Raw genomic sequence first — 61712 nt, 5'->3', positions numbered from 1 at the left:
GAACCAAGCTTGACCCATGCTCCAAACCAATTAAACCAAGGCCAACCAAACCCATCTCTCTTCAAATCTAAAGCAAGCAAAGCCCACATCATCACTCAAAGGCACAAGAACAAGCTAGAATTAGGATTTTCATTTAATTTGCTTTTCATTTCAATTTCATTTTATTTTGTAAAAATCCTATATAAAGGCATCATTCTCATTTTCATGAGGAGGTCAGCTCCATTAGAGTGCAAGGAGGTTGGCTCTAATAGAGAGCATTAGAGGCTGGCTTCACCAAAGAGCATTAGGATTTGAGAGCTCTCTTTTAGTTTTCATTTTTGTTTTGAATCTTGGGTTGAGAATTGAAGAAATTCTGTTTCAATCTCACCTTGAGAATTCTCTCTGTTTTCTTCTTCTGCAAACTTTCAAGTGAATTGTGATTTGAATCAAAGTTCTTTTCATTGCTTTTATCTTAAATTTTCCTGCATCTTGTTTGCTATTGGATCAAAGAAGGAATTGAGATCTAGACTTGTTTTCTAGTCTCATTGATTTCCTGAGATCTTTAACCTTAAATTTTGATTTTGCAATTGAGTTGAATTTACTTTCTATTTGCTTCTTCAAGCAATTCTGCTTTCTGTTTAAGATCTGTTGCAAGTTACTTCTCTGTTTGAGTGCTACTTATATTCTCTTGCTTAATTTCTGAATTTCCAGCACCCAATTCCTTTTACTTTTCATGCAATTTAATTCGTATGCAATTGTTCCAAGTTCTGCTTGCTGCTTTCTTTAAATTTCCAACACCCACCCCCTTTACATTTGATGCAATTTACATTTTTTGTCATTTAAGATTTTGCCAATTTACATTCCTTGCCCTTTACGTTTATTGTCATTTACTTTCTGCCATTTATATTTCACTGCAATTTACTTTCTGTTGATCAACGTCACACAATTCACTCAATGTTAGCTTGACTAAACTAATCACCCACTAAAGTTGCTTGATCCATCAATCCTTGTGAGATCGACCTCACTCTAAGTGAGTTTTACTACTTGATGCGACTCGATACACTTGCCGATAAGTTTTAGGTGATTGGAATTCGTTTTCCAAAATATCCATCAAGGTATAGAGTTAGTATGAAATTGTTGACCACTTTGGAATCCATTAATCTCATCAGGAGAAGCACCCATCTCTGTTACTCACATAAACTTTTAGTGCAACTAATTTCTTTTTTTTATTTATAGTTAATCATTACAATTTGGGATAAAGTACTAAATTGGTCCTTTACGTTTGGGTATAATCTTGTTTTGGTCCTTAAGGTTTAAAGTGTCATGTTTGAATCCAAAAAAGTTTCATTTAGTTTCAATTTAGTCCCACCGTGAGGTCAAAGCTAAATAATTAACGGAATATCTTATATGATAGCAGTACAAGAATAAGGTCGATAATTTAGAGAACAAGTACAAGCTCCAAAGGTACAAAATTAACCGTGGATGCATTAATACTTTTATTTATCATTCTCCTTAATTTTATAGAAAATATTTCATTTAAATTGTAAGAAAAATGATAAATAAGTGTATTGATGCATCCACAATTGATTTTGTGCCTTTGAAATTTGTACTTGTTCTTCAGATTATCGATCTTATTCTTATACTGCTGTCATGTAGGATATTCCGTTAATTATTTAACTTTGACCTCACGGTGTGATTATATTAAAACTAAATAATTTTTTTTTGAATTCAAATAAAACACTTTAAACTTTAAAAACTAAAACAAAATTACGCCAAAAAATAGAGACCAATTTAATAATGTATCCTCACAATTTGTTATTAGTTAGCACTACCTATGATATCATAACACGATGAGAATTACACTACCGGAGCTCACCACATGAATAGCAGATATTTGAGAATATGGAGATGTATATACATAAGTATTAAGTAATTATTCTAAATATTCAATCAGCTTTGTCATTTTATACATGACTAGTTAACTTTATTGTTCACGTACAAATAATTTTTGTGTACGTATATTATGCTTAAAAAAACGAATAGGAATTTTAGATTGAGTGATTCTACGGGTATAAATATTTCTGTAATTAAGTTAACGCAAAGTTTAGCAAAAAAAAAAATGTTTGCATACGTCATTATACTTTTTTTTTTCGTACTTTTTGTAGTACATAAATTTTTGTTAAAAAATATAAAAATTTATTGATATAGCACACAAATTTTTAAAGTATAATAATACACAAAATTTTATACATAACACAAATTTATCGTTATAGCACATAAATTTTTATACATAGTACAATTTTTATTGTGATTGTATTTTGTTTGTTGAGTGAGTCAATATTATAGGTACAAAAATTTCTATACTACACATAAAAAGTTTTTATGCTATGCCACAAGATTTTTGTGTTGTACACCAAAATTTATGTATTATGCGTATTTTATTGGTTGAGTGTCAATATTTAAACATGTGGTTCTTATAAAATTTTTGTATTGTATACTTTGTGTGCTGTGCACTAAAATTTATGTATTATGCATTAAAATTTTTGTACTATAGTTTTCTGAATATTTATAAAAGAAGAAAAAGATGAAGATAGTGATAATGATAATAAAAGAGGATGATGATGAGGAGGAGGAAGAAGAAGAAGAAGAAGAAAGCAATGGTGAAGCAACGATATAATGACGGCAGTGACAATGATAACGATGTTGAAAAAAAAAGAAGGAACATAAGAAAAAGAAGCAGCGATAATCATTAAATGAGAGAAAAATAGCACGCAAATAGATTTTTATTTTTAAATAATTTAATTAAATTTGGTTATTCAAAAAATTTAGACACCTAAATTTTTGTTTTAGATTATATATCTGTTGATATATGAATTTTCTGATATTTGATGAGTTTAATTATGAAAATAATATAGTACAATTTAATGGTTAGATTGATGAAATGTATTATGCATAAATGATATTGAGTGATACAAGTATCAAAACCAATGTTTTAAAAATCGGTTCGAATTGGTCGGTCAAACTAAAAACCAATGGCAAATACAGTTCGAACAGAAGATAAAACTGTCAAATTTAAAAACAAAGTTGGTTTGCCGAACTGGTCGGTCGAATCGAACCGTGATTCGGTCAGTTTTTGAAATTTGTCCCAAAACGCTGCATTTTGTATGCTAGAAGGGCCAAAGAGAACCCTAGTCACCCACAGAGCACAGACCCACTCACCCCTCTCCACTCTGGCACTGTCACGCTCCGTTGAGCAACCGCCACTTTTGTCCAGCCACCATCGCCATCACAACATCCATTGAGCCAACGTCAGCCAGCTGCCCAATTCTGTTCACGCAGCCACGAACTGTCGCGAAGTCAGCCTTCGAAAATCGTAGCCACCGCCAGTGCCACTTTTCATCGCGCAGTGTCTTCCCGCCGGTGCCAGCTCTGTTCGACACTTTCCGTCGCGCCACTGTCCCCGCCAGCTCTGCCATTTTTCAGGTTTCCAGTTTCTAACCCTAGGTATAAATTTTGTTGATTGTAATAATAATTGTTGAGGCATGATTAATTGTTGGAGATAATTACTGGTTATTAGAATCCTTTTCAGACACTATTTCGAATGTTCTTCACATAAAAAGTGATTAATTGTTGGTTTTAAATTTTGCTGTTGGTTGCTTGAAGCATGATTAATTGTTGAAACTGATTGCTGGTTATTAGAATCTTTTTCAGACACTGTTTGGAATGTTCTTCACATCAAAAGTGATTAATTGTTGGTTTTAAATCTTGTTATTGAAATCTTGAAGCATGATTAATTGTTGAAGCTGATTGCTAGTTATTAGAATCTTTTTCGGACATTGTTTGGAATGTTCTTCACATCAAAAGTGATTAATTGTTAGTTCTAAACCTTGCTGTTGAAATCTTGAAGCATGATTAATTGTTGAAGGCTTGAAGCTGATTGCTTGAAGCATGATTAAATTAATTGTTGAAGCATGATTAAATGATTAATTGTTGAAGCTGATTGCTTGAAGTATGATTAATAATTGAATAATTGAATAATTGTTGAATAATTTTGGATAATTTTAGATGTTGTTTGTTGAGATTATTGATGCTGATTTAAATCAAGGTGGTGGTGGTGGTAGTAATAGTACATTTTATGCTACACTACTTGATTTTTCTAGTCCAAATAGTGGAAATGAATGTGATGATATCAATGAAGCAAATCTATAGCAAGTTATGGCGGATTTTGATGATTGATGATAAACTTGAATCAATTGGATATTGGCGTTTTATGTTTGGTTAGTTGTTTTTATTATTTGACTTTTGAATTTGTATTTGAACGAGATCATAATATTCTGGTTTATATAGTACTTTTAATTTGGATGATATTTTAAAACTTATATGAGATTATAATTATATTTTATTGTATTTATTTATTATTTTATTATAAAATAATTTTTTTATTTCACTACAGTCAAACTAATTAAACTTATAAACTAATGAACCAGTAATTAGAATGGTTTGATAACCAATTCGACTTTCAGAACCTTAATCAAAACTCACATGTGACGTAAACGGATCCTACTCTTACATTACTTTTCCATTTTTCTTTGAAATTCTGTGGAATTTGTGGTCCACAGTCTCTATCGTATCAAGAATGAAATGAATTGACAAGAACTGAAGCGGTAGAGGTATGGGAGTTTCAATAAAGACAACACAATAGTATAATCATACTCTCTGTGTGATGGTAAAAGTAACTCATCTCATCTTTTAATTATGTGATCAGAAGTTTGATCTTTATCTCTGCAAATAAAATGATTAATCTGTTATGAGTTTCGAAAAATAAATACTTAAAAAAAAAAGTTCACGTTAGAGGACTAAGTACCAAAAAAAATCTTATGAAGAAAATTGAATTCTCTCATCGGCCATACGAATTAGTTTTTGTAGTGATATTGTTTTTGTTGTCATTATTATAATGATATTTTTATTGTGAGCAGCCTAACTAAAAACACCTATCCGAAAAGAGTTTTAACCAACAAAAAATCAAGTAAAGTACTATTCAGTAAAGAAAAAATATAGGTAATTAATAACATTTTTGAATAATATGTGAACAATATAAATTAATAAAATTAAAAAAATAAATTAACCTTAAATTTAATTAATAACATTAAATTAGAATGTAGTATATTTTTATTTAATTGGTAGTTGTTTATATTGTTCAAAATGATCATTATTTACCTAACATTTTCCGTCAGTAAAATGTCACAGAATAAAACTCACAAAAGTCTCGCATTAGAGACTAACGGTCTTATAGCTTATTACATAATCACGGTTTACATAATGCACCATTTGTCCATTTCCATCAGTGGCAAATGAGGAGTGTTTGGAGATTAGTAAAATTTGTAATTTATAGTTATCAATTAGTTATTATTAATATTTTTAATTTTTAATAGTATGAGATTATTAATTTTTTTTAGTGATTAAATACTGATCAAATTTTAATAAAAATATTGACCCTAAACTTTTTCATGACAAATTTATAAGACCCTAAGAAAATTATGATCTCCCCAATTTTTTTATAAAAATTAATAGTAATAAATTATTATTATTATTATTATTATTATTATTATTATTATTATTATTATTATTATTATTATTATTATTATTATTATTATTATTATCAGTAACTTAGTATGCATAGATTATAGATTTAATTATTCTACCAATTTCAATAGTTTTATTAAATTTTAAATTAAGTCTCTATATTTTTTTAATTGAGCTTTTATATTATATATTTTTTAATTTAATCCCTACTAATATTAAACGTCTAAAAAATATTAATAAATTGTAATTTACTTATATATTCTTATCTTCTACTTATAATAGATTCATATGAACTGAGATTTTTTCTTTTCATTTTTCCTCTTCTACTTTTTCTGAAATTTTTACACACACATAGAAATAAAATAACCTATTATTTTCAATTTATCGTTCAAAATTCTGATTTGATGATGAGGTATCAGATTTGTCCTCAAATTTCATAAATTGTCCATCTAAGTTGATGGCAGTGGTCAGGGACGGATCCAAGTGCAATGGTGTGGGGGCAAGCGCCCCCACTACGATTTGAAATTTTTTTGAGTAGTATATGATAATAATATTTATTTGCCCCCATTAGATTATTAAATTTGACCCCACAATAATTTTTTATTCAATTTTTGGTACTTAATCATCAATTTAAAAATTTTATATTAGATATTTGTTAGAATGATCAATTCTCAGATTTAAACGAAATTAGTGTTCTTTTTTAAAAATCAACTCAAAAGAATATTATTTATCTTATTTTCAAATTAGCTTTAATTTTTGCGTAGCAACTATATGAATTGAAAGAACTTTTTTAACTATGAATATCAATAAGAATCGGCTTCTAATTGTGTTGGGAAGTGAATTTTTAAATAATTATTTAGTAATATATATGGAAAGAGAGAAATTTTGATGGTAGTGTTAAGAGAAAAATTACTTAATTTTTTAAAAATATAAAACCTAAAAGAATATAATTTTAAATTATATATTATTATTTAAATTACTATTTTAGTGTTTTAGTTTGTATATTAGATATTTTAAAGGCTAATCATATTTTACAATAACAAAATATAATCATAACAATAATCATGCTATATGTACATAAAAAATAATTATCTGTATAAAATATATATTAAAATATAAAATACACATTAAAAATAAGTTAAACAATACATGTATTTATACATAGATATATAGTGGTTAATAGATAATTTAATATTTAATTTTTTATATACACATATTATTTTTATTATAAAAATTATTATCATGTTATATAAATTTTGCCCCCACTACCAAAATTTTCTGGATCCGTCATTGGCAGTGGTACTCCTTTATTACACATAGGAAAGAGAATGAATTTATACAATGATAAAATAAGAATTGATAATCTCTAATGAATAAACCTAAAAGCGAGATATACATTTTAACTCAAAACACAGAATTAGCATACATCTAAATGAATAATCCATCAAAATTACCATATAAACTAATATAGATCCTAACAATAAAAGAAAATAGTAATTGGCATCGAAGCTGAAGATTTGCAATCTTAGGCTTCAATTGAAAAAATCTAAGCATCACAATTGCTACATCCAATCCAAGAGAAAAGAAAATTTCACAACAGCTCTAACCAAAATAATTGAAAACCATGCACCATCTGTAAACTACATAATGCAGGCCCTCACATACACACCAGTCAGAGAAGTAGTGCTAGGGGCCAGTAGAATTTGTGATGTGTAGCCATCAATTAGCCATTATCAGTGTTTTTAATAGTGTGAGATGATATCTAATAGTGTAGGATTATTTTTTCTTTATGGTTAAGTGCTGGTCAAATTTTAATAAAAGTGCTGACCCTAAACTTTTTCAATTCGTATTATAAACCACCTCTCCACATGCCACAAAAATATATCCCAATTTCAAAAACTAAAATAATTTTGAAGATGCAGTGTCTTAAAAAAATTTATTTAAGAAAGAAAAAAGGTAAAAAATTGATACACAAAAAGGAATGATTAATGACGTTGGCATAATAGTCTTTTCTGACTCTGGACAACTTGGTGATCCCCCAAATTAGAAGGTTTGAACTGGATCTTTCCAATACTCAATTCCTTCGAAGTGAGGTGTTGGGTTGGTTGATGTTGAACTAACTTTTGCAATGACATATAAAGAACAATTAAAATTTATTTTTAAACCCTTCAGAATCTCATACACATAAAAAATGGAGAGAAGGAAAATTTTTTATGAACTTGCCTCGTCTTTAATTTGAGCATGTGAATGAGTATGAAAGTGTTAACAGAACCTGTGCTCCCTACAAAAACAAAGAGTAATTTGAGTTAGTATAACATTATATTATGAAATGTGGCTGTTTCAAAATGTATAATAAGTATAACATTATTGAACAACATTATTTTTTAATTTGGAATCACCAAAAAAAGTCATTTAGATATGTAAAAATTGGTAAAATTGTGTGTTGAGACAAAATCAGCCAATGCCATTCTTCTAGATTACATTACACAAAGAGCATATCCTATTCTATCTAATATACTAGAGAACGTGGACGACGAGCAGTAGTTCAGGCAGCAAGGGAGGAATGGAAGCAGGGCGCGACGAGACATGAGCAGTGGAGCACACTAGGCGTTGGGTTTAGTGATGGCGGACGAACAGAATATGAGACAAAGAGTGACGAGCACGCCACGGATGCCAAGCGGAGGAGACCTTGCGACGGATCCGGCGGGAGCTCAGCGAAAAACTTAGGACAAGGACGGTGTGAGTGAGAGACAAAATGACAAGGGTTTCTTTGAAATTTTTGAAATATGGAGGTGTCTTCAATTAGGTCTTCTGTCCTAATAGTAAAAATATTCATTTTTTTAACAGAATATTTTGTTATTTCGAAATTTTTTTATGGCAGAGACTAAATTAAAAAAAATTATATGGTATAAGAATCTAATTAAAAAAAGTATAAAAACTTAATTGAAAATATAATAAAATTATAGGAACATGAAGAATAATTAAACCTAGATTATAATGTTTATTGCAATATTAGTAGCAACTAGCAAATAGCATTTTTTTTTAAATAAATAAAAGAGTATAAACATAAAAATAGTTGAATATGTAATGAACTTGTTATATGGGATGGATTAAAACAAAAATAATAAGCTAATTTATTTATAGATTAAAATAGCCCAAGTAAAATAAAAGTATTTTTTTATAATACACTCGATTTTCTATGAAAAATATTATAATATATTTTTCTACCTTAATTGTCTTTTTAAAGAGAATCAGATAAAGAAGAATAAATTTAAAAATATTAAAATTTATTTTACTGATGATAGTTGATGATTTTAGTTGTAACAAATATCATGGAACAAATTTAAAAATATTAAAATTTTAAAGTATATAATTAAATATTAATTTTTATATAATGTAATTATATATTAATTTAACATATATACTATAAATTATATCTTTACTAGCTGAATAATTAAAATTAATTAAAATTTATTTTATTTAATATTTATTAATTAACATTTATTAATTGAATAATTAATGAATATTAAATAAAATAAATTTAAATTTTTCTTTTATCTCTCTAATATTACTATAGTAAAAATTGGGTATGAAGAATAACTCAAGGTTGACAGTGCAAAAGAAGTTTCAGTTTCCAGATAATAAAAAATAGAAAAAAGTTGTTATTGTAATTAAAAACTTAAAAGCTAAGCATGCAATTGTCAAAGCCCTTCACAGTAAAATGCAACGACATGATAAACATGAAATCTGTATCGAATACAGAAAGTAAGAGGATCCAAGAATAAATAAATAGAACATTACCTCCATAGTTCTCACTCTATCAACAAAAGGATGCATAGTTGCATACACTTTGTTTATGATTGCATTTTCTTTTTTCCTGTCACATATATATATTACTGTGTATCAACAGTTTCTCATTGGAGATCCAAGAAGATTAAAAAGGTAAAACGTACAAATTAAACAGCACCACAAGTTTTAAAGCCATCAAAGGGACAATTACAAAACTCAACAAGTTTCAAAACACAAGTACTTTATTTTGTATTTAATAAATAAAAAAAATATTATGTGTTTATGTTTGTAGTTTTAAAAATTAGAAATATTTTAAAAAATATTTAAAAAGAATTTTTTAAAATTATTTTGTGTTTATCAAAATTAAAATCTCATATATTCATTAATATTAAAATTTAATTTTTACATTAATATCTATTATAATATTTTTAAACTTTAAAAATTATTTTATCAAATATACTTATTGTTATTTGTACTTATTAAAAGTTATTTTTAATTTAATTTATAAACATAGATGCTATAATTTTTAAAAAATTATTTTTTAAAAACTAGTTTTTAAAAATTTTACCAAACCAAACTTTAGTATTTAAATGCTTTATTTTGGTACTTTTCTAATAATTTTGTTTCATTAACTGACAAGGCAAAACACATAAAAATTCATTTCTAAAAGAATTTTATTATGCTTTCTTTCACATTTTAATAGAATAAGCTAAGAGATTCGGTCATTTTGTAGTTTAAATTCTATATAATTTTGTTCTTTCTCAAATTAATTTTTTATTCCAAATTTTTGTTTATTAGAAATTTAATATATTTAAAAAAATATATTATTGAACATATAAATTTTCAATAAATTCAAAATGTGAAAAATAGCTATTTTTTTATAAAGATAGCTAATTTGATAAGAAGAGAGTATTATTAAAAAATAATAAATTAGTTTAATATAAAAAAATTATTATCATATATTTATATATTTTTAAACATAATTAATAATACTTTTCTAAAAAAATAATATTAATTTATTCTTAATTTTAATTATTATATAAAAAATAAGTAATTATAATTGTTGTTAAAATATGCATGTATATTCAAATTTCAAAAGAAGTAAAAACTGTTGATTGCAGTAAAGGTAGATGGTGGTGACAGGTGATGAATTTGACATTAAAGATTCCATCACAGTCAAATCAAATCGCGGATCCCCAATCATTTGTTCACAATAATTAGATTAGATATGGAATTTATGAGACCTAAGATTAGAGATGGTATATTTCAGAAAGATACTAATTTAAAAGTTGGTATACTCATGCTCTCAATCATATCCCACAAGCCACAAGTCTTGTTAGAATTTAACGATGTTGCCTTACTTTAAGCATGCACTTTTAATTGTTTTGGAATAGTAAGTTTAAACATTACTTTTGATAGTAATAATTATTTTCTTTTCATTCTTTTATTAATGTAGCTTTTCTTTTTTCATTAAGGCTAATTTATTCTCATTAAGGCTAATTTCTTTTGATAGTAATAATTTGTTTTGTTTTCTTTTTAATAATAAATTAGAACAAATTATAAAAATTTAATTAATTTATTTTTTTTCATTTAAAAGTTTGAGAAAAAATATAATAATAATAAAAATAATTTTAAAAAATTAATAAAAATAATAAAAAAATAAATTATATTTTTTGTTAGCATCTTTATGTCTTTTCTATCATGATTGATATAAAATATACTAATTCAATGTCTTTAACATAATATTTCTATCTATATTTCAACTGTCAAATATAATTATTTTATACCTCTATATCTTTATTTTAGTGTCCCATATCTATCAACAAATGCAACCTTAAGGATGTCTTTGAAAAAATATGAAGTTAACTTATTAAATCGACATTTAGTTATAATAAAAAATAAACATTTGTTTGAAAATATAATTACTTTGGTAAGCTTTACTACTATTACAATTTACAACTATTTAAATGTATAGAATAAACAAATAGCATTGATAAGCTTTGGTTTCTACATCTTAAATATATCTTCTTGTGATTGTGTCTACACATTACATAATAACATAAATACAATTTCAAAATTAAGTTGAGTTAGTCTAGTAATTAGCTCACTAGTATGCTTAAATAATTGTCAGAGGTTCGAATCACACCCTTAAATGGAGCTCTGATCTGTCACGGATTAGTCCTTAATGCTGTCAGATATCGTGAAAAACAAAAAAATAAGAACAATGCTAGAAAATCAAAAGGGTATTAGCAAAAAATCAGCCAAATACCTTTGGATGAATCCAAAATCTCTACGAGTTAATATATATGGATGTTTCTTCTGCTAAGTATCAGAATATTTCTTTTTCATACTAAATGGATGTTCTTTTATATATTTTTTGAATTTTTTTGTATTGCAAATGTGAATGTCTCTATTTCTTTAAAAATTTTATATTTTTTTTTAAATTTTATAGATATTTAATTATTTTTACTAAAATATAATTGGATATTTCTTTTGTTAAGTATTGCGATTTTTTTTTCATATTAAATGAATGTTTTTTTTATATTTCTGTAATTGTGTAGTTTGCAGTTTCTTTAATCATCAAAACGGCACCTAATACCCCAAAACGCAGAGAGCAACATCTGCAACAAACCCCTAATTACAAACATGTGTGTTGAATACAAACCAATCCCATCTTCCTCCATCTTCTTCAAAACTCCGGCAGCGGCAACCATGTCTCCAGCGTAGCAGTGTGCAACGAGAAAGTAGTTGTGTCCCGTCAGATCCAGATTCACGCCAAGCATGGACATGAAATCCACCACGCGCCGCGCGTGGTTTATGACTTTCTGGCGCGATAGGATGTTCAGGACGGGATAGAAGGTGGTCGTACTGGGGCGGCAGCCTCTGGCGTCGGTACGTGCCATATATTCGATGATGTGGAGCGCGTCATCGATGCACTTGAGCTTGCAGAGGTGCGTGATGAGGAAATCGAACGCGTTCTTGCGAGTGATGCCGCGGTTGAAGGTGGATAGGGTTTGAAGGAGGTGGTTGAGGAGGGAAGAGGAGAAGGTTTCGTCGGTGACAAAGTCGAAGGTGGACTTCGTGTTGAAGCAATTGTCTTGGATGCGCTTGTTGAGGGCATCGTGGAGAGCATGAAAGTCGCCGGAGAAGTCTGTGTGTGTGATTGTTGGAGGTGGGTAGGTTAATGTGAGAGAGAAGAGGAAGACTTTTATAGGTTTTAATTAGGTTTACTTAATCAATTTTAAATTTTTTAAATTTTGAATTTAAAAAATTTAAAATTAATTATTAATATAAATTAATTTTGTTTTATTTAGTTTTTGGCTGGTAACTTCTTGGTTCGATATATTTTTCCAAAAAATAAATACAATTTCGAGTTAATGGAATTTTCAATGATAAAATTATTATATCTAAATTACAATCCTATTCATGTTGTAACACTATCCATTTGTATTTTTTAATGCAATCATATCTAAAAATCTCCTAATAGTCCTATTCTTGGAGGCAAGTTATTAAGTTCCTCCAATTAATTTCTAGTATTTTTTTTTTCTTTGAAAGCAATTAATTTCTTGTATTAATCTTGTTTGAGAATTATTTTTATCAGTTACAGGGAATTTAAAACTGCATTATGGTCCCAATACAGTTTAAAGTTATGATAAAAAAGACAAAGCACAGGAAGAACTGCTAACAAAACATTTCAAAGAAAAGATGCAGAGAGTTTTAATCCCTTGATTTGAATATATGATGATAATATAAATGAAATTCCATTGCAAAATTTTCATATAACAACGGGGACAATCTCCTTTTGTCACACTATCATATATTCATATGTGACACACTCCCCTGTTTCCCACCCACCATGTGTTTGACAAAATGCTTACTACTTTGATAGTGCAGAAACAGAAAGCCATCACTTAACAAATGAAATCTATTCATCAAGTCAAGCTTCATCATCAATTACCACCTCCTCTTTTGGAAGTGGTTTCTGTCTGCGTCCCTAGTGTGAAGCCTACCCATCACAGCATTCTTGAAGTTAATGGCTTCTTGAATCTGTGAGCATGACCTCTGCATCTTAACCCCACTCAAACTGTTCCTAGATTCCATCATCTCATTCAGGGTAAGCCTCTTCCTTGCACCCCCTGGCTCTGGCCTTTGCTTTGGAGCACTATGAGACCTCAACTTTGCCTTGAAAGACTGCGTGCTCACCATGTAATTCGGATAATTCCCATAGAAAAAGCTCTCATTGCACACACTCTTTGGTGTCATGGCTGCAACTGATCCACAACTACAAGTGCTTGTTGCAAACCTTGGAGTGCTTTGTGCAGTTGAGAATCTGCACTCTTCCCCTGTCAGCCCCCAATCCGAATGATCCGGTATGGACAAGCGCCCTGGTGTCCGACATGGGATTGGAAGGGGAGAGGAAATTGTTTGGAACGAAGGGTCGTCACCAAAATCCGACATTGATGTGTTGGTTCTCCGGGACCTTGACTTAGGCCTAATACCAGTGTCCACTTCCACAATTTTGGGGCTACCATCAAAACTGTTATTGTTGTTAATTGTGGCATCAAATGAAGATGATAACCTTCTACTATGAGTTGGAGCTGTGTACTCACTCCTAGTGTCATCAAATCTCTCCTACAAACAAACATTTTTAAGGTAACAAAAGCATTAGGACATAATCATAATCACATAATGTTTAAATGCAGGTACTATGCAAGTGACATGTATAATGTGAATTGTGGCTAGTGCTGCAATTTGAGGTGTTTATTACCATGGATCTTCGTGCACGGATTTGAGACCTATATGAATCATTCTTTCCGGCCATGAATGCTTGAGATTTTTTCTGAGACCTCACTGTGGCTTGAGCTCTGATAAGTGCCTGCATTCCATGCAGTGTTGCTGTTGCTTGCTTCCTCACTAAATACCCTCTGACAAGTGCCTGTAACTTAACCAATCCCTTTAAGGCTCTCAGTGCTTTCCTTGCCTGTTCACATTCACAAGTCACAACAACAAAACACAAAACAGAAAAAACTCATGTCAAATTTCAATCATTCATTCCACAAAAAAATAAAGAAAAAAGGAAAACACACACTACTAGAGAGCAAAATCAGCAGATAGAGCAACATTCCACATCAAATTCCTGGTATCTGGCTTCAGTTTCACAGTCATTCTAGGCTCAATTAATTATGGCATAATTGAAATTTGACCTAGAATGGTTTATGGTAGATAGTTTCTCTTGAAATTATTCTGCTAGAAAGTGAAAATTTTTGGTAAATCAATTTTAGAGATTAAGCTGTTTTGTTTAAAAGCAACCTTTTTTCTTGTCTTGCATCTCTCCAAATCTTAAGAGTAAAAATCATGTTGAAGGTTCAACTCTTTATTTTTTCACTTTTGTCAAAATCATAGGACTAAAAAATCATGTTGTAACTCATTTTAGCACCTTTCAAAATCATAGTCGAAGGCTTAGTCAATTTTCAAACCCCACCAAACACTAACCTTATCTGAAGGATTTGCATCTGAAAAATTTCAATTAAACCAAGAAAAAGGCAGAAAAAGTAAAACTTCTTACCAAGTAGCCTCTAAACACTGTCTGAATCTTGGTGGCAGCACAAATCTCATGTCCAGCACCAAGCATGGTACCTCTTCCATGGCTGGTGAGCCTAACCACTGCAACTGCAGCCTGTGCTGCTGCCACAGCAGCATCAGCTGCAGCTGCAGTAGCAGCAGCAACAGCAATGGCATGCTTGTTCTGCTCCTTCTCTGTCTCATTGTAGAAAGATTGCAACCAAGCTGCTTCAGCTGGAGAAATGTTTGGTGGAATGGTAGCTGGATTGTGACACAGAACTCTAGAATTACTTGAATTTCTTTGAGCAGCAGAAGTAGTAGAAGAAGATGAAGAGAATTTCATGCTTCTGGGGTCTCCATAGTTTGAGTTTTCTTGTTTGTGTTGTTGTTCTTTGTCTCTTCTTATCCCAAACAAGTTCTTCAACCACCTTGTGGCTCTCCCCATTGTAAAGACAAAAGGGTGTTGTTTAGTGTGTGAGAGTAGTTATGCAAGAAAATGAGTCACAGATTGAGAATGAAGAAGAAGAAGAAGAAGAAGAAGAAAAAACGGTGATGTGTTTGATGATAAGGCTTTCAATTTGCAGCTCACAATTTAGGCCTCTTGCCATTTTGCAGAAAAGGGTGAAACATTGTTGTTAGAGAAAATGTGTTCATTGGAATCTGATAAAAAAAAAATAAAAGAAAAGAGAAGGAAGAATGAGGCATATTATACATTTTTGAGAGAAGAAACGGAGAAATTTTGATACTATGATTTATTCATTATTGAAACATAGTTTTGTGTGTTGGTGGTGAATGGTGACCTTTTTGTTACTTTTATTACATTTTTTTTTTTTGGGTTTTTCAAATTTTCAATAACTGAGGTGTTAAGTTAAAGACTAAACACTAAAGTGTTACCTTTATTTTTCTTTTCTTTTTTTCCATTGATTTAAATGATTAAGAATATCTCAGAGATGACAGAAAAGAAGACTGTCAAAGTGTCAATCCCTCGTGAAAATCTGCGTTACATGACAAAAAATATGCCAATAGAACATGCAAGCGGTTGTGCAAAATCGAAGCAAGATGAATAGTTATAAATAAATAAATGTTATTATTTTTAATCAATTCATTGCTAACTCATTAGAACATTTCGATGGAAATTCAAAGTGCGATTCGCTTTAACGAATCTTATATTGGCATTATATGTGATGCATGACTATTAAATTTGTACTCTCTTTTTTTTTAATGCAAAACTATATACATTTGGAAACTTGAAAAGGACTATGTTAACATTTCATTTTAGGGTTGAAAAGCACTTACTATTAACTAAGGTTTTAATACAATAAGGCAAGCAGGTATAATTATATGAATTTAATTTTCATATATTATCTAATAATTAATCGTATATTATCAATTCAATAAAAATAATTATTTTTTAAATTTATTATTTAAAAAATTAATTGATTATAATGGATGAATGCATGTGATTATTATCCTTTTAATTAATAATTAAGTTTTAAGTTGTAACATAAATTAAAGGAAAGTCATGCATAGGAGAAGCATAAGGAAATTAAAGTGGAAACTTGCCACTCTTCCACCAATGGGAACTCAAAAAGAAGAAGAAGAAGAAAAATATAAACAAGTTCAACAGTGAAATCTCAATCTCAATTATCTGTCTCCCATTACTTTCTGGAGGGACGTGTCCTCAAAATGAAAAAGATATTTCACTATCCTAACCATTTCTGACACCACTCGTGAAGCCCTCTCTTATTTTGGAAATTTCTAATCATTTATTTATATATAAACAAATTATTATTAGGGATATAATATAAGAGTGGACACTAGTATATTTATACTTACGGGTGACTAAGATATATGTCAATATTATTAAAATTAAAATGATATTTTTTTAATATTTTGATAATATTTTTTAGTAATAATTTTTAAAAAATATTATTTTAATAATTTTTTTAAAATATTATAACCACTCTAATATAAATATACTAGAATAATTTTAATGTAAATAATGTTTTGCTTTGCCAATGAGTAATAGCTCAAATGGCTCTCCATACTCAATTAAGAGGTTGCGGGTTCGAATCTCTTATCTTTGATAAAAAAAATGTTTTGCTTTTGCCATCAATTATCAATAATAAACAAATAAATAATATTCATAACAATAATAACTTCTTAATTAATAATGTGATGATTTATTACTTGAGAATTTAATTAATTGAATAAATATTTAATATATGTTTTAAAATCTTAAAAATGAGTTCTCTTGGTTGATGTTTTTTTAATTATCTTTGTTATTTAGATTATTTCTTTATCAATAATAGGTTTATTATCGTAATTATTTTTTAATGAAAGTACATCAAGAGTACATAATATATAAGCTGTTCAAGCTGTAATGTTAATGGTTTAATGAACCAGAAGGGATTAAGAGAAGGAAAAAAATAAATTCTTCTCATTGTTGAAGAAAATAAAAAATTTTTTTAAAAAATATTTATTGTTTATTTTATTTTTTTTTAATTTTCATTTTCTTTCTACTTTAATTTGGATAACATATCATAAATAAAGTAATACGATAGTTATTAATCTAAGAAAGTATCTCTATTTTATCCTGTTGCATAATATATTACACAATAGTATAATATCTAGATACTTTCATGTTATTATTTTGTACTATTGCATAATATACATTTATGTACTTGAACTCTTATTATTTAATTTAAAAATATGAAGATGTTTAATTTATAAATAAAAAAAAAAAAACTAAGAAGAAGAAGAAAAAAATAGTGAAAGGTGAAAGCTTACCGTGAATTCAAATTTTCATAGTTCTACAAAACGTGTGGAAAAAATTTAACAACTTTGGGGTGCTATTATTACTTGGATGAAGGAAGGAGAACCAAAGATCGTCCTTGCAGACATTGACATGGACATCCACATCTGTGTTTTTTTTGGTGTACTACTCTTTCAAATTTTTAGTTTTGTGTCCATGTACAAAACTAGAATTCTTATATATTTATTATGGTTAAATTAAGATGTTATTGTTATCACAGTACAATTAACTATTTTTTAAAAGTGATTTTTTATTTAGTTTTTTATTGTAATAATTTTAAAATAAATTAAAACAAATATATCTAAATAAATTTAGTATTTTTTTAAAATTAAATACACATCTAAAATATAAAGTAAATAAAACTAAAATTTAAAATTTAAAATTTTTGTTTCAATTTTAACATTTTTAATTATTAACAGATTATTATTTAAATACACATCTAAAAATTAAATTCAGTAAAATTAAAGATTTTAATTTTAAAATTAAAAAAATAAATTTTAAAGGTTATTAACCCACGCTACAGAAATTCTTAAAAGAGATCTTAAAGCTTCCAAGTCGTTATCCTTAGAGATCTTAATGTCTACAATTAGAAGTAAAATTATGGTCATTATAATAAATTCACTTTGAACATTAGCTAAAATACTAAACAATAAATTAATAAAGATATTAAAATGAATAATATCTAATGCCCAAATAAGTAAAAAAAATCCTAACTAATACTAAGATAAAATATGTTAGATATATTTTTATTGAATAAAATCTAAAAAATTTAATTTAATTATTTATTTTAATATTTTATAAAATATTAATAAAAAATAAAAATATTAGATGCATTTTTATCGAATAAGATATAAAAAATTAATTTTATTTTTAACGTTTAAATTTAAATATTAGATTTATGATTTTGGATATGTTTCAAATATATTTTGTATATAAATCAATAATTTTAGATGTGTAATAATTGAAAAGAATAACCAAATTTTTACAAACATACATTTTAATAATTTTAAAAGCGTTAATGTTCAATAAATAAGTAACGATAAAATCCAACAAATAGTAAAAAAATAAGAAATATTATATGAGTTTTTATCGAATAAGATATAAAAAATTAATTTTATATTTAACGTTTAAATTTAAATTTCTGATTTATAATTTTAGATGTGTTTCAAAAATATTTTGTGTATCATTTAATAATTTTAGATGTGTTACAGTTAAAAACAAAAACCAACTGTTACGAACATACATTTTAATAATTTTAAAAGCGTTAATATTCAAATAAGTAACGGACAAAATCTAGCTATTATGAAAAAAAATATTAGATGAGTTTTTATCGAATAAGATATAAAAATTAATTTTATTTTTAATGTTTAAATTTAAATTTTAGATTTATAATTTTGGATGTGTTTCAAACATATTTTCTGTATAACTTAATAATTTTAGATGTGTTATAATTGAAAAAAAAAATTATAAACATACATTTTAATAATTTAAAAAATGTTAATGTTCAAATAAAAAATGAAAAAATCTAACTAATAATAAAAAAAATTGTTAAAAACTATAGACATTGTGGTTTTAATTTTAAACCATCAACGTCAAAATCTCTAATACGTGGAGGCAATTATGAGAAATAAAAGTGATTTTTTTTTTTGCAACATTTTTTTTCCTTTTACATAGTCATTAATTTTTTATTGTGAATTGCTCATTCTAAATTTGCAAACTAAATATTTAGAGGACTAAATGATTAAGTAATTCGCATATACTTTTATTTTCGTATATCAAAATGTAAAAATATTAAAAATGAGAAAAATATAACTAACAAATATCAATAATCAATCAATCAGATGTGGGATGTATTAGATAGATATTACGAAATCTTTTCGAATTTAGAATAGAATTTATAAATTTGAAAAGAAGTATAACAACAACAACAACAACAATAATAATAATAATAATAATAATAATAATAATAATAATAATAATAATAAATATTAAATATGAAGTAGTAAATTTACATATAAAATAGTAGTACTCTTCTATAGAATTTTTGTGTGACAGAGAAAAAAAAGAACTTAGGAGAGAGAGGAACGTACATAGAAAATGAAAAAATGATAAAGTAACTACTTTATGAAGTGGGTAAAAAGTTAGAGAAATTCTGATATTTGAAATTTTAAGTACCAACATATTTATCTACAAACTAAGAATGTGTTTTAATTAAAATTTAATTAAATAATATTATTTAAATTAAAAGGCTGAAAGTTAAAGGACAACTAGTATTTTTTTTAAAGATAGTAGGTTATATTTCATTAATTATTGAAAAATGAAATACAAAGATGTCCAAAAGTAGGAGAGTATAATAAAAGGTGGGGATTTTCCAAAAACACTACATTGAAGGTATTCATCCAACAGTGCGTGGTCGAAAAACGGAGAAAAATCTTAAAGAAAAAAGAATGATAAATCAAATTGAATGCAACTAAGAGCTTGCCTCATGGAGATGACGACCTAAACTGGGAGTTCTTTGGATTTCACGGAGCAACTTGACAGAGCTTGCTAGAATGGCAGACGGCATAGAAGTAGAACCTTCAAAAATCAACTGGTTGCGAGCTTTCCAACAGTTCCAGCAAATGATGGCAAGCAATTGAGGATTACGGTCAGCATTCTTCAACGGGATAAGTATCTCTATTGATGCAGTCCACCATGTCCAAAAGTCGTTAGGACTCTGAGGGGGAAGACAGTCACGAAGATAACTCTGAGACCATACGTCTTTAATTCTAGAGCAATCGATCAAACAATGAGTGACTGTTTTCGTTGCTTTATGACAGCAGGGGCATATTGGTGATATAGATGGGATGCGGTGATGAATCTGAGCAAGCACCGGAAGTCGGCCATGGAGAGCTTTCCAGATAAATAGCTTAATTTTGTGAGGCAAGTTTAACTTCTATAGATCAATCCGCGGCTTTTTCTGCTGCATATAATTAGGGCAAAGCTCCAGAGGCGGATGGTAAAATAAATAGCCAATTCTGTAACCTGAAGCTGTATCATATTGCTTGGATTTGTTCAAATTCCATTGCAATTTGTCCCTACTCTGCTGAATTTTAATTGACAAAATCATGTTTGCAACGTCTTGGGGAAATAATTCTTGAATGAGATTCTGATTCCAATTCCTATCTTCAGTAATTAGATCTTTAACTCTTGGAACTAACTCAGAAATAGCCTGTCTATTTGGCATGTCAAAAATCATTAAAGGGTACGGAGGAGGCAGCCAAGGATCCTCAAAGGTTCGGATATTCTCACCAGTACCTATAGCCCAATTAAGACCTTTTTCAACAATCTTTTGGCCTTCCAGTATGCTCCTCCATCCCCAAGAAGGTAAGACTCCAATTTTTGCCGTTATAGCATTACCATTGCTAAAGTATTTACCTCTTAGGATTTTGGATAATAAGGAAGTAGGCTGTGTTACAAGTCGCCAAAACTGTTTGCCTAAAAGCGCCAGATTTTGGATTCTGAGAACTTTAAATCCAAGGCCTCCTTCTTTTCGTGGGCGAGTCATAGTGTCCCAGCGAATCCAAGCCATCCGCCTTTCAGAACCTTTTTGTCCCCACCAGAACTGAAAAAGTAGAGAGTGAATTTCCAAAATTAAACCATCAGGCAACTTGAAGCAAGACAATGTATAAATAGGAATAGCTTCTCCCACTGCTTTAAGCAATACGTGTCTACCACCTGACGAAAGAAGATTGCGCTTCCACCCTTGGATTCTTTTCCGAACCTTTTCTTTGATCATACTAAAAGAAGCCTTTTTCGATTTAGAGACTGTAGAAGGCAAACCAAGGTATTTATTCTGAGCCCCAATATGATTAATATTCATAGAGTTAGCCAGTAGTGTATGAGTAGTGGAGGGAGTGTTGTTGCTAAAGAATACAGCAGATTTATTAAGATTTACCCTCTGGCCACTAATGCTTTCATAAGAATTCAATAAATGCAGGATATTTGAACATGCTTCAGGATTAGCCTTGCAGAATAAGATGGAATCATCAGCAAACAGGAGGTGGTTGACCTTGGGACATCGCCTATGTATCTGAAGACCCTGAATTAGTTTGTTTTGTTCTGCCTTGTGTAGCAAGAAGGAGAGACCTTCTGCACAGAAAAGAAAAAAATAGGGGGATAGAGGATCTCTTTGTCGAATACCTCTATTTGGTTTGAAGAAACTATAAAGTCATCCTTCCACAATAACAGAATAAGAAATAATTGTCACTAATTCTCGAATCCACATGATCCACCGGGAGTCAAAACTAAACTTCTCCAATATAAACCAAAGAAAGTGTCATTCCACCCTATCATATGCCTTACTCATATCTAATTTTAGCGCCATTTCATTTTCGAGTCCCATTTTTTTGTTCTTCAAGTAATCTGCCTTTAATAAAAGCACTCTGCGTAGGGCTAATTAGTCTATTCATCAGACCCTGAAGTCTATGTACAAATACTTTGGAGATAATCTTGTAAAAGACTGAAGATAGGCTTATTGGTCGTACCTGAGTCATATCTTTAGCATTAGAAATCTTGGGAATAAGACAGATCTGAGTGTGATTAAAACCCTTTAAAATTCTGCCCCTTGAAAAGAAGCTCTTAACTGCTCGAAACACATCACCATTGAGTATGTTCCAGAAGCTTTGAAAAAATTTTGCTATCATACCATCATCTCCTGGAGCACTTTGAGGATGAATGTTAAATGTTGTACGTTTCACTTCCTCCATAGTCACTGGTCTTTGAAGCCTACGGTTCATGTGAGCTGTAACCTTAGGTTCAAAATCAGTAAACAGAGGTTCAGGGTTCTCATGACAAGTGGAGGAAAATATGTCCTTGAAATAAGATTCAGCCACAGAAGCAATACCAGCATTTGAAGTAGCCACTTCACCATCATTGCCAGTTAGTTGCCAAATTCTATTCCTTCGGGTTCGATTTCTAAATTTCTGATGGAAGAAAGCTGTATTCTGATCACCAGATTTGAGCCATTTGACTCTAGACTTATCTTTCCAATAAGATTCCTCATTTTGCAATGCTTTTTCAAGTTTGTCCTCTATGTCTGAAATGATGTCGCCTCCATGAATTCCTACTAAACGAAGTTCCTCTAATTCAGATTGTAGTAAATCAATCTCCACCTTTGAATTAGATATGTGTTCTTGCTGCCATCTGACAATCTTATGCCGACAACGCTTTATTTTTTAAGCTAGGATATACATGGCTGAACCATCAATCTGTTCGTGCCAAACCTCTCTAACAATCTGCCTTATTTCATCATTGGAACACCATCTTTCTTGGAATTTGAATCGGCGTTTAGATCTCTCAGTTCTCATATTAGAGTCTAAGAGAAGAGGGGAATGATCCGAGCCTGATTCTGACAGTCTAAGAACCGTTGCATTGGGATAAAGTTGCTGCCAATCAACTCCTACAGGAATCGATCCAGTCTTTTCTGTATTAACTCATCACCCCTCCGCCTATTCGACCAAGTGAATGGTCTTCCGACCATACCAATATCAATCAGGGAGTTATCATCAATAAAACTGTTAAAGGTTTCAATAGAAGAAGGAGATTTAGCACCCCCACCTTCTTTCTCCAATTGATTAGAAATGACATTAAAATCACCCATTAACACAACCTTACCATCGAACTATTGGGTGACTGAAGTTAATTCAGCAAATTGAGCCATTCTATGTTGATCATTTGAACTGAGATAAACACCTAGAACACCATAGGGATCATTAGAACCAGCTGTCAGAACTGATGCCGCAATGAAGAATCTACCATGCTGTAAAATCTGAACAGTGCAACCATCCCTCCATGCCATTGCCAAACCCCTAATAATCCATCCGGATCCACAATAAACCATTCCTTGAAACCACAAGATCTTAATTTTCCTTTAACTTGTCGAGATTGATTTTTTGTTTCACAGATAAAACCAACCTCTAGAGAGTAGGATTTGCAAATCCCTTTAAGATTGTGGATTGTCAGGGGTCTCCCCAAACCCAGACAATTCCATGGGAGCAGTTTCATATTTCTTTGGGTGCCACTTGAAGGTTGGCACCCTCCACCGTCATAGCATCAGAGACAATATCATTGAGACAAATTTTCTTTGAAATATCTTCAGTACCATTACCTCTACTCCTCCGTTTGAAACCTATCACAGACTTTCTGGCAAGTTGTTTCAGGTTTGTTTTGTTCTCCTTTTTAAGCTTGGATATGACATTGTTATTGTGTTGGACATTATTCATGGGATAGGATATCTCCAACAAAGCATTAGAAGAAGAATTAGTATCAATAGCAGTACCTATGTTTTCTGATTCACCCTCATTTTCTGCTCTAGAACTCGAATTGGCAGCAATTTTTTCATTATTCTATTTTTTCTGATCATCTTGCACACTCATTTTTCAGAAACTATCAAAAAGCCAAGCAGGTAGAGATTTTTTCTTCGGTTGAGCTGGAATAAAACCATCCCGAGGTTGGTTAGGATTGAAGGAAGCTTTCTTTTCAGTTAAATGCCTACCGACTTGATCTGTCTTAAGCCATTCACCAACTCTATCTTCCTTGATATTGTTTTGGGCAGAATCATCAATAAAAAATTGGCAGTTCTTAGATTCATGCCACAATTTTGCACAATACACTACAAGAAAAACACCCATTCAGGTACACTTGAAAAGTGTAGCCAAAAGTGAAAAAAATGATGCCTTAGGCTACGGCTACGCTTTTTGGGCTACGTCTACGCTTTTTGGGGTGATTCCTATTCGCCCATTGCCTATTCTCAAAGGCTACGCTTTTCTGCACCAAGGGCTACGCTTTTGGCGTTTGGGAATAGGCTACGCTTTTCAAGTGATGCTGTCCAGGACCAAAGGCTACGCTTTTCAGCTTTCATTCTTCCAGAATAGGCTACGCTTTTCAACGCTACTGCATCACTTGTAAAGCGTAGCCACATTGTATACCATAGCTACTTTTTATAAGCGTAGCCTTAGGTCCCTCTTTTTTTTATATATACTATAGCTACTGTATATAAGTGTAGCCTTAGGTCTCGTTTTTTTTTTTTTAATACTATAGTTACTGTATATAAGTGTAGCCTTAGGTCTTATTTTTTTTACTTTATTAAGTGCACCCAAAACTTAAAAAATAGGCTACCCTTTAAAAGCGTCTCCTTTGATACGAAAAGTGAACCTATAGATATCAACCTACGGCTACGCTTTATAAGTGATTTCTATAATACCTAAGGCTACGCTTTTTAAATGATGCCGCATTTGTGTATCCTTTTCTCTTATAAAAAGGCAACACGGAGAAAAGCGTAGCCTATTCTATGAATAGGCTACGCTTTTCAAATGTAGCTTAAAAAAAGTGTGGCTGAATGGGTATTTTTTCTTGTAGTGATGATAAGTACAGAACACACCTATACGTTCATAGCGTACTCCAATTTCCAGCATTTTCTGATTAGGGTCAAGCAATTTCAGTGTATCCCTCACTCTTTTATCACCGTTCAGTTCCACTTTAGCCTTCACCATGCGTGTATCTTTGCCTCTAACTTCAAATAGTGCAACATCTTCAATTTGACCAAGTCTCCCACCCAATTTTCGGCCAACCTCAAGCGTTTTGTATTGTTCAGGCAATCCCCAAAATTATGCCCATACAGGAAAAGATCAGAAGAGATGTGATTATCCTCCATGTTTATTGACTGCTTCCATCTACGAACATGAATAACAAAACTCTTGAATAACCAAGATGAACCCCTTTCAATTCGAGTCACATCAGAGTCATTCTTAAAGAAAAATTGAAACTGGTTCCTGGATTTTTCGACTACTCTAAATCCTTCTGATTTATTCCATATTGCATAGAGAGCTCCTTCCATGGTACCTATGGAAAATATCCGATCTGAGAAAATTCTTCCGGACAGACTCCGTGTACATACTTGAATTCCTTCAGAAACATCTTCATAAGCTAAAACGATCAAATCATCTTCCTGATCACTATCAATTATATGAGGGTTCTGGGTCTCTGATTTGTTGCTCATGGTGTAGAGAAAACTAGAATTGGTATTTAATGATTCCAGAGAGAAATAAGATATATGGAATGAGTGAATTAGAAAACGGAATAAATTAAAAGAGGAATGAATTGGGAGAGAAAATAAAAATTAGGGAGCTAAGTGGAAAAGAAATTAAGAAAAGAAAGTAGAAGAAGATGGAAAAGAGTTTGATGAAGAAAAGACAAAGAAAGGTGTAACCATTGCATGGAGGCGGCGCAATGAAACCCTAGCAGAGCGTGAACGAACTCATTGGGCGCTAGATGAGGAATACGTACTCCCACTACATTTTTTTTTAATTAATAAACATTTGATATTGAGAATTTTTTTTTCAAATCTAAGACTAATAATGAGAAAATCTAAATTAAAAATTTTAACCCCTTAATACCTAATATATTTCTGGTGATTTTCATCTTCTAAAGTCAACAACAAAAAATTTATTATTATTCTTAAATTCTTTGTCATGATCATATTTATTACAGACGTTCACTAATATAAACCCTAAATTTTAACAAAAATATTTGAAAAATAATAAAAAATTAATTTAAAATATAGATATTTTAATTTATATTTTTAATTATTGTTGAAATAATTAGATATTATAAAATAGAATTATTTGTTTTGCATTCTACGTAGGGGTGTTCGCGGTGCGGTTTGGTTCGGTTTTTGAAGGAAAAGTCATCCGATCCGATCGTTTAATTAAGCTGCGGTTCGGTTTGGTTCGATTTTTTTTCAAGGTCATCCGAACCAAACCAAACCAATTAAAATCGGTTTGGTTTGGTTCGGTTTGTTCGGTTTTTCAATCAAATAAAAAAAATTCTACCATACTATTATGCAATATCATAAGATTGAAATCAACAAGCCAAAATACACAATAGCTAACAAAGTCTTGATCTAATGAAATATAACGACAATAGAATTCAAATACGACAATTAAAGAAGTTTAATAGCTCAACAGTCAACACAACTGAAAATAAAAATAAATTGTCATTAAACTGATAGCAAAGTTATGGTGTCTTCTCCAACAAAATAGCTAAAACTTCATAATGCAAACCAACCTGAAATAAAAAAAAAACAGTTACATAATAAGAACAACAAGAACAACAACAACAATAATTATAATTATAATAATAATAATAATAATAATAATAATAATAATAATAATAATAATAATAATAATAATAATATAAGGAGAACAATTCATACCATAAAACTTAATAAGATGTACTTTAATCAGACTCAACACCAGAATCTTCTTCATTGGGATCACGAGTGGGTGCAACTTCTACAAAATATATAAAACAAGAAATAATCATAACAAATAATATATATTAATAAAAACTAGACTAAAATAAAGAAAATTATAAGTAGAAACTTAACCATACCTAATTCTAACTTCTCCAATTCCTTGTGTTTCGTTGAGGATCTGGCACAGGAGGCAAAGCAGTCGGAGATCTGATGCTTGTTGATTCATTCGGAATAGGAACTGGAGGCAATCCAGTGTCACCCATATTCTCACTTGAACTGACGTCAAACTACATAAACAAGCAATAACCATTAACCAGCAGTAAACAAAACAGAACAAAACTTGATAATCTGAACAAGCAATGAACAATTAAACCAGCAATAAACAAGCAATAACCAGCAATATTCAAGCAATAACCAGTAATAAACAAAACAGAATAAAACTTGATAATGTGAACAAGCAACAAACAAATTGAACTTGGAAAATTAAACACTAAACAGAACAAAACTTGATAATCTCAAATTAAACCAGCAATGAACCAAACAAGCAATGAACAAGCAATAAACTATTATACCAACAAATTGAACTTGGCGATAAACAGCAATAAACCAAACAATAAACAAGCAATGAACCAGCAATAAACCAACAATAAACCAAACAGAACAAAACTTCATAATGTGAACAAGCAATGAACAAATTAAACTTGGCAAATTAAACACTAAACAGCAATACCATTATACCAACAAATTGAATACTCTGACTTGGCAAAAACAATATGAAACATACATGAAATGGTAAACATTACTTATAAACTATTTTTCAGGTTAAATTATGTTAATGATTAATTGATTATATTAAAATTGAACTAGATCCCTAACATCATTTTTCAGGTTAAATCTATTCAATTCTATCAATCTTTATATTAAAATTGAACTCCTAGATCCTAACGTACAAAAAAAGATGATTAAACTAAAGTATAAAATTTTGAAAGAATCTATTGTCGAGATTCAAAACATGGGATCCGAGGCAACAATAACCCTAACCTGAACAAACTGAACATTGAACAATAACCAGCAAGCAGCAATACCAACAAGGAAACAATGCATCAGTAAGGTTTACCTGAATAGATTGCTCGGGCTCCATATGCACTTGAATCGGTGGCTGGGTGGGAGACTTTCTGGGTGGAGGAGGCGAGGTCGGAGGTGGTGAGGTGACCCTACAGAACTCAGAAACGCTGCTGGGTGGAGGCTTTCTGGGTGGAGGCGGCGAGGTCGGAAGTGGTAAGGTGACCCTACAGAACCCAGAAACGCTGCTGGGTGGAGGCGGTGACGTCGGAGGTGGTGAGGTCGGAGGTCCTGTGGGTGGGTGGGTGACTGGGTCTTCATCTTCGTCTTCGTCTTCCTTTGAGGAGCTGCCTTCGACTTCGAGTATCAAGGACAAGGAGTGAAGAAGGTGAGATTTGGAGGAAGAGGAAGGCTTCGGCCTTCGAGTATCAAGGAGGTAGGTGGCTCAGGCTAGCTCCGTGGGGGGTCTGGCCGTCTGGGTGAGTGGGCGAGATGTGGTGGCTCCGATCTGGGGTTTGGGCGGCGGGGTTAGGTTTCCATGGGGGGAGGGGGAGCGGAGCGGGGAGGGACTCGCGCAGCAAGGTAACGCGTTTGGGGGTGGGGGGTGGGGGTCTGGGGGGTGGGGTTACTGGGTTAGGGTAGTTTTAATTTTAGGGTTTTGTTAAGAACCGGTTCGGTTCGGTTCGGTTAGGATTTTGGTGGCAAGAACCGAAAATCGAACCGAACTGCAAAAAAACCACAAATCAACACTTTTTTCGGTTTTTTCGGTTTTTGGTTATTTCGGTTTTCGATTTTTTCGGTTCGGTCCATCGGTTTAGTTCAGTCCGAATCGGTTTCGAACACCCCTAATTCTACGTATATAAATAGAATTATTTTCTAAAAAACTATATCATGAAAATTATGCAATTGTATTTAAGTACAAAATCTAGTATGTTATTGAGTTTGATGGTTTGTTCTGGCAAGATCTGATAATTTTTTTCACAAAAAAATCTACTTATATGTAGTATAATAAATTTAATATTTACAAGAGTATCTAAACTTTAAAATTATTTAAACTATAAAAAAATATTTATAATAAATATAATAAATTTAAATATTCAATAACTTTTTAATTATAAAAATTATTTATATATGTTTAATATATTCAGGCAAACCTGACTGGCTTATAAAATTAATTTGTGAGTTAGGTCTAGTCTATTAATAAATTTAGATTTTTAAATAATATAAACTTAGATCTATTATATGAGAGTCAATCATATTAAATATAGACTAAGTTATAGATTTTTATAAATCGTTTGACTTATTTTCACTCTTATATATATAAAGTACGACACCTTTTATCTAATCAATAATTTAAGATTTTTTTTTAATTTTTTAAATAATTAATTTTAGTTAATGAAACTCTTTGCAAAATGATATTGCATTGTGAAAAAGTTTTCATTATTAAACCTAACAGAGAAAATGCTAACCCTTAAGAGAAGAAAAAAATTGAGTGATGCAGAGTAGTCTACATCTCAACGACATAGTGGAAGTAGGAAGACGATAAATTTTATGGTTTCGACTATTAATGTTAGTGAGGTAATAGGAGGAGAAAATTCGAGCATTTTAAATGACAATGTGAAGCGTATGCTGTAATGTGAGAATCAAGAATAGCGAAAAATTAAGATAGAATTTTTTTTGTTGCTGCTACTATTATGTAAGTGGATTTTTATTGTTAGTTTTAATATGCTTTAAATACTTCTATTTTTTCTTTTAAAAAGAAAAATGGTAAAAACTCACATGCAGTTGTCTTTATATAAATTTATTAGTTGAAAATCGTTAGATAATAATTTTATCAAATATATCAAATTATCTAATGGTTCTTAACTAACAATTTTACATGAAAATAATTGCATGTGAGTCTTTACCAAGAAAAATACTTCTATTTCAGAATCCAATGATACCATTGCTGGTTGAAATTTGCACTTCCATTCATTGCGTCGTTTTATTGATTAGACAGGAGTTCAAGTATCTCAATTGAATAGTTATAGTCCACATAAGAAAAGCGAAATCACATTATAAAATCCAACTTGATATGTCATCAAATTCTGTCAAAAATTGCTAAAGAATCTCATAAAAAAGGCTTATACATCTAAAAGAAAGAAAAAATAGAAAATAACTTATCATTTTTTAATCGATAAATTACGAATTATCTGGAATAAAACAAAATCAAAGATAAGACCCAAAAAAAATTTTACTCCAACAAAAATTAATTAATTAAAGAGTAGATAAATATCTTTGGAACATCTAGCTAGATTCTCTAACTATGTGTGGCGCATAGACATATTCATCACAAATTTTAAATCACTATTTTAAATAAGGGCAATTTACATAAATAAAATGATTAAAGGAAACCTTTACGTGAATACTGTTAGGATTTGGTTGAATTAGTCTCACATTCCTTAGGATAGCAAATGGAGTGGGTGGCCTAGGCTATAAATATGAGGCTAAGTTCTCCATATTTTTTGCACCAGTCGAAAACACTTAAAGCTTGTATCTGACTTTTCTTTTCCTCTATACTCTTTGACTAGAGAGTGTTGTGAGGTGTAGTTAAATATTTGCTTTGAGAGTGTGGGTGTACTGAGGTGCCGGTGTTAGAGAGAAAGAAGTCTATGTGTTGTAACAATTTTCACATAATGATATTCTTTGGTTGTCATTTGCCAACGGCCGTGGTTTTTTTTTTTCTCCAGTAATTGGGGTTTTTCACGTTAAATTCTTGTGTTGTGATTGTGTCTATTTTATTTCTCTGTGAAAGGTATTTTCTCAAGGGAGAATGGTGTATTATTCCCAACATGTGGTATCAGAGCTTCGGTTCGGTGGGATTTATTCTTAGTATGCTCTGTGGTTGCAGCCTAGTCTGACCTTCCACATCAGAAAAGAATTTTGTCCTGTGGCTTCAGGTTGATCTTTGGTTGCTGTTGTTGTTGCTGGAAGGCAATGTGACACTGTGAGAGTGCAGTTTGGAAATGTTCTGGCTAAGGAAAGACTTGGTATTTAAGTGTGTCCATTGTGATCCACCTCTCTTTCCTAGGGACTCTTCCTAGTGCACGATCTACAGTTGAGTTATACTATTCCAGTATACGGTTGCAATAATGTCAGGATATTCAAGTGCTGTGAAGCTTGAAATAGAGAAATTTGATGGAAGAATCAATTTTGGCTTGTGGCAAATACAAGTCAAGGATGTGTTCATACAATCATATTTGCACAAGGCGTTGAAGGAGAAGATCTCTGGTATGAAGGATGAAGAATGGGAGGAACTAGATTTGAGAGCTGCAAGTGCTATTTTCCTGTGTTTGGCTAAGAATGTTCTTACAAATGTGCAAGGAATGAAAACAGTCAAGGAACTTTGGGATAAACTCGAAGGGTTGTATCAGGCAAAGGGCATCTCAAATTGGTTGTTATTGAAGGAGCAGTTCCATAATCTACGCATGGATCACAATGTGAAAATCTCCGACCATCTTAGTGCTATCAATGGTATTGTCTCTGAATTAGAGGTAATTGGAGTGAAAATTGATGATGAAGATAAGGCACTGAGGCTCATATTGTCTCTTCCTTCTTCCTATGATTATATCAAACCTGTTTTAATGTATGGGAAGGAAACTCTGAATTTTGAAGAAGTTGCCAGTAAGCTCATTGCTGAAGAAAGAAGAATGAAAAATGAGGGTAGCACTTCATCAGATTTGGCGCTTGTAGCTAGAAGTGACAATTATGGAAAAGGAAATCGTGGAAGGAGTGTAACATGCTGGAAATGTGGAAAGCCTGGGCATGTAAAGAGAAATTGTCCAGGTAATGCGGTTTTAGAAAAAGACTCTCAATCTGATACTTGCAATATTGCTCTCTCTATGAGAGAAGATGATGTTCTCTAGAAGATAAGAAGTATCCTCAGGGTATTGCCGCACTGCCATGGATAAGGATAAGTTGTGGCAATCGGGTCCACAATTGCACACGGGCATTGGTTGGCGTTGAGATGCAAGGTGTGTGGCGGAGTTATGTCGATGGCTGAAGAACTTCCAAGAAAGCCAATTTGGAAGTTGCACCATGAATTTTCAGCAAGGTTTCGATCTGTACCAAGGCGAAATGCTTGGAGTGGTCTAATTCCAAGTGAGTATACTTTCATGGTGGAGTATGATAGTTCTCTGAACTATGATTGTCGGTATAGACAATGGCAGCAAAGAATTGTCGGTGTTGACTATGGAAGCTGAAGATGTGTGACTATTTCAATCAAGGTGGAGATTGTTAGGATTTGGTTGAATTAGTCCCACATTGCTTAGGATAGCAAATGGAGTGGGTGACCTAGGCTATAAATATAAGGCTAAGTTCTCCATATTTTTTGCACCAGTCGGAAACACTTAAAGCTTGTATCTGACTTTTCTTTTCCTCTATACTCTTTGACTAGAGAGTGTTGTGAGGTGTAGTTAAATATTTGCTTTGAGAGTGTGGGTGTACTGGGGTGCCGGTGTTAGAGAGAAAGAAGTCTATGTGTTATAACAATTTTCACATAGTGATATTCTTTGGTTGTCATTTGCCAACGGCCGTGATTTTTTTTTTCTCCAGTAATTGGGATTTTCCACGTTAAATTCTTGTGTTGTGATTGTGTCTATTTTATTTCTCTGTGAAATGTATTTTCTCAAGGGGGAATGGTGTATTATTCCCAACAAATACAACATTGGCAAACTGTAGACGAAAATGTAACAATCGCAATTGTATGTAATCCGCGACACCCTCTAGCGGAACCTAAATACACGTAATTCGCTACACCCTGTAGCAGGTTATGAGGAGAGTGGATCACTATATAAAAAACCAGGAATACCTGTGGGTAACAAACCATGATGCAAAATGCACGAATTGATACAAAATGTAATCGTCATAAGCAATAAGTCGTACAAAAATAATAGCCAGCAGGCATTAACACAATCTGAGTTAACTACATAAGTCATACAAATATAACTGTCACAAGTCATTAAAACTAACAGAAAATAAATAAGTCATAATTCATACAATGATAACGGTCGGAACTAACACAATGGGTGCTACTGCTGATCACCATCATCATCATGGTCACCCCGAATGGACCAAGTAGGTGCGAGCCTGTGCCACATCGAGTCGGACGCCTTACTCTAGTAGCTCACCGATCTCCGGGTGGAGCATCCTGTAGCCCAGCTCCAAATGCAGATGGCGGCGTCCCCCCCATGCCGAACCAAGTGTCGTACAGGCTGCCTGCTGGCTCATTCAGGTCAACCGGGAGCTGGGACTCAGAAACCTGGGATGGCACATCTGCTGGCTGTGGCCTGTACTCCGGAGGCTCGGACGGACCGCCTGGAATCGGACTCTGATACTGATGAACGTCATCATCCCGTATGATCTCAGCGAATTCTGCATAGAACTGTGGTCCAGCCAGCTGATCGTCCAAATCCATGGTGAAAGTAGTGGTAGTAAGACGAGAAAACATCTGCATGCTACACTCATGCAGTATCTGAGAGCTAGATACGTGAGTAAAACGTGTACCACCCATACTAGCCTCCGCAGTACCACCAACCTGAGTGTCAGTAGGGTGACCACGGGACGATCCAGCCTCCTCATCATGGTGGACAGAGGGTGCTCGTCCAGCACGAGCACCCCGTCGTCTAGCACTAGATCGACGAAGGCGATGATCTGCCTGGCCTCCATCATCACCACCAACCTGCTCCTCCTGTATCATGTCGTTGAGCCAGCGCCACTCGCGATCAGTGGCATGTGTACCAATGCGTCGTCTCCGCTCTAATGGGTGCCTGCGACGACCCTCTGAGTATAGCATCATTCGGAACCTGCGTGAGCCTGGAATCTGCGAACACAATCCCTGGTGACAGAATTCTATGTGCAACACGGTACCACCAGTCCAGGTACTCAGCGGATGGACCAGGATCAGCCACTCTTTCGATACTCAACACAGAACAAACTCGCTCGTCTCAATGCTGATGCCACGTCCTATAGTAAGTGGGGAACCATCTATCTCCACCCCTGCCGTCCTTACTATGAAGATACTCTATGTTCAGGGTTGGCTCAGGCAGATGCTGTACGCCCCTAGCTGTGGAACGACCCTGTCTACCTGATGCTACTCAATCACTGCAAAGTATATAAGACTGGTGACCACCTGCCATAACCGACTGTGCTCCTCAGTCAGTATCTCCGGATGAATGACTGCAAGTACGTCCAGAGAACCATAAGGCTCCCATACAATCTAATAGTAAGGAGACAAGTCAGCATTGTACCAATGTATACAAATAGTGGGGAAGAACTAATAAAATGTTGAAAACAAAAACAAATGACTTACATCTCGATCACACAGTTGATCCAATGCCAGACGATACTGAATAAGCTGTTGTTCCTTCCCATCAGAAGTGGGTAAGTATGTGGCCCATCTGAATGACAGAAATATCACATACGTATGTAATTTCATATGTAAAACGTTAATAACTTGAAAGAATACGTGTATTAAATTATACCTGGATGCCAACAGAAAAGAGAAAGCGTCAAAACCCTGCGGCCTCAATGTGGGGGACCGCCAAAAGATCCATGACTGTAGCAACTGTAGGGGGCCCAGCCAAGTTGGTGACGTTCCTGTTTGCCACCCTACACATGCATCAGTACAGCCACGCCAACGCAGCTGCGCCCTAGCTATAGCTGCCCATGTCGTCAAGTCTCGCCACATATGGCAACCAGCAAGGGTGGACCCGATTACCACTCTTGTCCATGAATAGCTGTGTCGACAGAAGCATCATAATATACGCACGTGCATATATGCGCACGGTCTCCTTGGAAGCATCAGCCGGTAACACCCTGAACCTCTCATGGAACCATGTGAAGTGGACCGTGTATAACTTTCTCTTATCCGGTGGCGGAAGATCACCAAATAACTCCTGGAACCACTCCCATTCCGGTCTGGCCCCCACGATGTGCAGGTGGAAGTCAGCACCCAGAAACAGCTTGGCCATCCACGGACAGTCCCAGCTGATATGCCACATCCTGGAGCGTGATAGTACACTCTCCGAATGGCATATGAAAAGTGTGGGTCTCAGGCCGCCACCTCTCGATAAATGCGCTGACCAGAGGCTCATCCAACCAGAACCAATGTGCGTTCAGCCTAGCCAGGTGGTACAACCCAACCCTCTCCAAGTAAGGTATGATCCTATCATGTAACGGCATATTCTGTTGCCTACGGACACTATAAATACATCGGGTTGGCTGCATACTTAGAAATAAAGAACACCGGCTTAATTTCTAACAATGACATCACCAAACCATAGCTTATGTTTCAAGTCCTAAACTACCTAGGTTTCAAAATTACTAATTTACCATCCACAACTTAAATTCCAAATTCTCTACATTTAATTTTAAATTTTAAAGTTTAAATTTCAAATTTTGATTTTCAAACCCAAAGCTAAACTAAGTCTCTATCTTTCTAATTAATAAATAACTTCCTTAATATTAAATAAAATACACAGTTATTATCCAATTGAAAGAAAATAAAGAGATTTACCTCTTCATTGATGGTTTCGACAACGTGAGCAACGCCGTCGAGCCGATACAACCGCTGTTCATCCTCCATTCTTCCACTGCTCCAAGAATATCCTCTCACTTCTCTCTACTTTCTCTCTCTAAGTTTCTTTCCCACTTTCCTCAAATGAAATCCGCTACAGCCTCACGCGGTTTATATAGTGAGCCACTCTACTCATAATCTGCTATAGGTGCTTTCTGCACATTTGGTCATAAACTGCTACAGGGTGTAGCAGTTTATGTGATGCCAGGTTCTCTACGTAATTTGCGACAAGGTGTAGCGAATTACGTGTATTTAGGTTCCGCTAGAGGGTGTTGCGGATTACATACAATTGTGATTGTTGCATTTTCATCTGCAGTTTGCCAATGTTGTATTTGCGTAAAGGTTTCTTTCAATCATTTTATTTCTATAAATTGCCCTTTAAATAACATAAATAATCATGGTATAATATCAAATTCTTTAACTTACACACTTCAATATTTGGTGGTAGGTTCTGCTACATGAAAAGTAGTTGTCACTTCAAATTTATTTCTATGACTTATATTTTTAGGCAAAATTGTTGAAAAAGTACCCCCACAAACCTGTGATCTACCATTTCAGATACCAGTTACTTTTAGAGAAAAATAAAACGGAAAAAAATTATATGGGAGACAGAGATAACAAACGAAGAACAAGCTAGAATCTTACTAACAAATAGGGGTTTTGTACATACCAGTTATGTAAACCACGAAGTTGATCGGCGATGGACCCACCGGCAACGGAAAGCGCAATGCAGCTGGAACTGGTGTCCGGAGGAGAACGGCGGCAATGATTGACGCGCAGAGATGTATTTCGTGCCTCTCAGTCCCTTATGTGTTTGCGCGATGAAGAATCTAAGCTATGAATCTGATTTTGGGAAGAGTCGACGGCAGGGGAGAAGGGTGGATCGGCAGCTAAGAGACTCCACGGTGAAAGAGTGGTGCACGGTAGAGCAGGGAACAGTTTCGCGCACTCTACATTCTCATTGTTGGCGGGTTCCTCAGATTTGTTATTTTGGGTCTTCTGAATTGAATTTGGGTTATATCATCACTGGTTGGATTGGGATTAGCAGCGGACTTGGTGGGTTCGACACAACATCAGAGTGATTCGGCGTCGGTAGGCTGATTTGGAAAGGAATCGCAGCTATCCACCCTGAATTGCTGCTGTTTGTGACACCGCAGGAAATTTGCTGCAGACATCCCTCGCATCTGTTGGGTATACCCTAATAGTTAATTCTAAACAATTAAACGAAATAATAATAATAATAATAATAATAATAATAATAATAATAATAATAATAATAATGATCATTGTGATATCATCATATTTAACATAATGATAATGTAATTTTTTCATTGCTTGTGATGACTACTATTTTTCTTTTTTTTTTTAATTTGTTAAATCATAATAACTAGCATAATAATATAATAACTTAATAATAATCTAATACATATCAATTTAATATCATATTATTATGATAACACCTTCATTCATTTGTGATGGATACTATTTTTTACATAATAAACAAACACGGAATAATTCTAAGATTTACTAATAATTAATAAAATTACTAAAAAATTACTATTTTTTTTTATAAATCTTATTATAATTAATAAAGTTACCCTAAAAAATTACTAATTTCTCATATCATATTATTATAATGAATAAAATCACTCTAAAAAATGACTAGTTTAATTTTTCTTAACAACCTAATATAATTAATAAAATAAATCTTATAAAATTATTAATTTCCCTGACCGTCTTAATATAATAATTAACAAATTAATCTAAAAGTTACTAATTTTCCTTAACATGTTACTATAATTGATAAACTTAACCTAAAAAATTATTAATGTCTCATATCATATATATTATTATAATTAATAAATTAATCTAATAAACTTACTGATTTTCCGTATGATATTACTAATTAATAAAATCACTCTAAACAATTAGTAATTTCCCATCTTTGAACCCAAGACGTACGCTGATATATATGCTGCTAAAGTGCTAAACTAGCTCTTCAATAATAGGGACATGCAAATATATGAAAAATAAGATTTGCGAAGAATACGTACGTACGTTGACACATACACATCGATGTCCCTGTGAAATTAAATTTCACCTACTTATAAAGTTGAGTCGTCTAGTTGGTACTATAATACAAACCACTTTTGAAAAGCTTTTAAATCTCAGTTCGAATTGGACACACTGAGAAAGAGGGAGAGAATCTGCACCATTTCAAGACCTCAGAATCCATGTTTGAGGTCATCAAAACCTCAAATATTTACTTCATCTTTACATCTATTAAATTAAATAATAATTATCATATATCGATACTATATTAAATAAATAATAGTTATTAATTATTATTATTATTATTATAAAAATACAATTTCACATTCATTAATATTATTAGATAGATAATTATTTATATATTAAAAAAGTAAAAAATTTTATGATATAATATCCGAATTTTTATAATTAAAATATTTAGAGTTTAATTTTTATTAAAAAATTAGATATAGAGCAAAACAGAAAAAAAGAAAAAGTTTATGCGGAAAAAAATTACATTTCAATTTCAATGTGAGGAGATACATAAGATATATATGATTATCAATATGTTAGGTACATGTCAAAAATTAATATCAAATTAATTACTCGTATAAAATATATATTTAAATACATAATGTTCATTATTAAAATTTGTGAAAGTTTGTAACATATTGTAATTATTCATATCCCTAATTATTCTCTTAAAAAGTCTTCAATTTTTTTATTCTTTTAACATTTTCAAAAAGTTAACATATAAATTTTTTTTATTGAAATATTAAAAGATAATTAAAAAATAAATTAAAACTTTCAATCATTATTATTTATAATAATTTATATTAGTAAAATATTTGTCTCTAAAGTTTTTGACTATATATTATACTAGCTAGTGGCCATTATTTCCATTTTCCACAACCAGAAAGTGAGTGAAATTCTTTTGTACATATTATGTATATATTGAGTAGCATTTACTGTAATGGAGAAAGCATGTATGAGTTATTTCCTTATATTGTGTCATCATTGAGATTGAGATTGTATATATATCCTTTTGAGTCTTCTGCCTCACATGCATCAACCTCCTCAAACTCTGACCGAAAGTACTAAGAATATAATCATGGTTTACCCTTCTTTTGATTTTTCTCAGTGAATTACCCCTTTGCCCTTATTTTCTTCACTAGTTACCAAGATGGAGGAGAAATATATAGTTAGAAAACAAAATTGTATATATATGTGGGCACGGATTCGGTAAGCCGGCCTTTTCTTGGTACCGAAATGCAAAAATTTGTTTAAATTATTGGTGCGCTTTTTTATTGAGAAGTCGTTAGATCTTTTATATTTTTTAGTCCAACGGTCAAGATCATTCTAAATATAATTTGATGTGATTGGCTAGCTAATAATTTTTTGCAGCTTTTATGTCAGTGGAATTACTTTAAAAATATTATTTTTTTTGATAATTATTATTGTTATATCAAAAATATATGTGGGTTTATATCAAAAAATTAAAAATATGTTAATTTAAATTAATTAGAATTAAGTATCTCGTGTTATATTAATGTCACCTTCAACTCTTTCAAGAAATTTTTTGAAATGGTAGTGTCCAAGACCATGCTTAATCCCCCACTTGAACTCCCCAACATATTTGCGTGCTCCCATCATCACAAGTATGAACTCCACAGCCATGGCTCTGCCCACTCGACCACTTCCCGGCATAAACATCCCCAGTGTAGAATTTATAAACCCCGAAACCGTAACTCAATCCCATCTTAAACTACCCTTTATACCTGCCCCCTCTTGCCATGTCTCCACCCCAAAACCCTCGTACTTCCCATCCACCCAATCCCCTTCATACCTTCCACTCATACTATAATAATAAACCCCACTCCCCCAACACTTCCCCTTCCTTATCTCCCCCTGGTAAACGTCGCCGTTCGAGAACACCTGCTCCCGAAAATCCGTGGATCCATCGTAGGAGGAGTTTCGCTGTTTCTGTTTCTTCCTCTCCACGGCCCAGAAGACTGGTAGCAGCGGCCGCGGCCTGAATCGGACGTGCCGGATAAGACGCTGCCGAAGCCACCATGATTGAGTGGGGAGAAGGAGTTGGCAGCGCGACGATAGAGCGAGTAGGAGAGGCGGTGGGGAGGTTTCGGTCGTTGTCGGCGAACGGAGAAATAATGGAAGGGGCGGTGCTTCCGACGGCAGAGAAAAGGGAGGAAGAGAACCTGGAAGAAGAGAGAAACGATAGTAATAGTTAATTAAATACGGAGTATAACTAACTTTAATAATTAAGTTAAATATATTCACTTAAAAAATTAAAAAAACTGATCCTTTATTTTATAAAGAATTGCCAAAAAAACTCGAAAAAAACAAATATTTTTATTTGATACTTTATGACTGATCGGTGTGCCAAACAAATTTTTGGCGTTTCGGTACACAAATATCTCTTGCGTACTGAATCTGTGCCCATATATGTTCAAATGTTTTCCTTGCAGAATGTAGAAGAAAGTGAAAAAAGAGCACTACAGGATTAACACTCTGATTTTGAGTTGCTTGCTCATGTCTTTCCAAGATGATTGCTGTGATCAGAAAAAGAGAGTTGCATAATTTTTCATGCTTTGCTGTTTGTATTTGATGGAGTCATGTTTAATTAATACAGTTCTTCTTAGGTAGAAGTTTATTATTATTATGATTACCTTATGGCTTGAGAATGATTGTATTTAAAGTATACTTATCAGGAGACCTAAAATTAGATTATTGAAAAATCACAGCCTAGATATATTTTAATCTCAGAGAAATTAAAGTTGAGACATACTTGCCAGTTTTAAGTCAAAATTGAAATAGTACTAGTAATTCATAAAACAGTTTATATAACAGCGAAAAATAATCAAAAAATGTGTTAATTGCTGGTTGGTTGCTACATGCTACGATGGCTATTTTTTTCGGTAAAAAAAAATAGGCTGACAAGTGTCAGGGGCCACTCTCACCCTAGTTGAAGATGAGAATTAAAATTCTCAAAAGAGTTTATATTCATGTATTTTTTATGTTTTAAAGTAAGAAAAAAATTTAATTCTCAAGAGCATTTTAATTTTATGCTTTCCAACAGGCTTTTGATAGTTATCTATCCACTACTACTACCACTTCTTTTATTCTGCTGCTCCTGTGGTATTGCTTTGATGTTGCTGTGGTACTGATTATCTGCTGCCGAATCGCTATTCGCTGCCGCTGCTACCTTTCTAATTCTGCTTCTGTTGCGCTACTACTTTGGTGCTGGTGTTGTACGGATTAAGACAATATTTAAGGTTGGTTCATGCGAATTTAAATACGTCTATTAATTTAAATACATCTATTAATTTGTTATTAATTTGTTATAGATAATTTTTTTAAGATTTATTTGTTACTTTATTTATGCTAACCTTTGACATTCTAATTTGTTGTCTTGTTTAGCAAAAAATCATTCTTCCAATAACTTCAAAGCCGTGGATAATGAACGGATTTTGTCGTGCATGGAAAAAATACAAAGGCGAAATAAAAAAGGAACATTTCTTGAAGTACAACACAAAGAAAGAAATGATAAAGAACCGATCGTTAGAGATTCCTGAGGTTCAATTTCGCAAACTAATTCGGTATTGGAGTCTTTCGACTGTTAAGGTAATATTGTCTTTTAGTTCTTTATGTGATTAAACTTGGTGTTTTGGAAAAAAGGTAGTGTGATTTTGAAAAAACAAGAAAATATGTTTATTAAGAATAATAACATCTCTTTTTCATGTTTATATTTAGGCTGTGTCTACTAAGAATGCTGAAAATAGGTCAAAGCAAACATGTCTTCACCGGATAGGTTCCACAAATTTTGGAATAGTGCGCAAGCAGCTGGTAATATAACTTATTTTTTTGTGATTTCTCATTTATATTCAGGTTGTAGTTTTCTAGTTAGTATGCTTCATGTAAATTTTTTTATATGTACTCTAGCGCGACTCTAAAGAGAACAGTGAAGAACCATCACGAGTTGAAGTTTTTATAGCAACTCGCACAAGTAAAAAAGGAAAAGAAATTGATGCTAAAATGCAAAGCACAATTGTGAGTTGTTTGTATTTGTATTTGGATTTGTACAATATAAATTCTATAGTGATTTCTATTAATATTGAGTTAATGCGGCTTTGTATTTTATTGCTCCTCACTTTTGACAGGCTGAACTTCAAACCCGCATAGAGGTAGGAAAAAATGATGAGGATGCATTTGTAGGAGTGTTAGGAAATGACCAACCAGGTCGAGTTTGTTGTTATGGGGCTTCGATTACAAAAAGCTCTCTTAAAAAGGATGAGGAGATTCGACATGTCAAAGTTGAATACAACAACAAGGTTGAATCATTAGAGAAGAAGATGGACGGTGTATGTAGTTTATGAAAGGTATTGGTGCACCAAGTCAACTCTGGAATGAGTGAGGAAGAGGTAGCAGCCTTATTGCAAGCTGCCCAAAATTCTCCTTTGGATGCCTCAAGTAGCAGACCGAGAAATACTCCTCGCTCCTCCGAATCAACTCATATTCCACCCAAAAATGTAAGTCACTATCTTTGGATATTCGATATATTTCCATTCAAAGTAGTTGACTTATTGTTGTTGTTGATTTTGGACATTTGATAGTGAGATAAAAGATTATAAATGGTGCTAATGGTGTTGAATTGGAATCTGAATGTAAAGTTGTTGATTTTTTAGTAGTGTTTTGTTTTGTATCTAGTATGGCATTGAATCTCAATTTTGGAAAACACGAAAAATCTTTGAAGATTTGTACTTTTTCCTAATCAAATTGGAAAAAGGAAAAGAAAAGAAACCATAATTGAATTTTAATGGTTTTGTTTGTTTTTATTTTTGCAGACTCCAGAACGAATTAATGGCTCTCATGATATATCTCATTTTGCTTGATTTATTTATTGGGGATCGGTTATAGAATTGATCCATATGCAATTTGTATTGATTCTCCAGTTGCTAGTATAAACTTATAGTGCATGCATGTGACTGCAGGTGCAGTATAGGACTACAAGAATGGTTAATTTGGTTGTGAAATATATTAAGAGTTAAGGTGATACATGCCATTGTTGAGAAACATGTGACAGTTGCAGAAAAAGGGGGGGGAGGGGGGCAGTTTGATTGTTAGCTTCCTATATCAGTACCCTTTCCCTTTTTGAAAACTTTAAGAACAAAAAAAGTATAGTGGCTTTCAATGAAAGAAAAGCCTTTGCTGGTTACAATTATTGTACGACTATAACATTCATTTGTTGATAATATATGTCTTTTCATTTTTTGGTTTGGTATAAGATGCACTAACACAACAATATTTAAAATTATGCAGGGAAGTGCTGAAAACAGTTTTGCTCACAATGATGATCAGTAATCATGAAGTTTTATATTTTGTAATGAAGTGTAAAAGAAGTAGATAATGTAACCCATGTTGGAATTGTAATTCATGTATTAGGAAACTGCTAGTGGATAAGACTTTGATTTTTGGTATTTTGTTAGAGTATAACATGTGATCAAACACTTTTTCTGTGACAAGTTTATGAAGCAAGGATTAGTTGATTTAAAATTAGTACTCATCTTTTAAATTTTAAAATTATCTACGATTTTGTAAGATTTATAAAAAAAAAGAGTGCCAATAGGTACTAAACTATTTTACAGCCACGCTTTAAAAGGGTGGCCATATTGTATAACAGCAATCAATAGCCACGCTTTATAAGCGTCGCTGTAATTTAGTTCAGAACCTAGCCATATCTCCACTTGTTGCCACGCTTTGGAAGCGTGGCAATATACGTTACAGTGCGCATCAACAGCCACGCTTTAAAAGCGTAGCTGTATCTCACAGCTATTGGCACGCTTTAAAAGCATAGTCATATCTTGCTATTGGCACGCTTTAAAAGTGTAGCCATATTTCACACATATGGCCACGCTTTTAAAGCGTGGCGATCTTTAAATTAGATTTAGTATTTTGAATTAGAATTTTCTTTGTTATTGTTTATTTGATTTGGTTGAATTTGGATCCTCTAAATTTTCAATTTTTACTTTAGAGAGTAAAGTGTGATCTTCTATCCTTGAATAGTTTCTCTCTCATATTTATTTTTGGTCTCATTTATGAAATAAATGGCGTGAAAGATCACACTTTACTCTATAAAGTAAAATTCAAAATTTAGAGAATCCAAATTCGATTTGGTTAAATAGAAATAGAATAATCTTTCTGTTTGAACTGTGTTCTTTCCACACTTAGGTGTGTTTATAAGATTTTTTTATGTGTATAAAATATTTGGTATTAAAGATTTTAACATTAATTATTTAGTACTCGAAAAGTACTAATGATATCATGACATTAAAGTTTGGTTCGATAAATTTTAGTTTAACTCCCTTTTAATTTTTAATTTTTCTTTTTTTTATTTATATTTTTTATGTTGGTTCTTCCCAAAAAATATTTAGCTCCGCCCCTATCTTAAATATTGTCTTAACCCAAAAATATAATTATAGCGAGATCATTTTTTTCTTTAGATTTTTTTTTCGGTCTCGTTCAAAAAGAATTCAGTATTTTCCATATATTATCCTGACAGCTTTTTATATTATGTGTATATTAAATATCAATTATTTATATAAAATATATATTAAAATATAAAATATATATTAAAAATAATAATATATATATTTATACACAAATATATAATCCTTAATTCAAATGCTGACATTTTTAGAGGCTGAACAAGCATTTAGGTGAAGTTGTCATAAAATTTCTGCTAAATATAATATATAGAGAGAACCTTGTGCTCCAAAAAATATATACCAAAAATAAAGCGTGTACTGCTGTCTCTAGAAAAACTATGCCATCAATATATTTGTTTTAGAAAAATATAAGGGACGTAACATTTTTTTATGTTTCACGAGGCAGGGCCAATTAAACTTTTCTACATCCCAAACACAATCTTTGATGTTGAAGTCAAAACATTCACACCTACCTGTTCAATATGAACTTAGAAATTCAGTTACAAAGACTTCGTTTTTCATTCTTACCATAAAAGATAATACTGCTATTCTAAGTTCTCCTCTAATTAACCTTGGATCCTCTCCTCTCATGCTTTAAAAATATATATATATATATTTTCAAGTATTTGAGATTTTATAGGAGAACAATTTCATTCGTTGGTCTTTTCATATTAAAATTTGAACCCGAAATTATTAATGAAAGAGAAAGAATATCTGTCATCTCAATCGACCATCTATTCATAGTATTACATATTGATAAAAATATTTTTTTTTAAAAATTAATAGTCAAATTCGTACCTGAAAAATTATCTATTTTTTAAATTAATTCTCAAAAGAATTTTTTAGTTATATTAGTCTTTGAAAAATAAAACGTAAGTCAAATTGGTCCTTCCATCAATTAGATGATAACGTGGTAGGTTAATGCCACGTGTCAGAAGATGATTGGTTGACGTGTCAAGTCAGTGACACCTAGCACGTCACATGTCACTTGATATGTAAAAAGTTATTTATAATCAAAATAATCTTTAAAAGTTCAGACGTAAGTCATTTTCATCCCTAAAATTTTAAAAATTAATCAAATTACTCCTTATATAAATTTTTTATTTTTTCTTCGTAATATTAAATTTAAAATCTTTTTTTATAGTATCAGTTTTAATATTATTTTTTAGATCTTAATAAACAAAATTCTCTTTACATAAAATAATAAAAATAATTAAATTATTATAAAGTTATTTTATTATTTATATTTTAAATTTTCACATTTTCAAATTGTAATTTTTTTATAGTAATTTTTTTTCTTTAAACGAGTTTATCAAATGATTATTGATTATATATTTAAAAATTTAATATTTTAAATCTCACTAAATAATATAGTAGTTATTTTAAAATTTAAATCTTTTAAATTTTTTAAAATTATAATTTTTATTATTTTGTAATTTATATGGTAGAACTCAATAATTGAAAAACTAATTTGTGAGATCACTTAGTGAATTTTAATATTTTAATATAGTTTTTTTAGCATAAATACTATATTTATTTAGTGAGATCTAAAAGATTAAAATATTTAAATAACTACTATATTTATTTAGTGAAATCCAAAATATTAAAACTTTTAGTATATAACTAGTTTTAATATTTTGGATTTTACTAAATAAATATAGTAGTTATTTTAAATATTTTAATCTTTTGGATCTCACTAAATAAATATAGTTATTTTAAAAAAACTATATTAAAATAGTAAGATTCAACAACTGATCCCACAAATCGATTTTTTAATTATTGAGTTCTACCATATAAATTAAACAATAATAAAAATTATAATTTTAAAAAATTTAAATTTTAAAATAACTACTATATTATTTAGTGAGATTTAAAATATTAAATTTTTAAATATATAATAAAAAATAATTTGATAAACTCGTTTAAATAAAAAAAATTTACTATAAAAATTATAATTTAAAAATATAAAATTTTAAAATACAAATGACAAAATAACTTTATAATAATTTAATTATCTTTATTATTTTATGTAAAGAGAATTTTGTTTATTAAGGTCTAAAAAATAATATTAAAATTAGTACTATCAAAAAGTATTTTAAATTTAATATTATGAAGAAAAAATAAAAAAAATTATATAAGGACTAATTTGATTAATTTTTAAAATTTTAGGGATGAAAATGACTTATATCTGAACTTTCAGGGACTATTTTGATTATAAATAATATTTTTATATGTCAAGTGACACGTGGCGTATTAAGTGTCATTGACCTGACACGTCAACCAATCATCTTGTGCCACGTGGTGTAGAACCTATGCACAATTACTCAAGAGGGGGGGTGAATTGAGTATTGCAACAACAATGAATCTTTTTGCGAAAGTTAAAGACAATATACAAAAGTGTTATTGTACTAGTATTTTTCCAAGAGCTTAACTCAATTGCTAAGCATTTATAAGGAGCTTTTACTTTCCAATAGACACCAACTCAAATAAATTGATCAAGCTTTTCACCAATCGGACTTAAGCTATTTCTTAAGTACTTACGAAGCTACTTTTCAATCACAATTTATTTGCTCAAACGTAAAAGACAATAATATAGAAGAGATGAGTTTGGAGAGATGCAAACGCTATTTAGAGTGGTTCGGCACAATCCTTGTCCTACGTCCACTTTCTTTCTCAATCGCTATTGAGAAGTTCCACTATTGCCAAGCTTCAAGGTGCTCGCGCAAAACCTTTACAATCCGAGTCCTTAGTTTCTAACACCTCACGGTATATGATCACCACTCGTATACTAACCCACTCCACTTAGAGACTCCTTCTCTAAGATTTGCCTTGAGTACTTAGTATACTTCTTTGGTATCCTCACCGACTATAGTGTTTATAACTCTTGACTCAACCTTGGAGATCACACTCCAATTTACAAAGTGTTACAAGAAAACAATTCTCAAAGAATTGTTGAGATGAAATGAGTACTCTCTAGAAGAGTGTATGATTACAAGTTTAGCACTATTGAACCAATTGATATTGCTCTCTCAAATTGTGTATTATAACACCTTTAAAATGTGTAGAATGAAAGAATATGAACAAGATAGTTTGCAAATACTCACGTGTATGAAATAAGGCTTCAATCCATCTATTTATAGACTTCCCAAACCTTAGAAACGTTGGGGAGTTAATGGGATGAAGCCGTTTTGTTAAAACTAGCCGTTTTTTATGTTTTTGAATCATTTGCATCGATGCATAACACTTTGCATCGATGCAAATGTGTCTTTGAAGCTGAAATTTGAATTTTCAGCTAGGTTGCATCGATGCAAACATTTTTGCATCGATGCAAAAAGTCGTTGCATGCTTTGCATCGATGCAAGATGAGTGTGCATCGATGCAAACCTCAAAGAATGGCTTAAAATCATTTCAAAATGCTTAGGATTGATCTCAAACTTGTTGGAGTCAATTCCTATGCTTTTGTACCTTTGAAAACAAGTTTTTAAACCATTTGGCTAGCATAGAATTGCAAGATGTGCATCAAAACATTTTGTGAGTGTGTGTTGAGAGATTTAGCAATTGGTTCTTAACAAGAAGTTACCTAAGTCCTAAGACACTATACTTGTCTTCAAACGTTGTGGACTTGAGTTTCTTGTTGATGTTGTGTTGCTTTCAACTCTTCATTCCTCAACGTTGAATGTTGGTTGATCCTTCAACATGCTTTTTCATTCAAGTTGTTTGTTGGTTTGTCATTCATCAAAACCTACGAATACAAACTTCGCATACAAGCAACATGGTTTACAATTTCCCCCTTTTTGATAATGACAAATCAATTTTTTGAGGATATACATTTATAAATGATTTTGAAAGCAACAATAATGTACTTTGTTTTATAGAAAGCTTTGGAGAAGACTTCACAAAAAAAATTTTGCAGGAGTTCCCCCTAAATATGTGCATTTGTTCCCTTAACGGGCGTTTATCAAAGAAAACAATTTAGATATCAAAGTTTTTGCTTAGCGGAAGTCTTTTTGAAAACATTGTTTCGCAAACTTATTTCTTCTTTTCAAATCCTTAAACTTCTTCTTTTTCAAAAGTTTAAAATTTCAAATATCCTCAAACTTCTCTTCCCCCTTTTGACATTATCAAAAAGAAAGGATTTTGAAATGTGTCATAGAAGCATGCATAAAACAATGAAAATAGATATTTCCCCCTTTCAAAAAGAATTTGATTTCCTCTTTTTATATATAAAACAAGCATGCATAATTCCCCCTAAATAAGTGAAATATATTAAAGCATGCTCATTAACTTAAAATAGGGGTACCAAGCCTATTTTGAGTTATTCATCAAATAAGCATACAAGCATTAATCATTAAACAAAATTATGAAGAGCATATCAAAATGTTAAAACCATAATAGAAATCCTTAGCTTACTAGGAGTTAGTTTAACAATTCATATAATGAAATAAACATAAAGCAATAAAGAGTGACTTGATGAAGAGGAGACAATCAATCTTGGTCTTCATCATCATCAGTGTCCTCTTCATATGGTAGGTGGATCCCGAAATGCTCATATAAGTCATCAATACGACGATCCAAGCGACCCGTGCGACGATCTACACGAGACACACGACGATTAAGTGCTTCAAGCTGCCTACCATGCTCTACGTCAATCCTTTGGATGTTTTGGTTGATGGATTGTAATTCTCTCATTATATCAACCAAGGAGGGTGGTTCTTTCTTCAATCCTTTGAGTTCCATCATGTATATACTCATTTAAACTATTATAAACTTCAAATTGTTGATCGTCCATTGTTTATAATCTTCAAATTCTTCAATCTACCTCAAGATTAATCACTCATTCATCAACTCATAAACCTACAAAACAATGGCTAATTGGATATCTCCAATGCTTAAGTTAGTAAGAGATACAAAAATAGCAATATAAATACAATGAATTCAAACAAATCATATTAGATTAGAATCCAAGATGCCAAGTTCATTTCGGATGTTAAAAAAAATTTCTTTACATAAAGGTTTAGTGAAGATGTCCGCTAGTTGTTTACTAGTTTCGACAAATTCAATAACCACATCACCCTTTTCAACATGGTCTCTTATGAAGTGATGTCTAATCTCAATATGCTTGGTTCTTGAATGTTGAACCGGATTCTTGGTTAAATTTATTGCACTAGTATTATCACATTTGATAGGAATGTGATCAAGCATGAGTCCATAGTCCATAAGTTGTTGTTTCATCCATAAAATTTGAGCGCAACAACTACCGGCGGCTACATACTCGGCTTCGGCGGTAGATAAGGCTACACTTACTTGTTTCTTGCTATGCCATGAAACAAGAGAGTTTCCTAGCAAGTGACAAGTGCCGCTAGTGCTTTTCCTATCCAATTTGCAACCGGCAAAATCGGAATCGGAATAACCAATCAAATCACAAGTGGATCCTTTCGGATACCACAATCCAACATTTAATGTTCCTAGGAGATACTTCATAATCCTTTTCACCGCACTTAAGTGAGATTCCTTAGGATTAGTTTGGTATCTCGCACACATGCATACACTAAACATGATATCTGGCCTACTTGCCGTTAGATAAAGCAATGATCCTATCATGCCTCTATACTTCTTTACATCTATGTTTTTACCTTGTTCATCTCTGTCAAGGTAGCAAGTAGTGCTCATTGGTGTGTCCATTGCCTTAGCATTGTCCATTCCAAATCTTTTGAGCAATTCTTTGCAATATTTGGTTTGGCCAACGAAAGTTCCTTCTTTTCCAATGACGTTGTCTAGAGGATGATCCTTTGAAGTATGCCAGTCCTTTGGAAGTGCATTTATTTGTGCTTGTGATGGTGCAATTTCTTCAACTTGAACATTATCCTTTGTTGTAGAGGCTTTATTTAAATCTTTTTCTTTGTCTTCACCATTCAAATTTAGTGAATCAAATTTTTCTACATTTTCATCAAAATCTTTTCTAGCATAACAACGGTTAGTTTCATCAAAAGCGACATGAATACTTTCTTCCATAGTCATGATGCGTTTATTATATACTCTAAAAGCTTTGCTAGTTAAAGAGTAGCCTAAGAAGATTCCTTCATCAGCCTTAGCATCGAATTTGCCTAAGTTATCTTTTCCATTATTTAGGATAAAGCATTTACAGCCAAAGACGTGAAGGTGGGAAATATTTGGCTTTCTTCCTTTGTACAATTCGTACGGTGTTTTCTTAAGAATAGGTCGAATGATAATCCTATTCATAACATAACACGCGGTACTAACCGCATCCGCCCAAAAGTACTTAGGAATATTAGCCTCATTGAGCATAGTTCTCGCCATTTCTTCTAAATGACGATTTTTCCTTTCAACCACACCATTTTGTTGTGGTGTTCTAGGAGAGGAAAAATTATGCTCAATGCCATTTTCTTCACAAAAAGTTTCAAAAAGATTGTTTTCAAATTCTCCACCATGATCACTTCTAATAGATGATATATGCAAATTCTTTTCATTTTGAATAACTTTGGCTAATCTTTTGAATGCTCGAAATGCATCACTCTTGTTTGCTAGAAACAAGGTCCATGTAAATCGAGAGTAATTATCAACAATAACTAAAGCATAGTAATTGCCACCAAAGCTCATAGTCCTGGAAGGACCAAATAAATCCATGTGCAAAAGTTGTAATGGCCTTGTTGTTGAAACAATGTTTTTAGATTTAAAAGAGGCCTTTACTTGTTTTCCCTTTTGACATGCGTCACAAAGGATGTCTTTTTCAAAACGTAGCTTTGGTAAGCCAATTACTAACTCTTTAGAGACCAACTTGCTAAGATGGTCCATGTTAGCATGAGCTACTCTACGATGCCATAACCAAGTTTCATCATTTTTACTAACAAGGCATTTCACATCATTTGAGGAAACTTCATCTATATTAATCATGTATACATTGTCAACACGGTGTCCAATTAGCACAATTTCATTAGTGTCTTGCCTTTTTATCAAACAACATTTTGAGTCAAAGGTAACTAAGTTTCCTTTGTCACAAAGTTGGCTAACACTAATGAGATTATGTTTGAGACCTTTGACAAGTATAACATTATCTATGGAGGTAGAAGAATTTTTACCAACTTTTCCAACGCCGATTACTTTGCCGGTGTTGTTGTCTCCATAGATCACATTTCCTCCGTTTGTAGGCTCTATTGCGGTGAACTTTGATTCATCGCCGGTCATGTGTTTGGAGCATCCACTATCAACATACCAATTTGTATCCTTAGCTCCAACACGTACCTACAAGACAATTAAAATTGGGATTTAGGTACCCAAGTGAATTTGGGTCCTTGATGGTTAGTATGAGCATAATGCCCATAAAGTGCCCATCTCGTATCTTGACTACGAAAGTTTATATGTTTAATTCTAGTAAAGCATACGGGTGCTATATGACCTACTTTATTGCAATAATGACATATGACATTTGGATTATGCATCCTATGCATGTTTCTAAATGGTTGCCTAGGTTGTTTCCTAAATGCAACATCTTTTGATCTATATGCATTGTGATTATAATTTCTAAATGAAGCATGTTGAGGAGGATGTTTAAAGGCTTCATTCCTTTTAGGCATGCTTGCCTTTTGGGCTTGCGGTTGCCTAATAGGAGTTTTAGTATTTTTAAATTTTCCTTTTTCAAAACCTAAACCTTCCTTATTATGAACATGCTTTTGGTTTTTCAACATTTTATCTAAGTTCTTTGAAGATTCATTGAACTTAGCTAAAGTGTTCTTAAGATTTGTAATTTCATTTTCATGCATTTTACAAGATTTGTATGGATCACTACTTGTGCTACACTTATCTTTTCCAAGATTGATATTCTCATTTTTTAACATCTCATTTTGTTTTAAAAGATCCATATTCTTTTTCTTTAGGAGAGAATAATCTTGGGTAAGTTTTGTGTACACCTCAAGTAAGGCGTCATATTCATCTTGTAAATTAAAAGAAGTGGAGTTGTCATTACTAACCTTTTCTTCGCTTGCCATTAAGCAAAGATTTGCAACCTCGTTGTCATCGGAGTCGGATTCATCCTCGTTCTCCCATGATATGTATGCTTTCTCCTTCTTCTTAAATTTCTTGTTTTTGTCCTCCTTTTGAAGTTTTGGACAATTGGGTTTAATGTGTCCAACTTCTCCACACTCATAGCATTTTGGTACCTTTGTTTTGCTCTTGAAGTTTTTCTTCATTGCAAACTTATTGAATCTTTTTAATAAGAGTGCAAATTCTTCATCTCCTTCTTCTTCATTATCATCACTCTCTTCTTGTAGTGATGTTGTTTTAAGGGCGAGACTTTTCTTCTTGCTTTCTTCACCTTTTTGTCTATTTAGCATAGTCATCTCATAGGTGAGAAGATTACCTCGTAGTTGATCAAATGTAAGTTGATCATAGAGCCTTCCTTCCACAATGGCGTTCACTTTGGAGTTCCATTTTGGTGTAAGGCTTGTAAGCACCTTGGTCACAATTTGTTTATCATTGTATTTTGTGCCAAGCATGCTTAGGTTGTTGAAGATCTTGGAGAGTCTTTCAAGAGCTTCTTCAATGCTCTCTTCATCTTTCATTTTAAAATTTTCCCATTCATGAACCAACATAAATACCTTTGATTCTTTAACGTGGTCGGTTCCTTCGTAAGTGATTTGGAGTTTATCCCAAATCTCTTTAGCGGTTTCACATGTAGAGATCTTCATATAGTCATGCTCGTTAAGTGCACAATGGATGAAGTTGATGGCTTTATCATTCATTGCCACTTTCTTCCAATCATCGTCACTATATTCATTTTCTCCTTTCGGTACTTGCTTTAAGACGGAGACTTCTCCTTCTTTAGCGCTTGTTGTCTTTGTTGGAATGTGATTTCCATTCTCAATCACTTTCCAAATTCTCACATCTTGAGAACGGATCCAAATTCTCATCTTATTTTTCCAATAAGAGTAATTTGTTCCGCTAAAAAGAGGAGGTCTAGCGGTTGAGTTACCTTCACTAGTGTTGTTGTTGTTAAAGCTTGTGCTTGCCATGATCTTTTCCCTTAAACGGTTAAGTCTTTCAAAGGGTTAAGCTCTGATGCCACTTGTAGAACCTATGCACAATTACTCAAGAGGGGGGGGTGAATTGAGTATTGCAACAACAATGAATCTTTTTGCGAAAGTTAAAGACAATATACAAAAGTGTTATTGTACTAGTATTTTTCCAAGAGCTTAACTCAATTGCTAAGCATTTATAAGGAGCTTTTACTTTCCAATAGACACCAACTCAAATAAATTGATCAAACTTTTCACCAATCGGACTTAAGCTATTTCTTAAGTACTTACGAAGCTACTTTTCAATCACAATTTATTTGCTCAAAGGTAAAAGACAATAATATAGAAGAGATGAGTTTGGAGAGATGCAAACGCTATTTAGAGTGGTTCGGCACAATCCTTGTCCTACGTCCACTTTCTTTCTCAATCGCTATTGAGAAGTTCCACTATTGCCAAGCTTCAAGGTGCTCGCGCAAAACCTTTACAATCCGAGTCCTTAGTTTCTAACACCTCACGGTATATGATCACCACTCGTATACTAACCCACTCCACTTAGAGACTCCTTCTCTAAGATTTGCCTTGAGTACTTAGTATACTTCTTTGGTATCCTCACCGACTATAGTGTTTATAACTCTTGACTCAACCTTGGAGATCACACTCCAATTTACAAAGTGTTACAAGAAAACAATTCTCAAAGAATTGTTGAGATGAAATGAGTACTCTCTAGAAGAGTGTATGATTACAAGTTTAGCACTATTGAACCAATTGATATTGCTCTCTCAAATTGTGTATTATAACACCTTTAAAATGTGTAGAATGAAAGAATATGAACAAGATAGTTTGCAAATACTCACGTGTATGAAATAAGGCTTCAATCCATCTATTTATAGACTTCCCAAACCTTAGAAACGTTGGGGAGTTAATGGGATGAAGCCGTTTTGTTAAAACTAGCCGTTTTTTATGTTTTTGAATCATTTGCATCGATGCATAACACTTTGCATCGATGCAAATGTGTCTTTGAAGCTGAAATTTGAATTTTCAGCTAGGTTGCATCGATGCAAACATTTTTGCATCGATGCAAAAAGTCGTTGCATGCTTTGCATCGATGCAAGATGAGTGTGCATCGATGCAAACCTCAAAGAATGGCTTAAAATCATTTCAAAATGCTTAGGATTGATCTCAAACTTGTTGGAGTCAATTCCTATGCTTTTGTACCTTTGAAAACAAGTTTTTAAACCATTTGGCTAGCATAGAATTGCAAGATGTGCATCAAAACATTTTGTGAGTGTGTGTTAAGAGATTTAGCAATTGGTTCTTAACAAGAAGTTACCTAAGTCCTAAGACACTATACTTGTCTTCAAACGTTGTGGACTTGAGTTTCTTGTTGATGTTGTGTTGCTTTCAACTCTTCATTCCTCAACGTTGAATGTTGGTTGATCCTTCAACATGCTTTTTCATTCAAGTTGTTTGTTGGTTTGTCATTCATCAAAACCTACGAATACAAACTTCGCATACAAGCAACATGGTTTACACGTGGTACTTAACGTGACATGTCATCATCTAACTAACGGAAGGACTAATTTGACTTATGTTTTATTTTTTAAAGACTAATATGACAAAAAATCTTTTTAGAACTAATTTGAAGAATGAGTGATTTTTCAGGGACAAAAAATTAATTATTATTTTATTTATATAATAACAACACTTTATTGATTAGGTAAACAATGCAAAGAGCCAAAGTCGTATGAGTTTAATTTCTTCCAAAACATCCTACTTAGGAGTAGTAGGTAAAATGGTGGTAGGTGGTGTGATACATGGCCATCATAGCATTGTGCGAATTAACCAAAAGTTCTAACTATTAGAACTAAGAATATAATTGCATTAGGTTTTCTATCTTCAATTTGGACAAAAATGGCATAACAATATACTAAATTTCCAATCATATATAAGAACACCTTTACCAACTTCAACTAAGGTCAGTTTCTTTTGTTGGAGATTTCTTTTGTTGGGGGTATAAATTAAACTAGCCCACTCTATAAACTCAGGTACCATTCCATGAATTTATGTAGTCCTTTTCCCATTTGATGATAATTTCATGCTATTTTTCCTTTTAGTACTAATGGGATCAATAGGCCCAAATAGGCGTGTGTCACTTTTCATCTCTCTTTGTTTGGTGTATTTAAGTTTATGTAATTAATATAGGTTAACAATGTATGTTAAATGGAAATGATGATGAATCCTAAGTTATAGCTTATGAAAAAGAATAAAGCCTATGCTTTTGCAAATTGCAAGCCTATAATATAGGAATAAACCATGACAATAGCATTAGGCCGTACTATACAAATTAACTTGCTACCATTATTTTGCAAGTCACATTTATAACATGGGCCCAACAAAATTCATCTATGTAATAAAGATACAAATCAGTTTTCTTCTTTCTTAAAAAAAAAAAAAGCCAACAATAACAAAAAGAGTAATTACCCAAATCAGTCTCCGAGGATTTTAGAATCAGACATTTTAGTCCCCAAGAAAAATTAATATACGGATCAGTCCCCAAAGTTTTACTCCGGCAGACAAATCAGTCCCCAGTTCATTTTCCGGCAGAGTAATTACCCAGATCAGTCCCCAAAGATTTTAAAAACGGACATTTTAGTCCCTAAGAAAAACTAATGTACAAATCAATCCCCAACGTTTCTCTCTGTTAGACATAATAGTCCCCCGTCCAAAAATAAATAAAATAAAATAATTATTATATTAATTGTACAATAATATTGTACTATAATTTTTGTATTTTTTAGACAAAAATAATGATAAATTTATTCATTAAATTCTTATATATATATATATATATATATATATATATATATATATATATATATATATATATATATATATATGTATGTATATAGTCACTCAATAACAACAACAACAATAATAATAATAATAATAATAATAATAATAATAATAATAATAATAAAATGATTAGAGATTATTTTACAAGAAATCCAAAGTTAATATCATTTGATATTTTTGTATTTAATATAATCAAAAGATGTCCTAGGTAAAAAAAATTATATATGTTTATATTAAAAAATATGTATTAAAACAAAATTTTTTAATTTGAATTTATATTAAATACATATTTGTTTTAATACAAACATATTTTTTAAAATAGTACATCTTTTGATTATATTAAATACAAAAATATCAAATGATTTTAACCTTGATTTTTTTGTAAAATAATCTCTAATAATTTTATTTATTTATTTATTTTTTATTTTTATTATTATTATTATTATTATTATTATTATTATTATTATTATTATTATTATTATTATTATTATTATTATTATTATTATTATTGAGTGACTATATATATATATATATATAATGAATAAATTTATCATTATTTTTATCTAGAAAATACAAAAAATCATGGTATAATATTATTATGTAATTAATAATAATAATAATAATAAATAAAATTATTAGAGATTATTTTACAAAAAAAAATCAAGGTTAAAATCATTTGATATTTTTGTATTTAATATAATCAAAAGATGCACTATTTTAAAAAATATGTTTGCATTAAAAAAATATATATTTAATATAAATTCAAATTAAAAAAATTTGTTTTAATACATATTTTTTAATATAAACATATATAATTTTTTTTACCTAGGACATCTTTTGATTCTATTAAATACAAAAATATCAAATGATTTTAACTTTGAATTTCTTGTAAAATAATCTCTAATCATTTTATTATTATTATTATTATTATTATTATTATTATTATTATTATTGAGTGACTATATATATATATATAAGAATTTAATGAATAAATTTATCATTATTTTTGTCTAAAAAATACAAAAAATATAGTACAATATTATTGTGCAATTAATAATAATAATAATTTTATTTTATTTATTTTTGGACGGGGGACTATTATGTCTAACAGAGAGAAACGTTGAGGATTGATTTGTACATTAGTTTTTCTTGGGGACTAAAATGTCCGTTTTTAAAATCTTTGGGGACTGATCTAGGTAATTACTATGTCGGAAAATGAACTGGGGACTGATTTGTCTGCCGGAGTAAAACCTTGGGGACTGATCCGTGTATTAATTTTTCTTGGGGACTAAAATGTCCGATTCTAAAATCCTCGGGGATTGATTTGGGTAATTACTCTAACAAAAAATTACAAACCAGCATCTTCAGAGGGGAAATACACCAACTCTGATCGGTCAAAATGATGAGTATTTTTGTTTGGTGGCTACTCCAATAAAGATTTTATCATTGTCATCATATAGAGATATTTTATTTTGACTATTGGATGATAAATTATAGGATTTGATTTTCATATGTTATAAAAGTGTTATTTTTATTTAAAATGTGGCTAAACAAATAAGTTATACTTTTTAAACAAAGATCATCATAAAAAGATATTTTTAACATTTTTATTGGAGTAGTTACCTTTTTGTTTTGGATAAAATATATTTTTTGTTTTTAATGTTTTAAAATTATTCTCAACGTTTAATTTGATTCAATTTTATTCTTAATGTTTTAAATAAGTTTTAATTTTATTCCTATTATTAATTTTTTAATGGTCAATAATTGATCAATTATTTTCTTCCAATCTTACCTTTAATCAAAATTTTAATTATACTCTCAATCTATTTAAAAATTTTAATCTAACTCCAACACCATCAACCCTAGCTTCTATCATATCATCTCCTCTTTAACTATCGTCACCATTATTTTTCTATTAACAACCACCACCACACCGTCCACACATTTTCACCGTTACTATCACTCGCCTACATAACCTAACCAATTCATCTTTCAAATACAAAATCATTCTTCATCAATTTCATTCATTAACACACATTCACAATGCAAACAAAAAGAGATCACATAAAAAGAAGAAAGAAGAAAGAAGAATATGAGAAAAGAAGCTCAGAGCCTCAGAGAAAGAAGAAGAAAGGAAAAGAGAAAAGGGAGAAGAGGAAGAAGAGGGCACCTCCTGCGAAGGACTGCCGCTACAGCAAAATCGCCGGCGAAGGAGAGAGATAAATCGCAGGGGGAGAGAGAGATGGTAGAGGACACCATTACCGCTATCAGAGAGAGAGAGAGAGAGAGAGAGAGAGAGAGAGAGAGAGAGAGAGAGAGAGAGAGAGAGAGAGAGAGAGAGAGAGAGGCTCCAACAAGCATCTGCTAGTTGTACTCCTCCATCTGATCTCACAACCGATTGAGCTGATGGCAACGACTCCTTCCACACGTGCAAGAAGTTTGTTGTATCTCTGCTTAGCCTGCTCCACTTGCTGGTGAAGCTCCTGTGTCAGCTTTTGCACCTCCTCTCACAAGTCAACAACTTCCTGGGGATCGGCAAGGCTGGTGGTAGAGGAAGCCGCCAACACGGAGTAGGGGTGCACAGACCCGGTCCGGCCCGAAGGCTCGGCCCGGTCCCGAACACTTTAGGGACTAATTTGGTGTGATTTCATCGGGTTTAGGGTCGGGTACGGGTCTCAAAAATAGACCCGGTCATTATTTCGGGTCGGTTCGGGCCATATCTCAGGTCACCCGAAGCCGGCCCGGTGGCCCGGTTATCATATACAATTAATATTTTGTGTTATTAGTGATGGATCATGACTATTCTTATGTGGAATTTAAGTATTGTAAACCTTAATATTTTGTGTTATTAGTTATAAGACTATAAGTTAATGTTTTATGTTTAGAATGCATAAGACTTTAGACTAATACATAAGATTGTGTTATTTGTATTGATTTAAATATTTGGTATTATTAGACAATATTAGTATTGATTGTGGTTATACTTTAATATTGATTGTGGTTATGCTTTAATTTTGAAGAAGGGTTGGTTCTTGTTATATTTTTCTAAGTGAATTTTGCCATGTTAACTAATGGTTGGAATCTTGGAAATTTGGATATTTTTACATGCTAGCTTACAAGAAGGTATCAACGTAATGTAATGTTAACGGCCCGATTTTCACCCGGTATAATTGTGGCCCGAAAGTGTATTGGTTTCATCGGTCTAGGGCCGGGTTCGGGTCTAATAAATAGACCCGATGTATATTTCGGGCCGGGTCTGGGTCACATCAAACCCGGCTTCACCCGGCCCATGTGCACCCTTAACACGGAGGAGCGGAGGCCACTGGTGAAGAACGACCTCAACCCAAAGCAGTGATTCTTATGGGGTTCAGAAGCGGTCTCGCACCAAATTCTATTAGGATCTACCACTGAGTCTTGGAGCCGACTTCGTCGTTCTCACTAGGTAGCCAAGATTGCTAGGTCGCGGCCTCCAACTTATGCGTGTAATCCTCCTGTGTCACAGACGTCGTGATTAGGATAACAGTTAAATAATTGACTTTAAACCAAATAAATTTGAAACTTAAGATTAATTTAAACTCACATAATGGGCCGTTGACCGCTCGTCAGCAAATCTCTCCTTGTTGGCCTTCAAAGTATGGGTATACTTGAAGGTCTCCGCCAGTGTCGCCTCACAGTCCAACGACTTAGACTACAAATTAATATATCAACCAATAAAATAAATGAACAAATTAAACAACTAATAATTCAAGTAGCTATTAAAACCATTAAAGAATGACAAAATTTTTACTAGTTTGCTCTTTATCTTCATGAAGGTCGCTGACCCACCCGTATACTTGGACGACCTGGGCGAAACCCTGTTAGCGACGTTTGTTAGACGGCGACGTTTGAACCCCTTATCATGAGTAAAATAGGCCTCCAATTCCTTCTTGATGGCTGGACGGATCCACAACGTTAGGTGGTCGCGCCCTTTACGAACGTCGCTCATCATCTACTGAAAACGTTTAATTGTCAGGTAGTCGTAGAACTTCCTGATCATGAGATTATGTTCCGTATCCCATATGAATTTCAACTGCACAAAGTGATTCACCAACATTAGTTATTCAGAATAAAATACAATTCAAATACAGTTAATTAATTCAAGAGTATTAGGTTCTTACCGCCTACTTTTGAAACCATCGATCTCTGGTCTCAGCTATGATCTGCATGTAGGTCGACTACGGGTGGTCATACATCAACTTAATGATGTTAGCGATCTCCTATATGCAAGTATTGGGGTTCCATCCAAACCAACATACAAGAGTTGAATAAAACCCTAAACCTTAACTTATTCAAACAAACCCACCAAACAAACCAATTATTCAAACCAATAGAATTTACGTCAAAAATTAAATTAAAAAATTTTCTCATAGCCCATGATTTTCCAATCTAACAAAAACAAGAAAAAATAAAACACAAGTAATAATTAAACAAGTAATAATAAATCTTAAATTATTATATGATAACCAAAACACAAAGCCTGAATTAACTTAACCCTAAATTAACATAACCAAAAATTAACATAACCCTGAATCATAAATTATAATTAAGCATTGTATGTTCTGATATTCTAATATAACAAATTAACACACACAAACATACAAACTAAACATGATTCCTAAACTAACATTCTCAGACATCATGATTCCTAAAAGAAATGTATAACACTTCAACTAACTCAGAATCATTCAACAGCCACAATCCTCACTAATCAAATTTCTAACACTAATAGAATAACAAACTAAAAGGTAACACACTAACCGTTAAAGAAATTATGTTTCTAATTTTGAAATAGATGTCATGGAGATGGAGAGTGAGGATGTACCTGAATCTAGAGCGACGGCGAAAGGGTTGGGTAGAGAGAGAAATGAAAAACGGCGGTGTCTGGGGCGACGATGGTGCTGGAGCAGCGGCGAAGGGGCTGGGCTAGGTAGAGAGAGAAATGGAGAAGAGAGTTTGAGAGAGAGGGTTTGAGAGAAAGAGAGAGGGTTTCCAAAATGAAGGGAGAGAAGGTTTATGCTCTCAATTTTAGACCTGGTTACCGTTGGATTCACCATCGGATAAATCAAACAGTAACGCACTTCGTGTCACCAAAATGCAACATTTAACTAAAATGTGTTACCGTCGAACAATCTAATGGTAACTCGACAAAAAAATTTGCGCTTATTCTGTATCTTTTTCCTCCAAATATTACCCATGAATTTACCGTCAGATAAGTAAATCTGTCGGTAACAATTTGACGTAATGAATTTCACAACAAATCCCTCCATAAATCCATCGGTAAAATCGACGGTAACTCGAGACGCTAAATTCAATGGTATTCAACATTTTTCTTGTAGTGAATTCAACTTTAAAATAATTTTGTTTAGATAAAATTCTCTATTTTTGAAGTAAAACATAAGAAGATAGAGAAAAAAATTTGTATTAATAACAAAATATGAAAAAGAAGAACATGTTGGAGAAAGAAAAAGAAGATAAAATATAAAGAAAAAAGTAAAAGAAGAAGATATATTGGAAGAAATTTCGGTCCCATCATTGAGAAATTTTGATGCTATTTTTA

General features: G+C 32.0%; 2 protein-coding genes across 2 annotated transcripts; both read right to left on the bottom strand.

Moving 5' to 3' along the window:
• Window positions 1-11924: 11924 nt before the first annotated feature.
• Window positions 11925-13209, bottom strand: LOC107641306 (pentatricopeptide repeat-containing protein At3g56030, mitochondrial-like). Its single transcript, XM_016344803.1, has 2 exons — window positions 13188-13209; window positions 11925-12502 (listed from the first exon to the last, which is right to left on the bottom strand). The coding sequence occupies exons 1-2, from the start codon at window positions 13207-13209 to the stop codon at window positions 11925-11927; spliced, it is 600 nt and encodes a 199-aa protein (XP_016200289.1).
• On the bottom strand, window positions 13064-15793 carry LOC107644442 (protein IQ-domain 26). Its single transcript, XM_016348300.3, has 3 exons — window positions 14918-15793; window positions 14120-14332; window positions 13064-13983 (listed from the first exon to the last, which is right to left on the bottom strand). Exons 1-3 carry the CDS (start codon window positions 15356-15358, stop codon window positions 13306-13308), a joined length of 1332 nt encoding a protein of 443 aa, XP_016203786.1. The 5' UTR covers window positions 15359-15793; the 3' UTR covers window positions 13064-13305.
• Between the last annotated feature and the right edge of the window lie 45919 nt (window positions 15794-61712).

The sequence above is a fragment of the Arachis ipaensis genome, chromosome B5 (genome assembly GCF_059453495.1).
Source record: "Arachis ipaensis isolate K30076 ecotype BB chromosome B5, ASM5945349v1, whole genome shotgun sequence".
Classification (NCBI taxonomy): domain Eukaryota; kingdom Viridiplantae; phylum Streptophyta; class Magnoliopsida; order Fabales; family Fabaceae; genus Arachis; species Arachis ipaensis.
Note: the sequence above shows the minus strand (reverse complement) of the source record. Positions and strands in the feature narration are given on the sequence as shown.

Coding starts and splice junctions, on each gene's coding strand:
- LOC107641306 (XM_016344803.1), bottom strand. CDS start 13,209: ATGGTGGGTGGGAAACAGGGGA. Junction 12,503..13,187: donor GGTGGGTGGGAAACAGGGGA/GTGTGTCACATA, acceptor TCACACACACAG/ACTTCTCCGGCGACTTTCAT.
- LOC107644442 (XM_016348300.3), bottom strand. CDS start 15,358: ATGGGGAGAGCCACAAGGTGGTTGAAGAACTTGTTTGGGATAAGAAGA. Junction 14,333..14,917: donor CAGTGTTTAGAGGCTACTTG/GTAAGAAGTTTT, acceptor GAATGTGAACAG/GCAAGGAAAGCACTGAGAGC. Junction 13,984..14,119: donor TCCGTGCACGAAGATCCATG/GTAATAAACACC, acceptor GTTTGTTTGTAG/GAGAGATTTGATGACACTAG.